The sequence below is a fragment of the Varroa jacobsoni genome, unplaced genomic scaffold, assembly GCF_002532875.2.
Source record: "Varroa jacobsoni isolate VJ856 unplaced genomic scaffold, vjacob_1.0 scaffold_320, whole genome shotgun sequence".
In the NCBI taxonomy this organism is placed as follows: domain Eukaryota; kingdom Metazoa; phylum Arthropoda; class Arachnida; order Mesostigmata; family Varroidae; genus Varroa; species Varroa jacobsoni.
The window spans coordinates 17689-89777 of NW_019213222.1; the positions used below are offsets into that span (position 1 = coordinate 17689).

Consider the following 72089-nt stretch of genomic DNA (forward strand, 5'->3'; position numbering starts at 1 on the left):
AATCAAGGTGGAAGATTTTTTCCGAAGGATCACACGAGTCAAAATTGAAGAATGGAGATTTCATTACATAACGAGTTACTTATAAAAATTATAGGTTAAATAAATATGACGGATAACATGGTCCTGCAGAATGAGACAAGCCTTTTCTTTTCAAGGAAAGCAAGTGACCTGAAGGTTCCTACTGACCGCTTAATGGTAGCTAGTTGATCTTTCGTGCAGTGAAAATGATTCTAGCGTATATAGTAGAAATAATGTGATCATTCACAGATGTTGTGTGTAGCTATATGTAGTATTTCATATATCAGAAAGGCTAGTTAAATAGCAACATTGAAGACAAGCCAGAATAGGTTTTCGTGAATCCATAATCTACATAAAGCTGGAATTGTGAGATCAACCATTTATGAAAGCTAACTCACAAGTGTTACTGTATGTGAGGATTACTCTTACATACGTTTCTCTGTAACCTGTTGTCACTGCCTACAGGACGCCATCTACTCTCAGGCATTGTCCAAATCAAACGGACTCACATGCTTCATTATTAATTTTACCACATGCAATCACTTTGCAAGCTTCTTCATTTTGTCAAAGTAAGAGTTCTGCCTATAATTCGCGTTCAGCCGGTCAGATGATAGCATTTCAACGTTTTACTAAATCTGAATAACAATACATGGGACTTTGAATGTACAGATTTTTTTTTAATATTTTTACCAGTTACGCATTCTTGCCACAGGACATATATACTTCTGCTTTGTAGAATATGGTGTATATTGCTGTGTCATACTGGATTCTATTGAATTTACAGTCATTTACCCTCAATAACGGTCGTTCCTTCATCTCAACTGCCTACATCCCTGTGGCCCTGTTGTAGGCGTAAGAGTACACGTACGTCCGCAAGCACCAGGATGCGTACACACACAGGTAGTTTACCCGATTTTCATATAGCGACAGTTTTTAACGCTGTCACCCATCCACTCGTTATTGTCCTGATTCATATTTTTAGCTGCTATGCAAGTTGTCACTTTTCGGAGACTGACAAAGGAGCTCAATAGGACGGACGATATCCCCGTGATAGCTTAGATGATAACGTATTTGCCTGCTAATAGTAGGGTTTGATGGGATGTCTAATGGCGATGCCGGACGTAAAACTCGAGAGATAGGAAGGATGGACAGAGAGATTTTTAGAGAAAGAGAAAGAGAGAAGGAGAGGGTGTGTATGTGTGTGTGTGTGTGTGAGAGAGAGAGAGAGAGAGAGAGAGAGAGAGAGAGAGAGAGGAGACTTTAGTCTAAGCCGTCTGGATTGCTTCGAAAAATTTCTACTAGCGACAATATTTCTGTATCATTACATCAGCTGTGTGTCTCGTGTTGATTCAATATCGCCTGCGTTCGTCGCTCAGGCAAGAATGAGACCGTACAACACCCTCTCGCAAAAGAGAGATATAATTGCTATGCGTGCCAGTTCAGGCGAAAGGCCTATCCTTCTACTTTACTACCCAGTTTACCGGTACTAGACTATCTAGTTACAAGAGACCACGACGGGAAAAGGATCAATGGTCGCTTTATTTTTACTCAGTTCGTATGCGTCCTTCACGGTATTGCCATGGTGTCCGATAGGCTCGTAGCTTTGCCCTAGGATACCAGATGAGAACTACATCAGCCTAAGTGAGTCTACAGTTAAAAGCTTCGCGATGCTGTTAATCGCCTAGAGCAGGGCGTATCTGCTAAACTACGTACCAAACCCAAAGCAGTGTAAAACTTGTCAGAAGATTTTACTCTCCCATTCCCCCTCCATTTCTTTCCTCCTATGTCTGCCCTTAATAAGGATTTTTCTAACACTAAACCGTACAAACTGTCTTGAATGCCTTTCATCCGCAACCAATGTTGTTGCTAAGTCGCCTGTGTCTTCAGTTGCGAGAACTTCTTGTAATGCGATTGCTGAGAAAAGAACCTGACGTATAGAGACAGCCTCTTAGCTATCAGATGACCGAAAAGGCAAAGCTGAGGTGAGCGGAATCGGTCACAAGTGCTGAGTCCGATCTCATTTGACGTGCTATGATCTTATGTAGACGCACTATCTACATCAATGGTTGGTGCAGCCTGTTGAAGTAATTTCCGCAAACGGAGCGACCGACGAAGTGGACGAAATTAGCAGATCATCAATTCGCGTTGGTGGTTCTTCTTCTTCTAATCATGCAGTACAAGATGGGTATTCCGGGTCCTCTAGAAGGCTCGACAGCATCTTCTCTAATCAGTTCAACTGAGGCCAATGATATCGCATCTGCAGACAGCTTGGTGTCTCGCTTCGGACCGTGGGACTATGTCGTTTTCGTAGGGGCGCTCTTGGTGTCCGCCTTAATCGGCTTGTACTACGCTTGCTCAGGGGGCAAACAAAGAACTACCTCAGAGATGCTTCTCGGAAACCGGTACGATATTGTTTATGATTCAGTATTTGAATTCTGTAATTCGGCTACTATCACTATTTGAATTAGTGCATTGAAAGAACTGCTAGGACTATTCGGTATCTCTGGTGGAACTCGTGGATATATATCCAGGAGATACTGTAAGTACACATTATACTGAGATATGCGGTCAAAACAAGAAAAGTTAATGTTTTTTCATATTTTTTAAACATTTCCCCTGAAAATCTAAAATTATAGGGAAAAAAAATGTGTGAGATACCTCCGTGGAAGGTTAATCTTATTATCACTATTATCCTTATCTTATTATTATGTACTACTTCTAATCATAATTAGAGGTAGGTGTTCAGCGAGTCTGCTGGCGTATTAGATCAGTCCATAGCAGTCAAGAAAAATTGTTTGTTATTTCTTCCGTGTGTTTTGTGTTACGTCAACTCTGACAGCCAACCAGCAGCAGCAGAACAACACAGCTGCCAGCTTCTGTCTCACTAACGTGCGCATCATTAATTGTACTGTTTTTTTTTTTTTTTTTTTACTGTATTGTGGTATTTTCCTTCCTCAGAACGTTCTAAGTTCCAATGTGAGAAATGATGATGACACATCATAAGGGCTGCGTCTACAATTGGGACCAATTTTTTTTAACTTTCAAGAATATAAAATACTCGAATATATATATATATATACGATTAATTTTTAATTATTTTACTTCCAGCTAACGTACGCTACAATACATAATACAATACAACAAAGATAAAAAAAATATATTAATCTGAAGTACTACGACAATTTATAGGATTCTGTTACTTTGGTGATTACCTATTCATTTGGGTTTAGATTTGAACGATTGTCAAGACTTCAAATTAATAATAAAAGATAACAAAAATCTCTTGCGGCTGCAAATGTCTAGCGAATACGATGGAATTGTATTTTTGCCATCATTATGTGAAGTCGTAATCTGCCGTGCAACTGAAGTGGTGTAGCTCGTATCTTCAATTTTGAATGTTCTTATAATAGTAATATGATTACATTAGAGCTTAAGTAAGAGCTTAAGGCTTATATTGACCAGTGGCATCCACTCTCCGATTTAACCATAAACGATTATTGTAGAGGATCCGTTACAATTGAAGGCAAGCCAAAGTCATTTTTGCTTTTATTTTTACTAAATTTTTTAGTTAATTTGATTGAAGCGAACAAGCATTATGGTTGCATCTAACCGCCAACAGCTGCTTACTTTTAAATTAATCGACTTTTATTAAACTCGTTTTTATTTACCTTCGCAACAAGTTTTCCAATAGAATTGACATCTTAATTATCTGATTTTCGGAGTTTCATGATGAAGCGAGTCATCTCTACTGCTGTCGTTTCAGGATTGAACTTACATTCGTAAGCTACCTGAATTTTCGAGTCTTTCATGGTTCACTGCACCTTGCTCGTTAAAAGCCCGACCGACAGAGCGCGATCCGAAAGCATCTGTGGGATTGAAATCTCCCTCATTTCGTCTCGTGGTGCAAATCTTATCATAGTCTTTAGGTAAATGCGGCTGAAATCTGTATGTAAGGGTCTGTAAAAAGCCGAATGAATTGTAACCAAAACTGCTTTATCGCCGGTCCCTTCACCCAGCCCGTTTTACCTTCATCCCGGACAAATGTGGGCTTCTAAACCGATTGGGGATACTGTATGTCTTCGTTTTTCTCAAAGAGGCGTAGAACAAGCGTACGAGTTGCAATTTCACCAAGAATTGAATTGCTTTAGCTAACTTTCAAGCGCTCGCCCGGTTCTCCCATGACTACCAGAGCTCAGAAAATTGAACAGAAATAGACTCAAATTTTTCAGTGGTAGCGGACGTGACATGATGAAAATCTCTGATAAACGTCCAGCAACCGGCTGCAGATGCAACTGTGGGTGGTCAGGATTATTTGAAATAGCCTTGCCAGAAGCATCGCCTCCGTTGGAACGCAGGTTGTATAATCAGGACTGATTCATCAGATATTGTAACTTGTGCAATATTATTGAACGATTGCACTTGGGGCTTGTTTATATTTACAGGCAAAATCTTTTTTTTTGGGATAGTAACTTAGACCGCGATTGAAGTAATGCTGGTAAGATGGTGCGATGGTAAGATTAGAATTATCTAAATATTGACTGCTACTTTTTGGGTGATATCTCATGATAACAAATGTCGTGCTGATCCACTACGAGTATAGGCATCAGCTTGCGTCCGTATATTTTCGACGAAGACATTTTTTCTACCTTTCGATGGTATTTTCTCGCCTAATCCAGTAGGTGGCACAGATTTACTTATGCCCTATTTGCTACTGGTGATGGTTAAAATTAGAATAAGCGCCGAAACGGGGTTACCTAAGTGACAGGGAAATCACACAAGTATTCTAGGTAATCTGACGAAAAACTATGCTTAATTTGAAACTTCTATAGGTTGCTTTGTTTTCTAACAATTTTACAGAAGCCCTATAAACAAACGCATTATTTTACAATGTGAATCTTATTAGTAAAATGAATAATAATAACTAGTATAATTTACTAATTAATATAATTAGATCGCTGCCGGTGTTTCCTGTTTCACTTTCGATCCTGGCCTCGTTCTTGTCTGCTATTACAATTCTCGGAACAGCTACGGAAATGTATCGCTTCGGAACTCAGTATATGCTCATTATATTAAGCTATTTCATCGTTATTCCGTCAGCTGCTTATCTGTATATGCCCGTCTTCTACCGTTTGGAGCTGACCAGCGCACACGAAGTAAGCATTACTGCTTGATCGCTGATTGATGACTATGATCGAAAATGTAGATTAAATCTAATAGTTATTAAACCTTCTCACGATTTCTCTTGCTCGTCAAGCAGTAGATATTAAAAACCAAAATCTTATAAAAACTTGTTCGTTCTAATTCGTATATCTTATATTTCGTTTCAGTACCTGGAACGTCGGTTTAGCAAAACCTGTCGAATGCTAGCGACGTTGATCTTTTCAATTCAAATGGTACGCCTAATTTTCTTCCATAATAATAATAATAATAATAATAATGATCCTTATTAAATTAAGATAATATCTATTTAACAGAAGATGTGCGTATATATATATACATATATATATATATATATCCTCCATCCTCCAATGTAACAGCAGAGACGAACTGCACCATTTGTGTGTCCGTCAAGTAAACTTCGAAAATTAATTGACAACAAAAAAAATCATTGGCACACGTCGTCGTATAAAAAAAAACGAAGCATTTAAACATAGACATGACTCAATAATTGTCGTTTAGTTAGGATAATCACTTAGTTAATTGTATAGAAGCAATGCCCTAGGATAAAAACGTAATATGGTATTTATTGTAATACGGCAAAGTAATAATTTAGGCATATATACAGCGCATCGCCTAAAAAAATTTTAGAAAGCCAACAATGTTTACCAACAACATGTTACAGAGAAGATTTGGGTTAATCATCCATCACTACCTAAGATAAGCGCTGTTTCCGCAAAAGCATACACCTTTGGATACATACAAGCGTCTCTGACGCGTTAAGCCTGCGTTGTTTGTTTGTCGTGTTGAAAATCTCATATTTTCATTGTGGGTACCGGCTGGTCAATACTTACTAAATATCATTTGGAGCAATACGCTGTCGCTGAAGATTCTTTTGCGTTATATCGCAATGACGGTTACTTTTTTTGATTCGCTTCCTGTACATAAATTACTTTATAGTTTCTGTGGCCTTTATACTATAAAGACACTATACAGTTAAATATCGACAAACAATATTGATTTGTTTCCTACATAGGCGTATACATTTCCTTTACCAGATACCATCAAAATACAACCATTGTTTCGGGCAACCTAGTATAAGCCGGGCACACGACGATACGGAGAGCTAGCTTAGATTAAAGATCGGCCACATGTTGCAATAACGTAAATCGTCCTACACTCCTTCCTGCTGGTAGAACGTAGGTGATTGACCACGTTACCTCACTGCGTTGTTAGACAAATCAAATGCAGCCGTTACTAAGCAGTTTTGTCTCAGGCAACGATAAACAGATGATCGTTAGTCGTTAAATGGTCAAGCACATTTGTACAGTAAGTGCTCTATTGAAAATGATGCTGTCTTAATGATAGTTGACCCCGATCGCTTTGTTTTCAGATTGTATATATGGCCATCGTCCTGTACGCCCCGTCTTTAGCGTTATCCCAGGTGACAGGTATCAGCGTCTGGACCTCGGTGTTGTCGATAGGCACCGTTTGCACCTTTTACACATCTATTGTAAGCTGTATTTTGCATGATGTCTATGTAACTTCACCGCGTACAACGTTCAGGTTGTGGTAAAAATGATGAATGCTTTTTATTAAATATATATTATTAAATTTATAATTATAAGAATACACCGGTATCAATTAAGGCTCGAGCCTAAATCACTCGAACGAGTAGCCATATATCCCACATTTTGTTTAATCCCGTATTCTAACCTAAAATAAATAAAACGCAACGATCCACCTTAGCTCCACATAAAAAATATTAGAGATAAGTGGTAAACTTTACGCGTTTCTGCTATTAGCTGTTGATGCGTTAACAAACTGTACTCAATCGACTGCTATTGGGTACTGCGCTTCCTGCAGCAGAATCTTTTGTCCGATTGACGTCAATGCTTTGTATATTCATCCGAGCCCTAGTAAAGGAGCACTCTACTTCTAGCATCATTCCAGCTTGTTCGTTTTTCCACCACTTCAAATGAGTCGTCATATACGATTACAACGATAGACAATTCGTATTCTGAATTCTTCAGCTTCACACTGTTGAAGTCTTTGTTTTTTTGTTTTGTTTGAAGATTGTTTGTACAGCTGTAAAATATCATCGCGTTAATCAATTAGCCTGTTAGCGTTCCCACTCGTATGGGCGTTGTACTGTAAATATAGCTATATCTTTTGTTTTGGACAATTTTTATTCAAGATAAGAGCAGAAACTGAGATTTCGCTGCCCAAAATGCACAACGGTTTATGTTAGCTATGATAAGGAGTAAAGCCATTCCCTGAGGTGTTCTGATAATCTATATATATATATACAAGTACGTGAAATCTATAACTCAGCGGAACATCTTCTTCGTGCAATATATTTCAGGGAGGAATTAAAGCTGTAATTTGGACAGACGCATTTCAGATCGGAATAATGTACGCTTCCATTATGGCTGTAGTGATCAAGGGCTCCACGGACCTAGGAGGAATGGATAACGTCATCAAAACGGCCGCCATCCATGATCGGATCACATTTTTCAAGTGAGGAACACGGAAATCAATAGGCTCGTACGAAGAATCCTAGAAGAGCATTGAACCCTCTTTCAAATTGCGACTCAGATGAGTCATTAATGCCTCCTAAATGGCGTCTGTAGTTGAAAAGGCCACATAGAATGGGCGCACAGATTGGAACCACTGTGCTTCACGTATTTGGCGAGGATAACCAGTAAATAATGCTTCCGTCTGGTATCGGAATATTACCTTAACCTGACTGCATACTGGGTGGTTCGGTATTGAACATGAATTTCATATTTCAAGATGGCGCTATCTTATGACGACGACCCTGCGGCGTTTCGCGGAACCTTTTTTACATTCGAGATGTATTTCGACTCTTTGAATTCTGAACGTTGTTCACTCGAACACCGTCACCCGTGTTTTTAGCGCGTCGGTTCCAGTGAATTATGGAAATCTAACTGGCTGATTAATTCTGTCTGAGAACTGTAGCAGCGAAGGTAGCTTGTTGTATAAACCTGTGAAGAAACCTGTGTCTACTGCTAGAAGCGCCGTGAAGGACTGGTTCAAAAAATGGCAGGAAGTTACTTTTGAAATAAAAAATCCTTATTGTGGAAGATTCTCTGCGAAGATGAATAGCGAACAGTTCATATCTGTAGTAAAACTTGTGACGAAAACCGATTCATTTCAGAGTGCATGAGTATTAGCACTTAGGTCTGGTGTATGTAAAAGCTCACGCCGCATGATTTAAGCGAGAGGAAAAGCAGGAACGTGATGACGCTTCTTTATCGTCACCCTTACGTGACAATAGTGGCGCACTCCTGCATCGAATTTCGACGTATGATGAAAAATTAACCCTCTATGATAATCACAGACGGTTATATTGGTGGTGGGTGGATTCAACCGATCCTAAAGGAGATCACCTAAAGGAGGCAAACGTATAGCAATAACACCTTATAATGTCCGATCGGTGGCGGCTTATCGGCCAAATTACTAAATAGTAATTAGTTATTCTTGTTGGTCAACAGCGCTCGACCTCACTATGTAAGAATCACCGTGACGAGAATGCAGACTGTCCGTCATCAGATATCATTTTCACAAAGCACAAAATCTCAACAACGTTTTCATGGGAAAATTGTTCGTTAAAAATTAAGGTCAAGTTGTCTCTTAAGGCTTCGTAAGGTGCCGCAAACTTCCCTATAAATAGGTTACCATCGAAGTAACAATAATAATGCTACATGATACGATTGAAAATGAAAGAACTAAGCTTAGAGTTCTCAATGCTACAATTGATACTAAATTACCGGAAACATGGGTACAAAGTAATTATCATAGTGCATTACGAGAAACTAGAATTCAAATGCTATCTTTGACGTGGTTTTTCTGTTTAGTTCTTTTTCTAGTGTTCTACTCATCTAACGATGACCACTTACCTCATAGGCTAAAAGCGTTATAGGTTTTAGCTCCTAAACGTGAATTTTTTTTTAAGTCTGTATCCTAAACGTGAAGAATCTTCCTTTCGACCTGATGTTGCGCCAGGCATCCACTGTTAATTTTAGGTATGTTTCTACTCGGCGGTATCGAAGACCTTGACAAAACACATCAATTCCACTGAATCCACTGCTGATTTTCCACGTTTGATTGTCAGGCCCATTAATATGTTACTCTTCGACTTCGCTGTAGCAGTTGGGGCAACACGGCACATGCAGCGTCAAAGGGGCACGTGAACGTCATGACGTCGCCAACTTCTATTTTACCGATCGAACTCCTGTACGATAGAACCAATGATTGGCAGAGCGATACAGAACGCGAACAGTTTCGATCGCCCGGATTTGCAGTATTTTCAATTGATGTTTGGAAAAATTCGGCTGCATATCTCTTGTTAGAATCGCTACCATCAAACAACAGCCTCTATAAATCGGCTACATAATGCGAACACTAGCGACAAACGACAATAGCGACTGTAGCGGCGGTAACAGTTGCAATTTACATAGGCGTTATTTACTCCTTAATAACAGCCCATCTATAAACAACCCTGCTACGTTCTCAACTTGTTCCAAAAAGCCCGCCAGGCTGGTACACAAGATGGCCCTGTGTACCTGTACTCAGGTATTGACCATATCAATGACAACAACAACAGCAGCGTCGACTTGAATGAGAAGGCTTCTTCAAGGGTTCTCTCCCCTGCATCGCCTGGATGTGGTTACCAAAAGAACCTTGTTTATGAGGGTGCTCTGTTGCCCTCTGTTACTACCTTAAGCCTGGGATGTTCGGCCTTTTTTTTTTTGACAAAATTGTAGCCAATACGCGCGTACACAGCAATTTGCCTTGCTATTGCCATCTGATTCGAATCTGCAGAACCTCAGACCCGTCGAGCGAAAGCAACACTTGGTTCAATATCCTATCATTTCACATAAAATGGGAATGATGGCCAATACAGTTGAGTTTTGGATTGAGAACATCACGGAGTTTCAGACTAGCCTCAAAGGCAAAAATAAAGGCCACGCGTAGCTATCAATACTACGGAGATACAGATATTCGCTTTTGGCGAGCGTATTCAACTTCACGTCGTAGGCTTTAAATTACCTAACGTGACAATCGCATGATCTCGATAGGTGACTTTAATTTCGACTGAGCACTGTCGGAATACCCAGCTACCTTATTACCTATACTGCTGTATTCGGTAAAAAAAAATGTTTAAAGATGTACACACTCATGGATGCAAGGTACAACTCTGAAACCTTCTGCCTAGCTCTAATCATTTAGCCAAATATAATATAGTCTTAACAAACGCCGTACGTGCCGAAGATCTCTTCTATGATTCACCAATAATCCGCCTTGCAGATTCAAATAATCGTTGATACAAGTTATTTAGTTTCCAGCTGCCTTACTGAGATGTCTAATGGTGTCTTGACGCGGATGCCTCCGTAAGCTCACTGACTGATTCAGAAGATGACATCGTATTTGTTATTTTAGCCTAACTTAGCTCTACCTTTATGGTCGCATTTGAATATCTTAACGTAGATATTACCCCCCCAATCGACAACGTACGATAGATTAATATGAAAAATACTGCTCTAGAAATGATGAATGAGTTTAACAACATTACGATGTAAATACTTTCTTTGGAAAATTTTGAATCAATCCCGAAGCAAGTTTTCCAAGGATTGAAACCGGCAATGAACTTATTTTTCTACACCTAGAAGGCTGCAATCACGGTCATATGTACAGCAACGATAAATTTCATGGGTAACCTGTCTAAATACATTTTCTCGCCGTTCTTCAGCTTCAACCCGGATCCTACCGAGAGGCACACGGTTTGGGGCCTGATCATCGGCTGTAACTTTACCTGGCTTTCAATTTACGGTACTTCTCAAGCAATGGTGCAGCGTTATTTAACTTTATCGTCTGAGGAAAAAGCTCGACGGGCCATATGGCTTAATTTACCCGGTAATAGTTATTCTCATAATACATAGTGTTGCAACAGGTTGATTATAGACAGCCCAAATTATTCTACAGCAGATAATTAGCTTGTGCAATGAAACCCTGTATCGCCGTCTAAGCGATTCGTTAATATATTCTTTTCTAACTCAACGTAAAGTTAAATCACAGAAATTGTTCTCATCGCTTTATATCAGTTAGACAATATGATTTAGAAATAAATATGGTTTAATTTTACTAGGTTTGGTGTTCCTGCTGTTCGTTTGCTCCCTAGCGGGGCTGGTGATGTTCGCCAAGTATCACAGCTGCGACCCCCTTCAGGCAAAACGCATTGTAGCTACCGATCAGCTTTTGCCACTTTTCGTTATGGACACGTTAGGGTTAGTATCTTGCGACAAACGGTTGAACAATATATCAAGCGCTTTCTTCGATTGTGTGCTATAGCCGCCATAGGGCCCTGTCTGCCTGATTTACGAGTGCTCTTCTCAAGGTCGAAATGATCTGTTTCGATATGATAGCAATCTACAGCTTTAATCCTTTATTCTTTCATCCTCATCTTTGATCGAGTAAAAAAAACCAAGGGGGGTTAGTTAGTTAGTTCGGTCCAGTAGACGTTTAATCCTTCGATTACCACGAAGATGTTTATCAGCACGATCAGATACATATTAAACATAGCCGCTTTTGGTACTTAGGACTATTGGGATACCCCGCTACCTCATTACATATACTGTTCCTTTCGGTAAAATGTGCAGAACGAAGACAGCTGAAACCCAGCTATAGCTATGATTCTTTGCAGATAAAATATTTGTCGCAGGCATACGGACTAGTGGAATCATAACCTACCTTTTCCATGCAGCTTCTTTCCGGGGTTGCCTGGATTTTTTGTTTCAGGGATTTTCAGTGGGGCTTTGTCGACAGTCAGCTCAAGCGTCAACTCTTTAGCAACTGTTGCTCTAGAAGATGTCGTCAAAGGCTATTTAGAACGAGAACTGTCTGACCAGATGGCGACATGGGTGACCAAAGCATTCGGTATATTTTGCTATCTATGCACCTTTTTCGTTTTGCGTGCAGCAATATTGATGCTGTTCAATTACTATTCAGTTTTTTGTAGCAGTATTTTTAGATAGGTGCTAAATTTTATAACTAGAATGGATGACTGTTTTTCTTATGCGATAAAGATTTTTGAAGATACCCGTTTTGTCCTCTACAGGCGAATATGTGAATTATCACTTCGAATTAGAATCACTGGCTGTTTCACAAAAAAGTTTTTGCTGATTTTAATAGTCTTTACCTATGCCTGTCCCATGCTCAATTACATACCCTATGTTCACTATGTCGAATCTGATAATCTTAATGTACTACCGTTTCATCTGAATTTGCTGTTGCAACATCTCAGCGATTTTCTTCGGAGTTTTGGCCATTGCTTTGGTTTACGTCGCCCAGCAGCTTGGAAATGTTCTGCAAGCAGCTCTGGCCACCTTCGGTATCCTTGGTGGGCCCATACTTGGCGTCTTCACATTAGGAATATTTATACCTCAAGCTAATAAGCACGTAAGCTTTTGAGAAGTGTGGCGTTTACTGCAGGAGACAAACGCAGATAGCCTTGATTAGCTACGTGTCAATTATTCATAACTGACAACTGCAAATATATTAGTCATTTAAATTGAAATGAATGAATTTAAGACGGACTTTCTCTGGGTCTGTAGGCTAGGTCATAAGAAACTGCTGTAATGCTTATTATAAACAACTTCGCAGAAATGTACCTCATATGGCATATGTAGAGTTTTCTTGTGACTAGACGTATACCTGCGGTGTGTATTTTGAAGTTATATATACATATATTTTATAAAAAATTCGAATAATCTGAGACTGCATCTGTTTTTATAAATTGTGCTCAGATTTAATATCGTAGAGGAAAGGTTGTCTGCATTCAGTAGTGACAAATGTGTCGCCTGTTGACTCCGCTGCAGTTTTGCCCGCAATATTCAAATTAGGGTGTTCAATGGCTAAATTCGAATGTCGTTCGATAAGGGCTATTATTCTTTTTCCTTTAGTTTACTTAAACAAGTCAATATTTGCGCATCAAAACCACAATCTCAAATAATTTTTCGAATCTATTGGACCAGTAACCACTACTAACCCCCGACAATTAGGCTTTACTTATAGTTCATGGAATATATTCCAACCCGTGCACTCTTCAGATCGCAGACATTAAACTTAGCTTACCGTCCCGTCGAACATCCGGAACATACAGCAGAGAAAACAGTAGTAGACCAAATTAAAAAAAAAATAGGCGCGGTAGGTCGATTCAGCACTTAAAGCTGCAATCAAAACAACTAAGTGACTTGTAGATCTTACTGTTAAACAGGTCCTTATAGAACTGCAAATATTCAATTGAAAACGATATTTTCTTAAGCATCTACCCCGTACAGAGCACAGTATGTGATCTAGCGCGATAGAATCGACCATTCGGGATATGCAATTCTTTAAGAGGGCAACACATAACTTCTAACTGCTAATATGTGCGATATTTGAGCGTAGGTATTTTTCCGTTTAGAAAGAGACATTTGACAATTTAAGAGAAAACGTTTTTTTTTTTTTTCACAAAGTTTGTTGCTTTGGCGGAGATACTTATTAACGATATGTTCTCGCTCAAGTACAGCTTTTTTAAAAGTGATCAGAGCCCGTACAGGGAGAGCGCATGTTTTGGCTTCTAGGATAGGTTCCCCTGAAGTCTTCAGGACACACATTATGTTCAACCTGGAACTAAAATCACATATAAACATCGCATAATATATTCGTACAAGATAACGTCTACGTTGAACGTACATAGATGGTCAAACATCAATGGTCAAAGCTTAATTAAATAAATGTGCCGTACACGCTCACAGCTCAAAATGAATTCGTTGTGTCTGAAAACGAAATAAGAATAAAAAACACTGATCTGGGGCTTTTTTTGCCCGCAAACGCATCCTCTCACGTTTATTTGCGAATAATTTGGTATTCCCTTGGCTGAGCTGGCGATGAATTGTATTAAAATCAGTTCTTACCGTATCCTTGTAACATGTAACTTTTTCGGCTATGGTTTATAGGGCGCCGTAGTAGGTCTTTTGATATCACTGGCTCTCACTTTCTGGATTGGCATTGGAAACTTCATCTATAAGCCGCCCGTGTCGCCCGCTCCTATTTCGGTTGCTGGCTGTCCTACCTGGATCAACGCTACCTTACCTACACAGTTCGTATAGATCTATTATTTCGTATTAGTTTTTGATGAAAAAATAAATAGTTACCTTATTTGGCTTCATTGGGAGGCTTAACTGCGTAATGCTTCTAATAGCATTCATTGAAGATGTACCCGAATGTTCCAGTATTAGTATGGCTTCCTACAAGTTTGTAAGATACGTTCAGTTTCCACATTGCATAATTTTTTCCAAACCTATTCTCGTTCCAAGTGCATTAAATCGTATGGTAAACATAATTGTAATTTGTTATTTTGATCATTTTGACTGCCGGTAAAATAACAACGACAGAACGCTGCGCCGTTGAATGTTTCACAGTTGTTAAGCCTTACCTTTTTTGTTATGGGAACTGCGAGGTTTGGCAGTACTCAGATTTGAGTGTATATTTACGATAATATTTCTTCTTAGTAGCTTTAATTAATAATGTCACTGGCATGGTCATCTTCTAGCTTCCAACGCAATAGATAAGGCATAGTTAGGTTAGCAGGTATATTTAATTGTAACTATTGTTCTTATAAGGTTATCGTCGTCCGCGACTGCAAAGGAGATCGTCTGGTTCTACCGAATCTCTTACGTATGGTACTCGATGATAGCGACACTGTTGGTCATTGTCGTTGGGTTACCGGTCTCTGTTTGCACTGGATGCACCATCCCAAAACAGGTTCATTTATATGAAATTCGTAGCTGACATTATCAACTATTATATATTTCGTTAGACAATGTTCTTCTTCGTTAGACATGCCGTATATGACAATTTTTAAGCAAAATTGACATTTGCCTTAAAGCCAATCAATACAATATGAGTCTCCCTTTTGCAGAAAGATTTAGGAATAGTATAAGAAAGTTGAGACCAATTTTAAGGTAACGGCAATATTAGTAATGTCGTTGTGCTTTTTTTCTGAGGGCTGTACACAATTCGCACTCCAGAAATCACAAGATCTCATTACAAAATGATCCGTAATATTTCTATGACGAGTCTGTTTTTCTCGGTTGTAAATTCAGCTCTTTCTTTTGTAATTTCCTCATATTGAGCAATACGATACTATATGCTAGTTCTTTGACAGCCAGAGAAAGACGAGGTCTCGTGGCTGGAAGGAGCTCAAATGTACTATGAACACTGAAGCACTTCAGGGCTTCGTACGCCTAAGGGGCATGCTTACAATATCGCTTTAGTCAACGATCCTTAAAATCAGACTGCAGGTGTGAGATGTCGCTTTAGCTGCAGGCAACCTGCGCCCGGAAATTCACCGAGCGGTCGAATCCGACACCCGTACCCATTATGTTTCGGAAAATTATTTAGAAACTGAATCATTGTATGCGCTTTTATGTCTAATGAAACACATTTAGAGAAAGGTATATTCGACCACTCATTCGTGATGCTATTGACCTTTCACAATGCCAGTTCGTCACTTTCTTTGTGTAGGATTTCAGATCGTCGATACGCATTTTGCCAAATTATATTACGGATAGGCCAAAATTTTATGCAAATATTGCATACTATGATATGAACGCGGCAAAACGCTTCAAGCGGAAAGCATTTTCAATTTCGACGACAATTGTTATGACGGTCAACTAGGCATTGCTACACCGATTGAAAATTTTATAACTAGCCTCAATGCACCTATGTCCTGACGTTGAATAGAATTGTATAGCGCGCGCGGGTGATCGGAAGCGCGCCGGCAGTAGGAATAGACGACATTCAGAGACACTTCTTTTTGTCCAACTTCAGGTAGGTGCGTTAAAACAGATCTCAGTGTGGCAACTACGACGAATGAATGAATGATTGAGTTCCAATCGACTGTTTGGAATCCGTAAAAATAAGTAGCACATCTGTGCATATCAGTAACGACAAGCCTTTGTAAGCTGAGATGCTTGTCGCCTATATAAAATTTTTCGCTTTTTCCAGTCGTTTTTTTAATGTCTGAAGTTATTTAAATTCACATTAATAGTATCGAAAAAAATTGCATACTGCCTTTATCAGTGATCTATTACAGTCTTATATATACTGCACAAAGACTGTTCTGTGTTCTTTGGATCTAGGTCGATGATCGGCTGATAAGTCCGCTATACAACCAGTTCATCAAAACGTTTGTACCGTTCGAACGATATAAGGAGAAGCTTCTGACCTCGCAGGGAAAAGAGGTAAAAAATGTAGAAATGTTCGATTTCTTCTTATTCGTAAGTTGGCTTCGTACCAGATTACAGAAACAACTTATTACTTTCTAGTTACAAGATGTATTTGTCTATATTTGGTTGTTTAGGGCGGTGATGATATGAAAATGGTGCCAGTAAACAAATCCCTAAATGTTTCGATGAGCGGAACATTGAATGCTGTTTTTGATCACCGACCTGAAAATATGGACTTTACTCTGAGACGGAACAACAGCGAAAGCAGTCGTCTTAAATATGCAAACACGAACAATTATGCCGACTGCGGCCATATATCTTCGCATATGTAGTTAAAAAGTTCAACTTTCTCTGACGTTCTGCGTCAGTTCTCTATGGTCAAGTGACTTCAGTGCACGTCGAAGAACTAACCTTCCTGGCGTGATCAAAACATCTAGTCTAAACGCATAATCAAGACAGAGACAGGCTCTGGCTGAACAAACGATTGCCACCGAACATTTCTAATAAGATGAAAAAAGAATTTCCTATAGATATCATGGTCGTTTTAGTACATTACATTCAAAAAGAATCTGCTTTCTAAGTATATTTGTGCTTATATATATATATATAATTTAGTATTAGTTTGCAAAATGTACGGTAATGCAATAGACTTTAGATCTGATACACAATCAGAAAGTAATGTGAGTTCTCTTTTTAAAAATCTGTTTCGATCTTGTCCATTGGAGAAGCTATTCTCGTTTATTTTAACCGCTTTGTTCACTGAAGTTATGCTACTGTAGTCGGCGTCGCTATCTCTAGGTGAGTTGAGCATACGTGGTACAGCTCAAAAGCTGGTAGAATTTGCTACATGAAGATAGGAAAACATCAAATCTACATATATATATATATATATATATATATATGTATATATATATATATACTTGCGAATTACACCATTATCGCAGGATTACACTCTTATTGTGTGTTATAAAAAAAATAAAGTGTTTTTACATTAAATCAAATGTTCGTACAGATTAATTGTAACCGATAACTGTATTCATAGATGCAACATATCGTAATTGACTTCGATCTATTGTTTAAAAATAAAATTCTATCCGTTAAGAACTCCGAGTCATTGTTACAGTTAAAACAAATAATTATATACAAAATAATATAAGATTTTTTAAATAGAAATTGAATAGAAAATTTGTTAGTGCAAAACGGCATTATGCATATTTTCAATAATAGGAAAAAACAGTTGAATTCTATCAGATGATATTAAAAGGTTTGATATTTTTAATAAAGGAATCAGCAAAAATATATGTAGCTGCAGCAATAATATGTTTGGAAACAATAAAAGTGTTCTATTGCTTAGGCCAACAATCCATGAGAATTGATCATTAGCGGCGCACAAGTTTTTGAAACGCCCGCCAAAAATGTCATAACAGTCGCGTTAGTGGACCGCTTGAAAAATAGTAAACTACTTCGAGACCAGCAATGAAATATATACGACCATACAATAATATGCATTGATACCCAAAGCGCACATATGCAATTCAGTCAAATAGTAAGGTTATTTTAGCGACCATCGTGTGATAGCGAGTAAATTATAGCTGCAAGACGCTAGTTTAAGTAGTCAGTGCTATCGTCTGAGTAATAGGACATTAATTTATTTTATAATAATAATAATAATAATAATACATTTTATTGGTTGCATTCATGTCGATAACGGTAATGCTATCGTCAATATTCAAGAAGCAACCGAATTGATCGTTTGCCGTTATTACGTCAGATAGCAATACAGGTGTAGACTTCGCGCGGTATAACTTCCTGAAGATATGTTTATTTGCTTTGTAAAATAGTCGCTCATTCATATATCTGGCAGATAGTAGTGCTTATATTTTTATAAGTTTTTCATAGTAGGTATCCCAAGGATGGTTCTTTGCTATAAAATTTTTTTCTTTGCAAAAGACAAGTACATCACCAAAGTGAACGTTTTCATAACGGATCTACAACATAGTCGGTATATCTAGTTAAGTAGGATTAATATGTGTCAAATAAGTTACGACATTGTGCGCATAGATTTTTAACGTTCATTATCATAAAAGGTTTCAATCACTCCAGACCCAGACGCGGCAATTGCTTCTTAACGATAAATATACTTGACAATTGAGCACTTTTATTTGCCCCTATATTACTGCTTATAGCATCAATTGATAGCTTATTCAAGGTCCAGCGAATACGACGAAACCACGTGTTCGATTTGCTATATTCACACGTGGGCATTTTCCTTAACAACAGAATTTAATTTTTTTTTACTGAGTTTATATTCACCTATGACTACTAGAATCACGGAAATGTTCTGGTGCGTGCGGCACAGAATTCTAAAAAAATGCCCTTCTGTCCAATGGCCATAGCTGGTAGATGGCTTATGACCTATTTATGCACTGCACTACGGAACCACCTCATAATGTGGATTCACAAATATTCGGCCTTAGTAAACTAATTAATTGTAACAACCACTTCAGTAGATAATATCTGTAACTTCAAATCATTTCCGGATTTAATTGGTGGGTGCTTAGCAGCACTGCTGTATAAAAAAAAAAAACAAGACATGACACCTGAAACTGAAAGTCATTATTAAGCTAAAACCTTGTTCCTTAGCTTTTGGTATAATCTTCAGATATATAATTTCAGAAAATAAAACTTCAGAAAGGAATACGGAAAGCAAGTTACTGAGGTTGCAGATATCTTCTGAAACAACCTTAGAACAATCTAGCACATCTACAGCGTATCAGCGACATCCAGGTGTGTCACAATATTGCAAAGAGAACACATAAACAGTTCGTATTTTCGCAAGACAGTAACGCAAAAGTATCCCTAGACTACTAGACTCGGAGTTTATATTAATTCTGTCGATAATTATAGTCGACTGACTTGAATATTACTATCAAGTGAATAATTCTTATAGCTAATTATTAGCATAGGGAAGTCAGCATATGTATTTGATATCGTTTAGTAGACGTTTGAATGAGCATTGGATTAATGGTGATATAGGCTGCGGCCTAGGACCAATGGGAATACATTAGGACATATGTTAATCTGAGTTGGTCGTGTGAGCTTTCGTGCGTTGGCCAATCTGCCCACAATACGATCGGTTAAATATTCAAGTAGTGAAACTTTTCTGCAAGTACCGTTGTCGAAAAGGAGGCACAGAAGTTCTGAAAAGATCGAACGCATAACTGCGATAAGACTGACCTAATTCTAACTAAATATAGATAAAATTGCTATTTTAGAGGTATTGTTATAAGAATAGAAGAAGTACTATTAATTTCTAAATGATTTTTCTGAAATACTGTGCATACGATTCTAATACACTTTTGCACACATGAAGCGTCTAATGGATAAATCGTTAAGTTTCGAAAATACACGAACCGATCTAATCATGCGGATGAATGGAGTTCCATAAAAGGCAGCCCATATTATCAGGTCAAGAGAAGCCTGAAATTATACCCAACAATAGATCTCTAATGGAAAATAAACCCGCAAATGTAGAGTAATGATGTGAATGCAGCATGAAATAAAAGAAAAATTCGTCATCATTATTATCTATATGAGACTATTAGGCGAGTATTATCGCTAGAGCTTTGGTTGTAAGTGCCAGTTTAGCTAAACGATACGATCTCCTGCTTGACAGGGAAGTTTATTGAGGAAACACTGTAATCGATAAGGACTACATTTTGTACGTGTCACGTGTGCTGCTAGTGTAACGTAACTGGCAGCAGACTTGTCACTTACGTGTAACACTTATTGAGCGCTACCACTGTTAATAGCATTTCTATCTACTAGAAGTTTTTTATCACTGTTATCATTGGAAGTTATGGAGAAGTTAGGAAATAAATTTTTCCTATTTATATCTATTGACTTGGGTTACCTGAGATACGCAATTAGCTCGATTCAGGACAACGGAACGTGACATGACGAGCTATCGATTGATTGCCATGTGAGCTTCCGTAGGGCCATGTATATCTGTCCGACTATGTGCCACGAATAGCACGAATGTTCACGGAACTATATGCAATGATGAATATAATACGCAAATATGTTTAGGTCGTGCAATAGAGTATGGCTAGCGAATAGGAGAATGATGTTGACGTTATACGCTAAAAAAAAAGGGTTCTGTAAAAGAATCTTTGCAACTTCCATTCAGGTATCTAGGTTGGCCCATTTAGCCTTGATTCTAGATTAGAACCGTATTCATCTAATGTATAGCACAGATCAATCTATATTATTGACTTGAGCTATTAGCTATTACAAATCAAATAAGAAATAAATCTATTTAACTAGTATAAAAAAAACATTGATCAACGCAACATATAGTTAAAAGCTGTTATGCCTGGTTGCCGTGATCCAACTGTATGAGATTTTACTCGACTCTCTGCTACGCGAGCCGCTGCCAGGATGTTGTTCCTCTTGACAAATTCGTTAACGAAAAAAAATAACTAACGACTGGTACAATTGAACGCGCGGCTGACAAATGAAGCACGCACTATTAGATGCTAGTAAAACAAGTCAGGCTTCGTTGCTTATTCGAAGAAATTAAATTCGTAATCCTTTCAACTCATGAATGGCGACTGATGAAAACTCGCGATGTCCTTATATTCAAAACAATCCTGTTTGATTTAAGGTAGTTTGCAACTGTTACGTGTATTTCTTTTAGTGAATTTATTATAGAATAGTGAAAAGTATTGCCGTACGAATAGCTTATCGAGAAGTCTCTAAGTCATCGATGAAATAAAGGAATGCACGTCGTATTAAAGAGGAACCTTAGGGAGTCCAGTTTATACTCAGAGTGCTTCGGAACGCTTATTCTGAAAATTTTTTTTTGGAAGGTGTTGAAACAAGTTTTCCAACACCTAAGCACCTTGCTTCCTTTGAAAACTGATTTTCTCTAATACTGGACATCGTTTAGCTCAATAGTGCAGCATTGGCGGACCGCTGGTTAGTCGGCAGGATTCTTCGTCGGGTCTGACTATTTTATCGAAATATCGTCCGCTTGAAACACAACGGTACCTGTCTTCATTTATGGTTGTATTGATTTTACTAGCAAATAGCTTCACTAGGAGATATTTTACAGAATGTGTGCAGGCAAGGTATCATTGGAGGTTTCCGGGAAAGGTATTAATAGCTTCGAAAGATAAAGAGCCAGGAGACAGGATTCTGTAAGGGACCCCGATAAATCAATTAAACGTTTTTCTCACTAATCCAGCGTCGGGCTCTTGTGGAAATGTTAGTTTTAGAACTCGCGGTACCTTATCGCTCTTTCGATCTTTTAGAGACAAGTGTTGTCAGTTCAATTCAGCTCTTTGTAATTTTAGCTTTCTCGTAAAACGTTTTCAGATTTGGTAATGTTCTTTTCTCAGGAGTTCTACTGTGCCTGCTGGAACTCCGTGCGTTCTCGATCTTCGACAGTTTCAATGGTAATACCGTCACGCCTTGGTGCGGGTGTTAAGAAGTGTCGTTTGCAGAATGATTATAAGTTGATTCATAAGATATAGGCATAGTCTTCTTTGTCGGGCTTTATTTCGGGTCAACCCAGGTTAACGCCACATATTAGGCCGCTAGATGATCATCCACACTGACACTAACAGTGCTCGGTTAATCACACCCACGGTTGTGGTAATATTTTTGAGCGGTCGCCTGACTTCCGTCGGAACTTTAATTGGAACAATTTAAGACTGCGACAAATGTAGATCATCTATTGTTCTGACTTGCGAGAGCCCTGTGCAAGCTGGCCATAAACGACGATATGGCGGGATTCGAACCTCAGTAAACACCGTCTTACTCTCATCCTTGCTAATCTTCAGATGTAAACATTCCTCTCTTGCCGCAATAGAAGCATCGTTTACTCTGCCGCCGCCGCCGCCGCCGCCGCTGGCGCACAATATGACAGCAATGGCTTTGAAGAAGTAGAAGCTTTCGAGATTCTATATGTACATCTTTTTGTAAATCGCACCTAATTCCATTCTTCCATATTGAGACTGAAATGATTACTGAGTATTTTCGAGGAGAATATGTAATCAAGTGTACTAGCACTCAGTGTCGTCTATTATTTGAATAAATATTTGACTGACACAAACAAAGAAAATCAGTCACCGACAAAGTCTATGGTAATATTTCGATAATACATTGGCCGTCTCTCGTCGGAGATGTTGTAGCCTGTCACAATACCTTTAAGACTGAAATTTTGTCGAGGTCGACTGCGATAGACTTGTTCGAAAAGCTCTAGGTTTCTTCACTGAATTCAGTTCTCCTAAAAAAATGTTTGAAACGTGTTGCTGTAAGAGACTAAATGTGCAGATTTATCGCCTTCTATTTTCATTGGAGCATCAAGCTAGATATAGATACGGCTTATGATAAAAGTATGAAGCGCAAAGAAAACTTCAAATGTGTACAAATTATCTTTAGACCACTACTATTTTTCTAAAACGAATGACTTTCAATATGATCTATTAGTATTTCATTAAAATTTCGAAAGGCCCAAAGCAATCATATCTATATACACATATATATTTCTGAATAAAACTAGTAATTCCACGAAACAGAAACACCAGTTATAAAGTGTATAGTCTATTCAATGTGCAATTCTACGATTGAATGAACATTTGCTAGCTTTTGTAGGTTGGTAGAAAGAATCGTCAATAAACATTATTCATGAGTCATTTTTTCCAAGTCCAGTTTTATAGTACAGGATAATACTACGTTGATTTATACTGATAAATGCTACAGACCTGTTGTAATATACCAAAATGTAATTGTTTACTTGAACTATATAATCTATATTTGTTTGAGGGCACGATAGAACACGACATCACCTTCATTGCTGCAGTTACCGATGATTAGTAGGACACGAAAGATTATCTTATCGTTATATCACAGTCATTTCATATCTTTGCGACCACGAGATTAAATAACAAAAAAAAAAAACAGAAGTGCTTTTATTGTTTTTGTGATAGACGCTTATTGGTGCGTATTTAAATGCACTAACCAAACACTAAATAAATAACCGACGCTCTTCTTAAAAACAGATCTTTACATAAATAGAAAATATATCAGTCTTACTCTAAGAAACACATTGCCGTATATCGGGGGCCTATAAATTTTGAGATGCGAATGCCGCTGCTGTTGTCCCAGATGATTCGATGTTGAAATTTGAGGTAAATGAGTAAGTTCATCTGTTCCAGAACAATTCAACGTAATTTAGTCAAGCTCCGTGGAGAATTGCCGAGTATTCATTTTCTCCATTGAAAGTAATAACGAATCATTTAGTTGATTATTAAACTTGGCAGAAAGGGAAATGTCATCATTGCAGTCTCCATAATATCAGCATAAGCTCTTTTTACTCACAACAGGACTAAATCCACCTCTGAAGTGTGCATTTAGATCATGCTTTTGTGAACCTAGTAATATTAAACTTCTCATGCCCCTTGCGTGTACCTAAAAGTACCAAACTATTGTTACAACTTTACACTTATTTCACGGGATTCAAATAGCGCTTACGGTCGGATAATGAGATTCAGTGTAAAATGTTTGGGTTCTCTGAATTATCTCGATGCTATCGCTAAAGAAAGCTGCCTCGTCTCGAAGTTTAAAACGTAATCATTTCTAAAACGAAAAAAAAAAATTCATGAAGAAGAGGTCTAGCTCCACATTAAAAGTAGTCTTGTGGACACATTCCTTCACTTGGTCTTGCACTTGGGTTATTTCGTATAGTAACCTTTCAGATATAAATGCTGGGCTTTTTTTTTAGTATACTTTGGCAATTTTGAGCAGCCCAACCCTCTGATCCGCGCGACTGTCATTTCTCGTTTTGGCAATAACACTTCCGTATGGAAATTGTCGCATGGAAAAAATCCTGCCAGAGACACCACATACGCTGTCAAATATTAACTGCTCATTTATACGTGTTTTTACTATAACCATCGTTAGAATTAATAATCACGAAGTATCACTTAAATCTTTGAGGCTGTATCTAAAAGCACCGCAGTCCCACATAAACAAACATCTCATTTTCTATACATTTTCACCTCCACACATTTGCAGCAGATGTCTTAGAATAATCAATGTTATCCAATTGGTAAACAAGTATATCATGTGCCTTTTATAGGTGTTCATGTTAAAAACGTAATTAGTGACAAAGTGATTGTTGCGGATAAACACTCTTTGGACAGGCGCACCTTGTTACTCAGATTGATCTCAAATTTCGCGCCTTTTTTTAAATGTTTGTTGCTTTCAACGTATTGCACAAATTCACCTTTATTTAAAGTCAATCATATTAAAATGAAAGTTCTCATGAGTAACCACTGATATTGTTACTATCTGTACACAATAAGCCGATCTCAGCGAAGAAGCAATTTCTACAAAACAAATTGTTGATTTGTTCAGTTTTTAACTTGGTCGTAATGTTTTCTCACCATCCAAATTATTATCGAGAATGATATTAGCGTAAGAAAATAATCTAAATCTTCTGTATTAAAGAATATGTTGCGCGCAAAATGCGTGCTCATACATTTGTTCGTATGAACTATTTTACAATAAGACGTATAGACACCTCTCAGTCTTAGTTTTTACGTGCGCACACGCACGCAAGGTTTTAAAGTTTCAAGGGATGTTAAGGTATTTCCAATTATCCTGTTCAATGCACCTAACATTATCATTTCAAAAGATAAAGAACGTTGTTATTCAATTCATTTAGATACATCAATGTAGGAGAACCTGATGCCTACTCTAAGGTATAGCAGCAGTAGGTCGAGATAAGGTGCGATGAGATGGAGAATCTATTCAGCAGTGTTAACTCCCATTGAAGTCACTCGCTTTGAATCCCATCGAAAATATTTAATGTAGCGTTGAACCCATCTACAATCATAAAGATAACATGGGTTTCCTACCTCAGTAAGTAGGGGCAAATGACTGACATACGCATACCCAATCATTTGACCTCTCCCTAGCTCTCATTGCACTATTTCTATGTAGTTTTGTATCTTTCTAGTTTAAACGAGGCTTTCGCGTATGAGCTTCTTTTAAGTCCGCAACGAAGTTATATAAAATTAAAAAAACTGTTAGTGCTCGAAAGAGCGGATGCTCAGCTGTAAAACTGAAAATTGCTGATTCGTTGGTTTATCCTGGGTAATGTCGAGGTCTCAGCTGATAACACCAGAAAATATCCTTACAAGAATCCCAATAGCCCAAGTCTTCACTAAATAAGGTCGTTTCACGTATCTCATCGCTAAAGTTTCATCCATATGTGCTCATATTTTCTGCCCCTTTTGGCTTATCAAGGTCAACAAATCCGAATAGACCTAATCAATGATCCACATTACGAGCAATACAACCACCAAACGCTACTAACTGTGCACCACAAAATCACATTCGTGTCCGTCGCCAGCTGTGTGCCCTTACCCACCTATGCTTTCAACAAACAAAATTCATCCTTTTTTTTTCTCGTAGCATAGTTATATGTAAATACCAGTAACCTAGCGCTTGGTTAACTTTGAAGTTAGACTGATGCAAAGTAATTTTTACTAGTAAAACCACACAAAGCCTCTTATACGCGAGTAGTTACTTTGGTTCAAAGAAATCTATTCTTGGGACAGCTAATGTAATAATATGAAAGGCTTCAACCTAACTCCGTATATAATAAGCATGGCTAATCTTCGGTGCAGACTGTTCACTCCAGAGATTTAAATGTAAGCAATCTTCACTAAACGCGATATTCCCAAATCTATCAAATTAACCTAAAGGCTGGATGCATTCTGGCTGGACACGACATAATTACACTTTGTGTCAAAATGTCTTTCCATTATAAGTAAGTCTATTCTAAGTAGGCAATGTGAAACACTGGAGCTTTTGAGAGTTAAAAAAAAACAAGCCTTTATAACAGCATGCTTTACATGTCGATATCTTAACCGTTATCAGGATAACTATTTGGAAAAGTTATCTTCCATCGGTTTAGTCGAAATACACTATGGGAAAGGCTTTTCTGTCTATCCCGTTATACTGGGTTCCCGTCAAAGCAAGCTTACCCATAAAAATGGTTAGGACCTTTTTGCTTATTCAGTAATGATTTTAATCTAGTATCTTTTTGTCCGCTTATCAGTCATTGGACAATTGCTTATATACGGTAAATCAATAGAAACAGATCTAGTTAAAACGATCGTATGAATTATGCCATATGCACATTTCGAGGCGAAGTATTTAGGGGTAAAGTCATGCAAATCCGCTATATCCATTATCACAATAAACAGCATTTCAACCTAGTATCTTATTGTGAAAATAAATAAATAGAAAAATCATCAAGCTGTTTTTTTTTTGTTTCGTGCAGGCAGAAAAGTAATAAGCAAAGTTAGAAAGAAGGAAATTATCTTACCGCAGATGGGATCATCTTTAGTGAATTGTTCGGTGAATGTCTGACGGTGCAAATTCAAAAACTGAGTCCTCTATGCACAGTCTCAACGAAAAACAAGCCTCTATATGAACTTTGTACTAGGTAGAAACATCTGCCACACAGCACAAAGCAGTATCAACCTTCTTTATTGACATGGATACTTTTCGCAACGACTTCACCTACAAAACATTGTTTCCGGATGAAGCCAGTTACAATAGTTATGATTCTAATCTTAGTTTCTAGTAGAATTTAATGTTTAATCAAGAATTGGAAGCAATTTTCTAAATTTCTATCGTAATGACAAAATATGAAGAAGATCATGAATGGCATCATGTTGCTTGTAACAAAACCCTATGGTAATGTTGTTCATTAAATCTATTTGGGTCTTTAAAGTGGGCTTTCTCGAATAGAACGCGTGCGCCCATTATTTTTATACCCCAAAATTGTGTCAGCGCATTTTTTTCACTTGCTTCGTAGTCAAACTTCTATACTTCCAAGAATTTTCAATAGAAAAAAAGTCATAAATGTCAGGATTACTCGTTTTTGCCACTTTTCCTAAAAATTGACATTAATTACCGACTGCTCGTTTTATCAGCCTCTTCTGCAAAATCCACTTGTGCAAGTTTTTCTAGTGACGATAGTTCGTAGTAGCCGTAAAATAAAATATTCATAAAATGATGATCGATTTTATATAATTGTGGGCATAATTGTTTAGCGTTCTTAGTTCGCCGTCGCTGAAAGGGTTTCAGAAAAAATGCTTTACTGCGGACTGCGTTGCATTTTATGCAATTTATTTCTACATAGTTGGGTTTTTAAGAGCCAAGATTCACTAGTACGTTATCTTCGTCACTTGGAAAGTCGACCTATACAAGTCGAATAGCTTTTGCCGAAATGCTTTCCCGCGTGACAACTTTGAGTGTACACAACGAAATGGGGCATTTTCCAATAACAAATTAATATACCTAGTGTTCAAATGGAAAGCTGAGTTACAGAACGGCGCTCTTCTGAATGACAAAGTATCTGATGGGACTTGAGATGAAAACAATTCCTCCCTCATTCCGACGACACGTTCATTCTTCCTTCCATTGCGTCACACTACGCAGAGGTTCAATGTGTGATCCTATGAATGACCAAAATGTAATTATTTCACCTTAACCTGGCAGAGTCCTATCAATCGAAAGAGACCTGACGTTGCCGAAGACTAACACTAAGACTTTTTGGACTGAAGTAAGTAGGCTGCATAGAGGTAAACATTTTCCTAGGAAATTTGTTGGGGAGGCCACCCACCTAACTTACATCTCAATGAGAAGAATCGCTGGAGGTTCCATCTTCGTCTAGACAAACAGACAGAAATGACTAGAAGCACAGGCGGTGGAAGGAGGAAAAAAAGCTATGGCTGACACAGCCGCAGCTTTTTCATCCTGGCCTACATAAGGCAAGATGTTAGATACCTTGGATGTAGCTCAAAGCATTATAAAAGTCAGACTAAGCGGACACTGAATGTGTCTGATAAAAAAACAAAAAGCTTACCAATACTGCAAACATCTGCTCTTTGTCGAATATACGAGTTGTTTGTAGTTAGATCTTAGGTATTGCATTAAGGAGAAAGAGAAACGTCTATTTTTAACAAATTATTATATCTCAGTAATTAATATAACAGGTGAGTGAGCGGTAAATCTGAGATAAAGCTACTGTATACAAAGTATAAGAATTTTTTCAGTACCAGAATTTCTGTGCTGTGTAATTCACGATTTGTTACGAAAGTATATCATTTATTACATGATCCATTTTCTGTTTTGGCCCACTTATACCTGCTGCTGGGTTCAAAATTGTCTACAGAGCTGACATTGGATGGAAAGTTGATGAAAACCGTGAATAGACTGACCTACAGTCGTGCTACAGAGCTCTCTGATCAGGCCGATGCTAAATACGATCAAAGCAAACAAGAGCTGCGCGTCATATCAGTCGCTAACGCTAAAATTCATAGAGGAAACGTAGCATCGAGCTTTCGGAAAAGATTCGATCTTTTTTTTACTTTACCTGAAAAGGGGTTCAGGCTATCAATATAGAATCGGAACACCTCCGGCACTACGCTGAAAATCATACGCACAGTAGTTAACCGTAATGCTAAATATCCAGTCAACATTTCTAACATTGCAACAGAAATTATCAGCTATGATCTGATAAACTATTACACGCGTATGGAACCCCATTGAACACATATAACAGCTAGTCAGAGGATCCAAACCACCCCTCACGTCCGCTTATTTCGCCTAATGGAGTGTTCATTCTTCGTTTCTGCTTGCAGCACGCTTGACCTGTACCAAAATTACGGACGAACAATAGGACCAGAGTGTCCTCTTATAAACGTCGGTATCTTTACATACCTCCACGATTTCCTTGGATAGCGCGAGTACTCCATGCACAAACGAATTGTGGAAGATGTCACGAAACACGATAAGAAAAATACAAAACGATAGGTAAAGCCTTGCAGCACTATGCGGGCCTTAACAAAATCCACAAGGTACCCATGTTAATTTACTGTTACAGTCTGTGTCGGGCAACGTTGCGCTTATTTCTGCCAAAGTGTTCAAAATCAGTAATCATTAAACTGTTCGTCTTATTGGTATAGCATCTCAGATAATTTCGAAAAAGTAAGAAGTAGCATTCCGCTGATTTGGTCTTTGGGGGGCAGACAGCTAACAGAAAATGAAGTGATTTCTTGGTAATTGTCAGCACGGACGATGCCCTCACAAAGAAGTTATCTCTTTCACGCAGCCTTTTACTGCCTGTTCCCTCCTGCTGTGTCTTGGCACTGTCCAGTGGCATTCAACGTTTGATCTCCGACTATGTAGTGCAATATAGAATGGTTCTGCTGGATTGAAACGACTTCAGAAATAGCGTGCTTCGCTTTTATTACCACTTAGGGGTGTTCAGTCTGTCAAAGGAGATAGGCAACATAATTCACGTTCAGTTTACAGTAGCATTCACCACGAGATGGAAGCATAAGAGAGCGAGGCAAAGACGTTTGTGAGTCGTGACGTAAACTATGAGTAAAACTGACGTCATAAATTGCTGCTAGTATTTTATGCAGGGCTTTAGAATTGCGAACAAGTTGCATCATAAGTATATATCATACATTGTTAGCTAGTTTACGAATGTACTGGGTGTTACGACAGCATACACGTATTATAGGACCAAGTTGAGAGCAGAAAAGTTCGCAACAGGGTGTTGCGTTTATGTCATAACTTACATAGTACATTTCTGTAATATCCAAGTGTCAGGGAGTTTGTGTTGACGATGGCCATTACATGATTGTGCTGGTGCCTTCTAGCCTGGTACAGCCTAATGAAACGGCCCAATTGATTTAAGGCAAATGATCACGTAATGCATATGACTAGAAACGCAAGCCAGCTAGGCCGTCCATGAAGCCTTGCCAGAGCAAACATGGGCATGAAATTGAGCGGGGTAACATGACCATTGAACGACGTTCTTGAGCATAAGCCTATAGCGAAAGTAGCATTTCGATTGACACATGGATCAGCTGTTCAAAGACAACCTGCATCGAACCGGTAGAAGCAGGCCTAAAAGAAGCTATCTCTGTTTTTGCCTGATATGATGATTTGTGCAGTTCGACAGCCTAACATCCTGTACCAAAGCGCGCTTTCCCCTTTCTACATCAGCGACTTATCGGCTAGCGCATGTTTGATTCCATTGGATGAAGCGCCCTCTCTCGAAGCCCTTTCCTCGTCTCGAGAGGAGCACTAGCCTCTACCTTCCTTTTATGTGAGCTACGCGCTGATTATCAGTTCCACGAATTGTAACGTTATGAAAGCATTGGCTGTATGCGACGACGACGACGACGACAGCATTACTGCTGCTACGACTGCTCGTTTGTCGATCGTTTTGTTTCACCAATACCACCAGCACGACGAGCGGCAGCTGCGGCGGGCGTCTCACCACTGCCTTCAATACGCCGCTGTTGAACGTCTGACTACTTGAGGCGGCGGATTCGTAGAAGTCGACTAGTCACTCGTGCTTGCTTCTTGTCCTCTGTTGCCGCTATTGTTATTATAGTGATAGTTTTTGTGTTGAAGCATCGAGGAGGTACGTACAATTTGGAATTAATACAACGAGCCAAACTTCAGTGAGTGCACAAGCGATTTTCGCCAGTTTAAGCTTCACAGCCGTGTGTGACAGAGGCATGTTGAATCTAATTCACTACGACAGTGACACATAAGGAATGCTAGAGTACGGCATGCCAAAAGAAGGAACGTAAACAAACGGGTCTTGGAACAAACGCTGTTTTTTGCATCAGTGCAACGTGCTTAGGTTGCTCAATCACAGGCAGAAGCCCACTGTGCTGTCGCGTATAGAGTTTTCAATGATTTATTTGTGCGTCAGTTTTAAGCAACGCTTGCTTAATGTGACAGATGTCAATAGATGATGATACGCTCCTAGTGTCAGGTGTAAACATACCTTTGTGTGTACTTTGGCACAATGCTCCTTGATTACATTTTAACTTGAGTAAATATAATGTGTCCCAATCTAGTCTTTTACTGCTATACACGTCCAGCAGGCAAATTTAATGCGCGACGCATGCTATTTGACGGATTGTGTTTTTCACTAAGCAGACAGAAATTATTAGCACAACTCTTGGTTCGCGTTACTGGGTGTTGGGTCAGGTAACGATACCGAAATCAGCGTAAACTCCTATATGCTTGTTTGACAGGGCTGAAGTTGATACACGACTCTTGAAGGTCCACGCACCTTTCTATAGCGGTTAATGGGTTTGATTTGGTTGCCGGTAGCCAGCTAACTAAGTTGCGTATTTCCCAGCCTCTCCTACATCGGTTCCACGGAACCGTAGGAAGTTAGATGCGTAGGGACTTTGCCGGTTGATCACTCGACCTATACGGTGATATAGATTCGCATATCTCAGCGGGAGGCTGTTGGTAGACTTAGTCATAGAAATTTTCGCTTATGGGTATCTTTAGCCTAAATCGCTTCGTCTATGCTCCTTTCATTCTAGTCATTAATCGTTTGCGAGTCTCTTCTCCTAGCCCTTCATCTATAGTTTCGCGCATCCGCACAATGCCAGTTCTGCAAAAGATCCGATAGACCTCAAATTTGAATCATCTGCTTTTTATTTCTTATGGCTTAAGAATCATTCTGGCAGATCGTCTTTAGCTATCCAACACACGGTAGTTTTCGCGAGCAGGTTCTATATGAAATTGGTTAGTATAGTTTAAGATCTGTTGAGTTCTCTGCCGGTGCTGGGCACTAGTGTCCCGTCTTACTTTATGGTCTTACATAGCTGAATCTATCGGGGGAGTGTTCGCGAAAGGTTCAGATGATGGCTGAGCTTATCGAACGAGAGCGTGAGACTCGAGCAACTCGGCTGCCTGGTTCGTCAACCCCTCATTTGGCGGAAGACCAAGCAGCTAGAGCTCCTTGAGCGATAGACCGGTCGAGTTACCGCCCTCTCAACGAACCCCTACGGACCTGTCTACCCCCCCCCCCCCCCCCCCCCGCTCATGATTTTTTCTCAAAAGTGACATCTGACAACAGGGGTCTGTATGCAAGCAACATCGGAGCGCCAGCGAGTAGGCAAAGAATCCTCTCGGTTTCGACCGCATGTGTAGTATAGATTTTATTAGCACATGTAGTTGGCCGCGTGTGTTCAGTATCAATCTCAAATCTCTATTTTCGGAGTAAATTGGTTCGTTAATGTGAATTATACAGTGAACGTTTTCGTCAGTCGTTTGTGACTTCGCTGTTTACCGAATACTCTACCAAAAATATACCGTCACTTCAAGGATGTGGAATTCTGTATGTGAAATAACCACGATGACAACAATAATGGCGTTTGTACCTCACACTCGATTCTTGACCTTTAGCTGCTGCTTTAACTATGTTATTTAACTTATTATTCGCGTATTATTGTGTAAACACGTGGATACAAATGGACGATTTGCCTTCATGGCCTAAAGGCCACCATAATTCTAACCTTAATAGTGTTTAGAGACTTGTTACAAATCCTAGAATTGGCGTCGCAAATGATCCTATTTTACCTAACGTGCTCTCTTTGGAAAACTGTTTCTTTCTAGAGGAGTTCTTGAGACTGTGCTAATTGGCGATGGCTTTTGTACATACATACATATATTTTTGCTAATCTAATAACTCTGGTAAGAAGATTTCTAGTGCTTTTGATCTAGTCTGCATTATAATAGCACTAAGAATTCCTACCTGATTATACGGGAGTTTGTTTTTGTTATGAAGTAATGTAGAACGATAACAGTAAGGCCGCAGCTACTGCTAATTAAAGAAGGTTTAGTTCCATACGTAACAGAATCAGTTCTTTGCTGAGACGGTTTGCGTCGTTGTGGTCACCTCTTAGCGTACTTGCTTCCGCATGGGACCGGAAATCTACTAGGAGATGGCGCTGTCTTTCAACAATTTCGAGATTCTCCAATCCAGAAGTGTACATTGACACCCCTTGAAAACGTTATGACTTCATCGCAATTATCGAATAACCACGTGGCACCGCAAATAGAGATCAGTTTTCAACGAGTGCACTAGAAGCGACCAATCACACAATTGTTGAGCTGTTATATACGTGTTGATTTTGTGTGATATTCGACAATTTTTACTGTGTTTTGAATAAGCTTCTAGGTATATGTTATACATTTCTGCACCAGTGCATAATTTCGTTTATCTCTTGCCTGTAATATGTAATATTTTGTAATGAATTAGACGACAGGAACGTTTGTTTCATTTGTAATTAATTAGGTAGCTGATTATGTTAACCCGTTAGAAGAATTCTGATCAAGAGGGCAGGCACTGAAGATGATAAAAGGCTAGATTCTTAAATAGATGGAATATATCTATTCTATACAAAGAGATAAGGAGAACAGCCTTACCGGTAAAATGTACGAACCTTCCTAATCTGATCGGGGGCTAATAATCCGACGGGGTGCGATTACCGATTAGGCGATGGCGAAGCTAGATTCTTAAGTACGATGAACGTTTTACCATGTATCCAATAGACTTGGGAAAAAAATCAAAATATTTCATACGCTCCATTTATTAGCCTAGAGTTTTCGTTAGCGAATCCGCATTACATGTATATGCGTGTTTTACATAGAATTTATCTAACATTATAACATCGCATCGCGAGTGAGTTAGTTATTCACGTGTTTCGTCAGCAGTAAAAAATAACAGTATAAAATATTATATATTGCTTATGTTTAAAATACGCTTTTGTCATAACAGAATCATATGTCTAGCTATATTGTTAGCGAGCTGTCGATACGTACTATTACCATTTTTCCCAACAAAAAGACATAGTTTAGGTGTTTCCGTTGTGGACTTCTGTGAACCTTGTCAAGTCTGATGTAAGTTGTTAAAGCAACCTCCTCGGGTCTGCTTGAACGCTGGGCGGTGAATATCACGTCTCTTCGTTTACGCGACGAGCTAAAGTTTGACAAGCGTTGCTAGTAACTGATTACAAGTGTTGGATGTGGTAATAATAATTGTTAGAAGAAACAACTAACCCCTGTACCTGTGTTTTGACTTGCATTGAAATTGGTGTCGCTTTCGAATCAAACAGGACGGAGCAATGTCTACTTCGGATAGTATGCAGCGCCTTCCGGAGGCCCAACAGCAAGATATGCAGAATTTATACGGACATCACATGCCCATAGAGGTGCGACAGGCACTTAGTGAATGGATTGGTAAACATGACTGGTTGCGTCTTAATCCCGATAGCAGCCCGGATCTGGCTAACTACATGTTGGCACTTACAGAGCAATTCTTCAGCGAGCTCGAGGTATGTTTCTCATGAGGAAATATTACATATCGCCTCTCTTCTTTTAACAGGGCGTAAGTTCTCGTAAGTGTTCTAAGTAATTATATTTTCTCCAAATCTTCTTCTTATTTAAATCATTCGATTGGCTCGCTACTAAACCAGCTGACTCTTTCAGAATATATTCAGCCAATTGAAGAAAAAATTTGCGGGCCAGTTTTCCATCACCTTACTACACATTAGCAAATAGTTTATTCATTTGTCTAGTACGATACTACGATGAATAAAATCGATGCATATTATCCTGCTGTGACATGGTAAATATCCCTATGCTCATGACTATCTTTTATCTTAAAATGCACAGAGTAAGGCAGGCGTCCTTGGACAATTTGTAAAAGGTCTCTTCGAATGTATCTGCTTAACTACGAGAAGACTTCGCCCTGCATATAGTATATTGGACAGGCTTCACAGTACAAGGCCGATTCCTTATAATACTTTTCTTCTTCCTTGTAACAATATTCCTTATAGACCCAATTATGATAAATACATGTAATTGCATTCGACGCCTACAATTAAAGCCTTAATCAAAAACACAGTCGTATTGGTATATACAAAAGCTCCATAGTCGCTGTTAGTAGCTGTGTACATCTATTTGTTAACAAGGAAGACATTTATTCATTTTGGGTTGATTTATTTTTCTTGTTCCTACTGACTTTGCGTTGCTCACAAGGAGTTCCAGGGCCGGACAGGGAGCCACCTGTTTCGTGAAGCCCGCCGATCGTTGAGACTTAGTGATTTAAAGTGGGCATCATGTAGCAGAATCAAAACACGCATGGCTGTATGCATGGTATCGAGTTTGTCTCCACTTTCTTGGACGAACGATCTTACACCGTCGTACAAATCTTATCCATGTAGTTTTAATAATTCAAAATAGGATAATGTATCTTAAGTGCTTGTTTGAGACGCTGGTAATACTAAAGTTGGCCGCGTTCATGTTCGAGCGGGCTTCTATGACAAAATATTGCGCTTTTTCAACGAGCTCAAAACTGATTTTTGAAACAGGTATTAGCTAACAGGTGTAGCTCGTGTAGTGATCATGCTTCCCAGTCGCCAGCAGTATCAGCATAGAGAAACAGCTAACTTATGCAGGCAAGACCATATTATTTTGCATTTACATCGCCTACGTCGAGTTGGTTCAGTTAGGGGCGCATGAAATTGTCATACTTAATGCTACCACCGAGTTACCGCTTTTCTCAGGAAAAAGCTCGCGACTGCAATTATTTTAAGCACTTGTTTAATTCAAATTATTAATTTCAAGTTAGTAAATTTCAAATAAAAAGAATTTGCATTGTGTCGTAAAAGGGCTGCATCTATTTGGAGTCTATTTGTAGTACGTGAAACAAGTGCAGCTTATGCCAGCAGACGTCTTCAATTAACTAAAATTTATAAATAAACAGTGATAGGAATATTACTAACATTCTAGATCATTTAATTGGACCTTACTATAACAAAGCGTACTTATATATAAGAACACATTAATTTTTTTTTTTTTTAATATATATAATAACACAAAATTTTTTAATTGAGACACTACAAAAAATGATTATTAGATGGCGTGCCGCCATGCGAAACCAGTGTGTCGTCGAAATCTGTATGGTTTAAACCGGTAAGATGAATGGGCGTCAGAGATCCATGACAGGAAAGAGTTTTCTACACCGTTAAGACCTCTACTTGAATTTTCCTTTACTGGCACTATTAATCCTTAACAACAGAGTGAACTGGTTAGGTTGAGTTAGAATGGGAGATCTCATTATGTATGAGAGGAGTTGCTGGAATCGGATTTTGCGTTCTGATAGTCATCAATTTCGATTGTGACTGGCGATATTGTAGAAGAGTGATGAGGAATGCAGTACACTTATATATTAGATTTCCTAACTATAATTGCACTAATTCTTTGCTCTGTCTTTGACAATGCAAAATTACGAATTTAGTTTAGAATATTATTATTATTATCGATTATCATTATCATCATGATAGTTTTACTTTCTAATAACGGTTGGAAACGTGTTTGAGGTTTCGTACCATTAGTAAGCGTTCGAAAGATTGCAAAAGGTCATTGGAATCGTAATTGAGGTCGAACTATCGAAAGTATAATTTGAGCATAAAAAATAGAAAATACAATTTTGCGTTTTCTAACGTCGCGTTTAACGATTTCCGTTAATGTATGTAAGTAAGTGAATTGCCATATCATTATTATCAATAGTAGGAGCTTCTATTAAAACAGAATAAAAATGGTGTAGTTCACAAAACAGTGCGACATTATTGTACTGTCTTCACTGTTCACTGCTCATTTATTCATTCACTAACGCATTTTTGTCCGTTTTGCTTATAGGATAGAGCAAACAAGACTGCAGACTTTGGGACCCGCGTCAAATTAGTGGATACTCACCGCTTTCTCAAACAACATTACAACATCGACCCATTGTACCCTATACGCGCACTGCGTACATGTATTCTTGGTGAGCAGAAAATAATCGCTCAGTATGAGCCTCCTCCTTCAGGCGGACAGCAGCAGGGTTTGTCACATATGGCAGGCAACGCAGACCCTTCGCTTACTATTCGTCGCGATCTCGACGAGTGTCAACGAAACGTACAAGCCATGGACGACAAAATCAGGGTGAAACATCAAGAAGTAGAGACTTTTGTCATCCGGTATCAGGAACTACAGAAGCGCAGCGCTCTCGTACAGCAAATGCAAGCGACAGGCCAGACAACAGATTTACATTGTGCCCAACAAGAAGTGGCACAATTTGAGGCAATGATAAAGAGCAATGCGAGAGAGTTACAGCAGGCGTGGTTGGACTCTATTGATAGATTAAAAGGTAGGTACCGTTAATTGATTTTGTATATGCAACAAAGGTAGCACAAAATGATTGTTCAGGGTGACAAAAAAACAATATAATGCTCTTGTGAGAAACGATGAAAGGTAAAATAGCAGGTGGAAAAAAAAGGAGCTACCACGTGGCAAGAGCAAATATTAATGAAAAGAGGAGTCAACGATACAAATAAGACTGTTTATCTGTTGTTTTCAGGGAGTGTCCAATGCTTGACAACCCTTGAGCACCAGATTGTTGACATTGAGCTTGGCAATTGGCAGCGAGCTCAACAACGGGCAGGAAATGGAGAGCCATTCCAAAATAGATTAGATCAGATCCAAGAGTGGTGCGAAATTCTCGCTGAGCTCATTTGGAAGCACTTGCAGCAGGTGCAAAGGTTTGAAGTTTTGATAAATACAATGGAGAAGATTACGGTGAGCCCGTCGGGGCCAGCCCTGTGTGACAGTCTCACGCAGCTTTTTGGCCGGATAAAGCTTCTTCTCTCTGCGCTCGTGTGTGGAACGTTCGTGATTGAGAAACAGCCGCCACAGGTAATGAAGACCAACACGCGTTTTTCGGCCACCGTCCGGCTGCTCGTAGGCGGTAAACTTAATGTGCACATGTCGCCGCCACAAGTCAAGGTTTCGATCATCAGCGAAGCGCAGGCCGTTGTGTTTGCTCGCAATGAAGCTTATCCCTCAAATGAAGTCTCTGGGGAAATCCTAAATAATATCGGAGCGATGGAATATCATCAGGCTACCAACCAGCTTTCGGTATCGTTTCGAAACATGTCACTCAAGAAGATCAAACGAGCAGAAAAGAAAGGAACTGAGAGTGTTATGGATGAAAAATTTTGTTTGCTATTTCAGTCAATCGTCAAAGTGCCTGAAATGACGTTTGCTGTACAGGCACAATCGTTGCCAGTTGTTGTGATCGTTCACGGAAACCAGGAACCCCATGCGTGGGCGACCGTTACATGGGACAATGCGTTCTCTAAACCGCAACGTCTACCATTTGTTGTTCCTGAATGCGTTTCCTGGAGGGATATGGCGCACGTCTTATCGACAAAGTTTCACTCGGCTACTGGTAGAGGTCTTTCTGAAAGTAACTTACACTTTCTGGCGACAAAGGCTTTCCGCAATCCAACTTTAAACCGCGATACTCAGGACATGATGCTTAGCTGGGGGCAGTTCTGCAAAGATCAGCTCCCTGAACGCACGTTCACGTTCTGGGAATGGTTCTATGCTATCATGAAGGTGACAAGAGAGCATTTGCGCCTCCTTTGGAATGATGGAGTTGTAATGGGCTTCGTTAGCCGACGTGAAGCTGAAGAAATGCTTCTAACTAAACATAATGGTACATTCCTTCTACGCTTCTCCGACTCAGAATTAGGCGGCATCTCGATAGCGTGGGTAGCCGAAACTGAAGCAGGCGGAAAAAACATTTTGATGGTGCAACCTTTTACGGCTAGAGATCTAAATATCAGCAGTCTGGCAGATCGAGTCTCTGATCTACATGTAAGTCGGTGATTCGATTAGATAAATAGTCTATTCATAAAAATTATTCTACATTAATCGTAAAATATCATTCTATTGTGATTGCAATGCAATACTAATGATAATGCTTGCTATAGGTATATTTATAAAATACCGCACGAAAATCTCAGCACATAATTTATCTGCATAAAAATGAGCGAAACACTTTATCAAAAATGCTTATAAACACCCAGCTGTCAAACGGATATCCATGCGTTGTTAGCTTTTTCAAAAAATAGAATCGTGCCGATCATAACATCATTTTAGCCCCAGGTTCTTAATAAGTACGGGTGAATAGTTCGGTACTAGGCAAAGCGTGCTGCCACTCAATGCAGGCAGTGTAGTGCTGTTGCTGTGCCTTGTGGCAATTGGTCTTTTGACGACTGAAAGTTGTCGTATCTGGTTGGCTGTTCAACGGGGCGGTTTCGTTGTTAAGTGGCCCCTTTTACAACGAAAAAATAAGCTGTATTTTCAAGAAATGGGAAAATCAATTATTTGAAATGACTAGCCAAGTTGAAAGTACCGCAGCTTCTCAATCAGTGTAGATATCGCATGGAATAAAAATAATATATCGCTTAAATCTTTTAATTTAGATTCAGAGAAGGAAGTCATTCAGACAGAATGGAGCTGAATAAACCAGGTCTGAATTTATATCGTCTAACTATGGGAAACATAACGAACATGATAACTGAGATTAGTACGAATTGCTATTTACGATTTAGAAGGTTTTAGATACTTGCGCGGTGTAAAAAGCATTCCTTTCTTAATAGGGAGAAGCTCTTTTGGTGTAAAATTTTGCGATTCGTTTTGAGCTTGTAAAGACATTTTTAAGTCTTTAAGCTCCGCCTCGTCCAAGATTTTTCACACGCATCGCTTCACAGTAATCAGTGACTAATTTGTTTCTGAAAACCTCTAAAGAATTAAAGTTTATTGTTAATCCTTAACACAAATATATAGTAACTAACATTTAATGTCAATATTAAATAAATTTTCCCATAGAAAATGTTCACTGTTACAACCTAAGGGTGAGTAAGGTTCTGCAATATCGTTATATTCTCTATTAACAATGAATGAAATATGTTTACATCGCAATGCAGATCAATCTGTTTATTCTAGTAAATTGGTGCTGAATTCGAACGTCAATCACGTTGGTAAATGAACCGTAAAAATCAAATTTTTTTTAAAAAAATATTACGATCCTAACGCGTTTTGTACTTTTGCGACTGTGTTGCATAGAATATACTGTATCTGTACCCGGAAATTCCGAAAGAAACGGCCTTTGGTAGATATTACTCGCCGGCTGTAGCGACGCCACATACGAAAAATGACAATGGTTATATCCCGCCAAGGCTAGTCACGCAGATCCCGCTGCCATTCCAGCAGCATTCGTCGTTAGATTCAAATCCACCTACTCCTCAATCTTTTTACGGTCACTCCGAGCCTCAGAACGTATACGCTGGAGGATCACACGATAATGGATACGGAGATCCTAATTCAATGTAAGTACAAGATACCAGTCCTTAAGTCGACTCAGTGATTTTATCTAACCTTTCATTTGTTATAGTCATGAAGATATTTCAAAATAGAAGCCGCATAGAAAAAAAATTATTATGTGACAGAGCTAGCAAAACTATTCCAACGCTCAAAAGTACAAAGAGCTACAATATAAAGAACCAAAGAAGCAACGCAGGTACGATTGACAAGTCCATGACGTTTTACAAATTTTATGAAATACTGATCTGATTATTTAAATAAACGTCACAATGGCAAATTGTTATTTTTGCATGTTAGAATTCATAAGCAAAATAATTTATATTCTATTTAAGTGGGTCGAATGTGAACTGCAAATGAGGTACATAGGAATGAATATACAATAAACTTTTTATGGCTCACAGTATATTTCATTATTGTAAAAATGTCACGACTTTATATTACTTACAATAGTTTTTCTTTTTTTTTTTTGAACGTTAATATCTTTTTGTTTCAAATTTTTTAGTTGTATTGTAGCAGACAATATAACCTGATAAAATAAATACACACTTCTTCCAGTAGATTGATTATGCTATTCAAAGGGCGAATAATTAATAATTCACTTATGGATACATATATAAATAGACCATTTTAACCTGAAGAAGTTATTTAATAATAATTCACAAGTTTTGTGTTTCATTTTTTTTCTTCCTTTCGCTCATACAGGCTTTACGCTCTTTCCAATGTTCAAAATTCCGGCCAGTCATTGAAACGACTTCGAGACGATGATTATCGCGATATCTAAGATGAAACATCTGGAAGAAATAAAGTCCAGGCCGCCATTGAAGTTCAGGCCGCCTTTTACAGCCCGATAAGCTCAATAGCGAAGTCCACATTGCCTTCAAGCTTTGAGCTCAACGAAAAGCAAGCAATGCTAATATTGATAACATAATTACAGAAACATAGACGCAGCCATGAGAAAAGCAACAACAGCCAAGAGTACAACCGAAACATTAGCGTCAGAACAGTTATATAATTAGAGTACAAAGACATAAAGGTGTAGTGTGGAAAAAGCACTGCCGTTTATAGACAAATGCAAGCAAAACAGGATCAAGTTCTGATCCAATTGTTTTCCGGGTAGGCCCCGATTCAAACGATCATTAGAGGTCAGCCTCAACCAAGGTCACAGTACTACAAAAAAGATTTCCTTAGCTGCTAGAACAATTATAATCGTGCGTTCTGTTGACATTTTGTAATTAATCGATAAAAGCAGCTTTAGCAATGCTAAGCAACGTTAACGTTTTTGCAGTATTGCTACACATGATGGCAGAAATGTACTGAAACAGGGTGAAGCTGTAGTTATGAAAATCGGTTTCGTGTCATGCTAAAAACAATACTCCCTTATACGGGTAGCGCAAATCGACAAGCAACAGCTTTACTTAACAGGTTCTAAATAATGGCTCACCCTTTCAACAGAGTGATTTATTCTTGAATAGTTCGAATCATCTATTTTTGTATATATATACTTTGTGTACATAAAGACTGTGCTATTATAGGTCAATAATAAAAACTTGTGTATTAGCACATCTATATTGAATAACATTTTCACACACTCACTTTACTTAGGGCCGTAACTTTTAAATGGCGTGCAATTCACCCCAATAATGTCAAAATAATTATTTTATCATACGTGTGCCAAGCGAGCATAATGTTATTATTACTATTCTGCGACACATCACTTGTGCGAAACAATCTTGTACATAACCATCGACTGAGTAAGCAGTTTATAAACTCTGAAGTTGACAATGGTCACGAGGATGAACGATGATAATATCGGAGCCTACGCTCCCCAGTGTTTGCCTATTTGCGTATCGATTTAACAATGTCATATGTACCTGTGCTATCGCGGAACAGGGCCGATAAAAGCTAACGATTAAATGATTTTTTAAAGTCTTTTTGAAGACAAGCTCCTAAAGGGCCTTCCGTTAGATGTATGTGTGTATGTGTATGTGTAAGTGTGTGTGTGTGTGTCTGTGTCTGTGTGTGTGTGTGTGTTCGTCCATAGTAATTTAATCGCGTATGATTCATTTGTTTGCTATATAACTAGGTAGAAAAGTTTATCAATTGGCTAAAAGACAGCTAAGCTGCGAGTTATAAACAAAATAATACTTCATACTAAATAATATTTTAGAAACAGGGATGCATTTGGCATATAAAGGTTTTCTCTAATGACTTTTAATTACATTTTGGCTGAGAATAAAAAATAATTCTGTTATAATATACGCATTATGTGTAAACGATCATCTAAAGCATATAAAGAAATCATTTCTGCCGCACACCCCTAAAAAAGAGAGAACTATTTTACAGAGGCTCGCGCTAAACTGCCGCCAGCGTCAACAGAAAATGGTGGCAGACATTTGTTATCTACCTTTCGAAAACACACGCTCAGCCACTTGAGAGGACAAATGTATGCATCTCATAGTTTCTTAAGAAGGAATTTTCGACATTCAATAAAAAAGAGTTTAATAAGATTGCGTCTTTTCTGCATGAGTAGCTCGTGTGCATAAGTAAGTCTATGCAGAAGCTCATGTCGGAGTTCATCACAAATTAGTAGACACTGTAGCAATTGTTTAGATTCAATTACATGAAAAATATAAAATCAAGATAAAAAAAACAGGCCACAAAACATGCGTCTGTTAATTCAGACTTCCGTACCGGCAAGAACTTCTTACTAAATCGACTAAGATATAATAAACAAAACAATATCGTTAAGTGAAATCAGATTTAAAAAACTTCCTAGAAAAACTTAGTAGAACCTAGAGTCAATTTGGCGATCCTCGAAAACTGAAGCAGTGTTTGCTTTTATTTCTTAAATCTTCGAAACCGTTTGGGTTGCAAACATTTCTTCTTGATCTTTTTCATATTACTAAGGTGTCAAAATTGAAGTAAATACTAACGCGCGTTACAGATAGCTTCTTCTCTGCATATGGAATAGTATTAGTCAATCTTAGCAAGTCTTAACCACTCGAAAAATGTTTGCTTTTGAAGTTTTATTTTTCTTTTTATTGGTTCGCCTCTGTCTTGCAAACGACGGTAAAGCCAATCTCTGGTTGATAACTCCATCTTTGCTCACCTCAATGTCCTTTGTTCTGTTTTCACTGGATCTAGAAATGACTGGGGACCTCAAATTTTCTGAAATCCTTAGAGTTGAAATTCTACACACTCCTCCAATTTGTGTATAATATTATAAATTGATTCAATTCACCCTCATTCGGTGGCCTTCAATGTTGAGCACAATTAAGACTATGCATTCGGCATCTCCTTGGTAACAAGAACTGCGTGATTGTTTGTGACAATATTCGGGCTGTGTCTCACACTAATCACAAATAGGGCAGTTCAACATATAACAATCAACTTGTCGCAAAACCTCAAAAAATTGAAATAATGCTTTCATCAATGATGTTCACGATTCACTCACAAGGTCTACTAATGCAGACGATTCGTTTTTGGTTTAAGAATGTGATTGTTTCAAGAAGGAATTTCCCCAGTGCATATTGGCAGAGTCGTTGATGACAGACCCACTTTGCTATGTCGACTGAATATTTTCAAAAAACTTCAAGGTTAAACTGAAAGAATGATATAGTCTAATTAAAAAAAAAAAAACAAAAACATTTCGATTGTCATAATTATTTCATTTCGGGCATAAGGTAATTAATATATGAAAGTTTTCGCGATGGTACAGTGGTAACGCGCTCGCCATTTGATCTTAGGAAGGAGTGGTGGTCACTATCGGGCGTAGATACATTTTGTCCTGTGCTGAAAGTGAGCCGTCTGAAGCAGTACTTAATCGCAGAATCGGACGTAAAGCTAGAAATATCTATAGGTAATCTCCAAGAAGTTCATGTCGATTTACGAATAATGATACACATAAAATAGATTGTATTTCACCTCACTTCTAATCGATATATCTTGAAAATGATCTCCTGTCTGGCTGCTTCAGCCCCGATTCCGCTTTTCCCCTAACTGGCTGCTTTCATCAAATGTGGCATTATTTATATTCTAAAACGTTTGGTAATTTTTGTTCTGGCTTTGTATTTCGCGTTTCGGTTAGGGCTTCGGTGGGTTCCGAGAAACCCACGTCATTTTATTTTACTTTATCGTATTCATTTGAATCCGCTTGTTTTCGGCACAGTTCTTCATACTTTGAACTAGGGAAGTGCGTATTCTAAAAGTACTGAGAACGATTAGTGAAGCATATTGTTCTCGAAGGACCTTTCTTGCTGATTGTTTCAAGCGTTACCAACATATAGTGGCATACATGGCAACATACGACATGAACGAGCCAATGTCCATCCTGTCTTGTGGAATCAGTGGCTCAAGTTTTAAAAGTTGACGTGTTCTTCTTTGGCTACTTAGTCGAAAACCAGGGTTTGGTAAATGTTAGAGGACGAACCACACGTATTGCAGCAACCAGACGGAATAAGCCGGTTTCGCAGAACAATTGTAAATTGTATTTTCACGAAACAGGCTATAACTTTTTTCTTTTTATCTTAAAAATTCAAGAGGACAAACGATATCAATAATGATACTTTTCCTGATTACAGTTTATTACAAAAGCATTTCGGAGCTTGACGCGAGCAATATGGCTGGAGAATCTCATGAATTGGATAATAGCGAACTACACTTATCACGGTCACATATGAACTAAATATGAAGAAGGTAGTAATCCGCCGTCTAATATCAAACTCTAAAGAATGTACCGGTAGCAGACGATTGAAAACAATGAGTTCCGCTTGAAGAGCATTAAAAGATTTACAAATGGACAAAGCACTGTCATCTATAATTTGTCGTGAGGGGTTTGTGCTGTTTTTGTACTTACTTTTGCCTTAATGTCCACAACGGCTAAACTGCGTACTGTATATGTACGTAAGTAAAATAGTGTCATAGATCTGTTTACTAGATTTAGACGCAGCGTACCTTGCTCAAGCGACAACAAGTTAAAAAATTGTGTCAGGTATCCGATATATCATATATGATTCGTAAATCTACGACAATGAACCTTCTATAAGAAGTTGCTAACGTAACGACGACGTCACTCAAAAGCTGCTGTGTTTCGTTCTTTTCAAATTCAGTATCGTAAGTATTTAATGGTATTATCAAATGAATGATTTCATGGATATTTTACTTTACGAGATTTAATTTTCGTTCAACCCTGATTTATTATGTTTAGCGGCATCTGAATGGCATGTTATCGAGAATATAACTATTAAATTTGTGCAGACCTTCTCAATGGCATGTCTAAACAAAGGCATATCTCTGGCTAGTTACATGAAAAAATGAACGAGTTTTTAACGAGAGATCGCTCTGAACAAAGTCAGGTGGGCCAAAATTAGCTCAAAACAGATCCTTAATATAACCATATTTCTACGGCAGCAATTTCAAAGTCGTTTCGGTACCGCTCAATAAAGAGAAATATCTATAACCGGAAGGAGAAACCTATATGTACGTAGTAGATATTTCCACGCATAAAGCCTATTCTCTCCAAAAAAAAAACATCTAAAGGTCATAATTATGGGTATAGTTTGAGATGTGTTATCAAGTGTTCATAATCTTAGGGCTGTTGTATTTTCAGCATCCAAAGTAGTTAGCATTTGTGCGCGAGATAACATATCTTACTTTATGTACTCAGTAATAAAACATATACGTGAATTATTCTTAGTAAAGTAAGTGAAATTTCAATTTTTGGCTGCCTCTGAGTTTATAGCACTAGTTGACTAATTGTCAGTTATCAACTCTCAGCGGCTAGTTATGGCTGCAATTTTTCTAAGCTATTATGCAATGTGTTACGCTACTGAAAACCTATTGGAACAGTTGAAATTGTTAAAAGCGTTCAATGCCATAAACATTCTCATGCGTTCACGCGAAAGTTCAAAAGTGGCATATAAAATAAAATATTATTTGATTTATTTAATTGAATAAATTTAAATTTTAGGGCAAGTTCTGCATCCCTTTGTTTCGTTTGCTGTCTCTCCTGGCCTAACTCGTTGGCCTAAATTACTGAACCATGCACGATTTACGTTTCGCGAGATTTCGCATCACCGAAAACCTGTAAGAGATTAGCAAGTAATTCAGCAAAAAATACATTTTTACCGAATTGGTTAATCCCTTAGCCAAAGAAAATGTTGTCAATATTTTTTATAATTATCGTGTTAGTAAATAAATGGAGATTTGGTGGTGAGCGAAGCCAGCGTAGGATGTTATAAATTAAAGAATGTAAATGAAAAAGTTACCTCCTTTGACCGACATAAGCACCTCTGAAGACAGGTGGCATCGACTGTCGTCGTAACCCCCGACGCGGGCTGACTACATTTGCGCTTCCTACGCCCCACACTTCTGTCGATGCACCGAATGGTTATTTGTGTTGGAAAACATATTGTAAACACTTATATTTGCCCATGTTTAAATATTCGTATTTCGTTATTGAAGTTCATCACTAATAACGATGATGAACAATGGCATGTGAAGAAGACTTAAAAGACACGAGGGATTTTAGCTTCATAATTTTACCGTGGTATTTGATAATTTTTATGTATTAGATAATCGATTAGTTGACTGCCATAAGAGTGGATTCATCATAATTTGTGATAAAATACTTATTAATATCGTTAAATGAACGATCCTACTGACCAGATATTTGTTCGAGTATGCAAGCAACATGGTCTCCGGTTCGAGCGGAACAGTTTACAAACGGTAGCTCCCAATCGCAGCTCACGAGGCTTTCAGCCAGCTCAAGCTGGATCTGTGAACAGCGCTTAAAATGAGTCCTTTCATTTTCTGCTGTCAATGCTATTATGCACAAAGCAGCTAACAAAACACTTGAATACAGCCTTGAAGCTGGTCCAGCCCTTATAACAATAACAGAGGGCTATTTTTGAGGGCATCTAAAGCTAAAAAAGCTAAGGTATCTGTACTACTTACAGTACATTTATTCGAGGGCAGATCCGACTTGTTACCAACGACTAAAATAAAAGCGTTCGGATGAACGGCGCGCACTGAGTCTCGCAGAAGTGCAATCTCGTCGAGTGATGAAGGTTGATCGAATGAGAATACCAGTACAAAGCCTTCACCTAATAACCAATAATAATAAATAATAACTTGCCATAAATAATGCCAAATGATCATCCGTCAGCTGACGCGATATATATCTCAGTAAGAGGAAGAAAACTATGATAATTACAATGTTAACGCATAGACTGGTTAAAAGGTCATATTACTGTGAAAATTTCTAAAACGTAATTTAAACGGAATATACATATCAACCTCTCAAAGAAGCACACATACATGTTGAAAAAGATTACCTAAAGATTACCGCATACCAATTTTGTTTGTTAGCGCGTAACGCAAACGAACTGTAAATGTATGTTTGGGGTTTTATATCCGGTGCTAGCATTGGTTACTGCTTTAGACGGCTCGCGCTTAAGAATCGCAGCTAAGAGTCCGACCCACCACGTGTCCTTAGGCGAAATGGACAAGCTCATTATTACTGCGCCACCAACAAAGAGACAAACTAAGGCGTTGGATTCTGGGCGTCATATGGTTAGATGCGTCATTCATATTTCTCCATTTACACTTCAACTAATTACAACATGAATGGCTTGCTTCGCTCTTATGGAAAATCTCCATTCGATCAAAGAGGCAATTTCCCGCCAAACGATTTTTTCAAATAGTCATTTGTATGCGAAATCTTAGCTCGCCACGTAGTTACACTTGACTACCGTCAATATCATTACGTTCCCTAGTCATGATACATCTGTAACGAAAAGTTACCTTTCTGAAGCGCCAGCTCCCTCATTGCGGGGAACTCCGGTGAACCAGATGTGTCGATAATGTCCAGATTTAGCACTAGTTCTGGAATACAATGATACAGGAAGAAGTAATGTAAAATACACAATTTAGCTCGGAAAACGCATTTTTGATTTTCAGAACACAAGATGCTTACTATGACCATCGACCATAAAGAATCGATATACATATTTATTTTGAACTTGTGCTACCACACGGCTCTTTGTGTGTTTAGCTACGCAGGTGAGAGCCATTCACAGACATGGTTGCTCCACACACAACATAAATACGGCATGTCTAGATCTATAAATATAGGAGAATACGCTTGAGTTAAATCGATAGCATAGTGTAATGTAATATGATGAAAATCGATATCCAATGAAGATACAACACGTTTTATAGTTCGTGCACCTCACTGTAGCTTTATTTTTCCTTTCGAGTCATGAAAATCGAATTGAAATAGAGGTACTTGCTCATGTCATTGATCAAATCATTAACAATACCCAGTGGTCATTTTGTAAGTTTGAGCCCTGTGGCAGAAATTCTTTCTGAACGTGTTTTCTACTACAGACAACTTTTTTCGTGTTTGTATGGGAAGCGCTGCGTTTTAGATACCAGTTCGTGTATCACCGTCATCTGAAAATAGGCGAAAGAGTGCAGAAAATTAATACTGGCATACACTTACCTATTTGTTTTAGTAAGCACAGAATTAACATGCGAAACCTCCGAAAATTTTGAGATTTTGGTGGCGCCCGTAACTTATGAACTTTGCTTCTAAAATTGTAAGGCAAGCTTTTCAAACAAATTTCCTGTTTAGACTGGGAATATTCAGCAACTTGAATGCTTATTGAATAATAGTAACTACCTTGGGATGCTTGCTTTAGTACGCAATTGAGCTGCACCTCAAACTCCACGTCAGAACGATACGACGTTTCGCGGCCGATAGAAGAACTACCAATTTTTTTTTATTAACGTAAATTTTACAGAAGTTCACAACTGTAAACGCACCCTCGGGGCAAATTTTATGATGAATTAAGACCTTCTGTGACCAGATCAGGGTGGGCTAAATGAATGAATTCCGCATGATGAATTCGTCATCCAAAAGACCGTCTATACCATCCCAACGGCAGTGCGCTTATATATCAGTATTGTATTTAAGGGCGACTTTAATACTTGTATACGAAAAAAGATATCAAACGTACCTTGGACTCGAAGTACCTTCCTATGAGACTCTTCAAGTGTGGGTCTATAGATGGGATCAAATACATTATATAGAATGCGGCGTATCAGCGAGGTTTTTCCCACACCTGAAGGTCCAAGTAGTACTAAGCGATGAAATCGTTCTTCGTTCGATATGGGGACGGTTAAGCTGCACTTTGGTATATAGTTCATTTTCTGCGGCTCATCCATTTGTCCTTCACTTTTTTAGAAGCTCTCACAGTTCCTCACAGTTCTATCCGAATGTCTACAGTGATCCAATTTAGGCTGAAGATGGAGCTTCCATTACAAGTACAGTCTTTCTTGAAAGATTTCCAGCTCAGATCTTAAAACGAAGAAGGAGCCTCGAGATTTTATTTTTTTTCTCGATAAATAAAGCATCCTTTAATATTGCATTAATAGCTTATGTATAAAGAGGGAACTAGACATAAAGTAAGCTATAAAATATTATAGCCGAATTTATGACGATTTGTTCGTTACTTTTTTCAAGGTGTGTCAGCCATGGCAATACAGCTCAACTTTCTACAACGCTACAATAAAATAATCAGTCCCTCGTTAAGTCGATTAAAAGAAAGGACATGTAGCGCTAGTTTGACTTGTCACGCAAAACGTCTAGCCATAGTCCATTATGCAAGCATTGAGTGTTGTTCGTTCTAGAGCCTAGAGATTTTTGTGGTAAGGCGTCCCGGCGAATGCAACTCACAGCTGTCGATTCTCACGATCCGTTGGCCTGTTTAGTTGACGTTCCCAGTAGCAGCTTGGAGCTGTTTTAGCGCGTTACGCTGCCATCCATCGTCTAGCCGATCTTTCAATGGCTCAATATGTCCGTTTGCGACACCACGTCTGCTACCATCTACCTGTATCTGTAGGTACCCTAAGCGGTGACGGAAGAGGCGGTGGTAGTCGAGTGAGGATTGATCAACTTCACATGTAGGCGGATCGTTAAATTCAAACCTGTAGTAAGCTCCCGTTAGTAGGGAGCAACGTAGTCATGGTCGCCAGTGCGACTCTGGGTTGACCTGCATCATTGCATTGCCGCCAAGATGTTTCGCAAGCTTGTCCCACTCTTCGTCATACGCAACTCGATAGAAACAGCTAATTTATCCTAGAAGCAACTATAGCATAAATATGCGGAGTTGAAATAATTCGATCAGACGATTATGCATCAGCCAGATTTGGGTGTATTTACATTCGGAGATACAGTCCCGCATGGCGGGAACGGGCTGACTTTGTTAACACAAGTAATTCACGCTTTCTAATTTTGTTGTCGGGGTTATTTGGACGACGAAGGACTACGAATCAGAAATCCGGTCTGTAAAATTGACGGGACCGACACGATCTGATTTAACACCCGCTCGTTATACGGGCGCCCTTTTAATCTCTTGCGGAACTGTTATTATTAGCTACATTCGATGTGATAGTAAATCCTAGCCGCAATTAAAGTATCCAGCTTTAGGGCCATATCAAAGGCAAGTTTCGAGTAATGGAATTTCCTCGAACATGCCGCGTTCACAGTTTTCCCCATCGATGGCTTAAATATGACAATCGGATATGAAGAAAGGGACATCTTTCGCTAACATTCACCATCCGTACACCTTCTGCTGAATGCGTCCCATAACACTTAATCTATATAATGCAAACTTAAAATCACAGTCAAACACGTTTAATTCAGAGATATATTTACGTTTTTTTGAAGTTATTTTTACTAAATTAAATGAACCGTGAATCGTTTGATTTGAACAACAAGGCTGAAAAATCTGAAATTTCTAATTGTGGCGTAAAACAGGATCTGTTGAGCAGATGCGGCTTTACCGACAACAAAAAACAAAGGCGTCTATTTAACTGCTGTTCGTAGCGTAAGGGCTACTAATTGTATATATTCTCTCGTTGCGATCGAGTCAACGAAAGTTCCTGGATACGAGCACGTTTACGTAACTAATACGACAAAAAAAAGGTATGACAAAATACAGCTTCTAGGCGTAAAAAAATGCGATACAAACTACATTTTTGAAGTCAACATGTCTTGAAGATATAGAATAACTAATAACGATTGTATCTCATACATAAATACGTCTGCTTGATAGAAGAAAAAAGTTATTAATTCTTAAAAAAGCATTTAATTTCAATGTGGATTTGCGAATTTGCTTTATGTCTAAAGGGTATCTCTATTGAACTGTTCCAGTTCAACGATTTCAGCGTTACTGTACCTATTGTACGGCTGTTCTCCTATCAGTTCCCAAAAACACAATTGATTTACTTAGGAGTACAACGTTATTCATCTATCAGGTAGCAGAATTTTTTCTCATTTATATCTTTGTAGACTTTGAATGAATTCTTAAACAAATTTATTTATATAAAATTATATTTATTCAATGTCCAAGTAAATTCTTAACAACAGGTGGTACACGTTGATATACTTCGGTTCGATTTATATGACAAAATAAACAGCTGTGATTCTGATCGATGTACACCGTTGAAAATCCTTTTCAGTGATCTTATAGACAAATTTGTGTGGAGTAATTGTGACAGGAGGACTGTGCAAAAGGCCCTCCAGTGGGTTTGGAGATACGCCTGAGGCCAATGCATACATAAGAGCATGTGAAAATATTAAACGCGTTAGTTTTCTATTGAGAAGGTAGGTCGAACTTGCCCTGTCTATTTAGGGTCATTTCATTCAGGTATATAACCATGTATATATGAGCATTTTACGCCTTTATCGTGGCTCTCGCAGGGGTTCTTTGCATTGTAATGATGATGGCAACTTCTGCGGTGTCTTTATTTACATGATGTAGAACTGCTGCTTCTTACATGTTAACGTATCAGAAAGCCGACTGGCAAAGACGCACCTACAGCCTAATCAACGCAGCGCCTTCAACACATTGCTCGCACAATTAGCTATCACACCTAAAATAAGAGATACACACTTTTACTAAACAGTAACAATACTAAGCAAAAAACGTAAATTTTGCCTACCATGTTTTATGACCCTACGTCATTACAGTGTCAATGCATCCTCTAAAAATTAAGTAACGTTTTGCCTAATTAAGGTACTTCCATACCGGTTAAACGCTTACCCGGTATAAACGTTACAAATCTTGCCAATGATCCCTAAAATTGCCTCGCTTTGTTCACTGGAGAATCAGAATAGGGACATTTTCTAATCACTCTATTCTAATTCTTCAGTCGTTCGGCTAGTTTTAGAAGCTATTCGAGCAGACCGCTCACGCGCTAATAACGCCCTCTACATAACAAATAAATAAAGATCAAAATGATGCGTTCGAGCAATATGGCGTTGAATTTTTGTCGTTTTTATCATAATTGCACAATCATGCTACATCATAATCATCATCGAACAACATTTTTGCAATGAGAAGTAGCCAGTATCTGCTGTGGTCATACATGGCCATTATCTAGATACAGGTAAAATTGGTCGTCCCCACATGAAACAGAAAATACTAATGGGCTTGATTGTACTATCGTCGAAACCAATTTTAATTAATGATAAGCGTTTATGCCGCAATTCAAATTTTGATAATTGGAGAGTGCTGGAAACGTTAGGTACATACTCAGAGGACATTTGTGTTAGTTTTCTTAAAATATTTTATATAACGTCCGATAGTTTGTTTCGTTATAGCAGGGCATGGTACGCTTGTACTGATCACAGCCTCGATTACGTGCTCCCCTTGAGGCCAACTGCCGATTGAGATAACGAAGGCCATCACAGTGACGAGAAGAAATGTGCTCACAAGTACCACCTGTCATCAAACACAAGGAGGAACATAGACAGCGACATATTTAAGGCGCTTTTTTGTAAGATAGTAATAAGTTGTCAGTTAAGGCCAGCATATACAACAAGCCTATCATATGTTATATTACCGGTAATTGTTACTGCTCATACAGCATACGAATAGGTTTTTATGTAAAGGTATTCCTAAACTGTTGCTTAGGATGTATACCTTGAGTAACTTTACATTACTTTCTGCTGATTTTTCGTAATAGGCAAGAGCAGTTTTTACGCTGTTACTAGGGGCAACAAATATTGGCTGTGAAGGTTTTTCATTGCGAAGTTTTGAACAACGTTTCGGTCTGTACTTTTCCAAATACGTTTACTATAGAAATACTAAAACTATGTCTAAGCTGCCCGCATTCACATTCGGACAACTGGTAGTCTTAATTTTTCTAAGCTTTTCCCAAAAAAACGCGTATATCTATTCACATTTCAATTGTGGTAGTCATAAAGTAACTGAGAATACACTTTAACCTTAAACTATGATAGAACCTATCATTCGAGCATGCATATTTTCGAATTAATGCACGATTTTAAATTAATCTCATCGAAGCTTGTTTGTATATTACTAGTGTTTTTATTATTAGGCAATCTCACGGTAGGTTACATAGTTGTCAAACTCAGTTTTATGTACCTGGTTGTGATACCACGTTTTAATCGTTTAAGTGTTAGTCGTCTTCCCCTTAGGCAGATCTTGTAATGCTTAGAAAATTATCACTAGTCCACGAACCTTGGGGAAGATCTCGGGTGCAGTCTCAATCATTGGTCCCACGGCAAACGGTGGTACAAGTCCTCCGCAGTTCGACATGAATTTCAAAATCGACATGTGACTATGCGTGAGGCCATTAACGCGACTTACAAGAAATGACGTGCCAGCAGCGTAGACCGGTGCGCAAGCCGCTCCGAGAAGCACGGCTGTCATGTGTAGGGTTCGCTCCGAACCGCTGCCTGTTACGAAAAGCATCGAGGCAGTAGTAAGGAGCGCCAAGTCCGTGAGGATCCAAAATACCTTTAAAAGTAAAAGTTCACAAATGCAAAGCAAGTAACGTGAAACACTGCGTGCAGTTTTAACATTTCAGTCAATTGTATTTGGAAACTAAGGCACTGATGTTAAAATTCGGAATGATAATTCAGATTGGGAACGACGTGCACAAAGTCATCGGTTATTGTTTCTAACAAAATGCTGTCTATTATAAATTATCGTGTACGTCCATCTCGATGTAGCAATTTTACGCCGCTTATGCACTGGCAGAGGAGGGACCGTTGTTATTAACATAATTCTATAGCGTTATATTTAACGAAAGGTAAGTGCAAAACAATGCACAGCGCTTACTCTCTAATAGTCATATGAATCAGAATTGGCATAACACGGCATAGGACATGAGCAGGACATTTGTTATTGTTTGTCGCACATATATCATAGAATGACTGGAACATCTTTTACCTTCGGCTGCAACTTAGATGCTGGGTAAATGCAGATAAGTCGCGTAAATGTGAAACTAATGTAGAAAGTCGATATCAGCACTATACTGCGATCTTTCGAAATGCCCTGTAGGACTGCGTATATGGAAAAATAGCGGGAGAAGCACATTAGAATAACGAGGAAAATGAGACAGTGCACACCGACTAGAAACGACAGGAACATAGACAGCTTTCTGTTGCTTAAAGTCTCCTGATTGGCGCTTGAAAGCCCAGTAACGTCGCGCGAATCGTACTGAAAATTTCGTTTATTGACATAAAGAAAAATGGTTACTAAATTACTTTGCTAACGTCGATAGGTTTGTCACTAATGGCTTAATACCATTCACTATGATCGAGAAAATGGCTGAAACTCGTAACCTGTAAGAAATTCTTAAAATTTTATCGTTTGTTTACTTTAATTCAACCAAAAAGTCGAAACGACCGCGCTCGCCCTTCGAAATCACTTCACATTTACCAAATTATAGGAGTACCTACAAGGTAATTTTGTGTGTTTTGGAGAACACATAAGAAAAATTTTGCTACTCATTTTTTTGGCTCAGGCTTTTGGGCGACTTTCGAATTGCGATTGCAAGCTCGAGTGGCGGTTTTTTAAATTAACCAAATTTCGGCACTGTCTATACCGCAACTCCGGTACGTCTTGAGACAAATTTCCGTCCTGGCATATAGAGCGCTTACTTTTTCTTTCAGTGTCGGGTTTTACTATCAAAAATCTATCCGTATATTTTCTTTATTTGTTATCTATGCTAGCTTAATAAATAAAATCACGTATAGCTATAATTAGATAATGGTAATCGTCATGCGGTAGGTTTTCGTAAAAATTTTTAATCCGAGTACTGAATTATATTTTCCAAATACTTCTCAGCACTCTGGACAATTTGCCAAAATTCCTGAATCAATTTTAGGATCTAGCAGCTTTAGGACTTTGAAGATTAACTAAAAAGTGTACTTTTTATGTTATGACTGTATGTACTTTGGCGCTCTAACCAAGTTTTAGAATGGCTTAGATTCAAACTTTGTTTTTAGATTTTTTTGCACATACGACATATATATATATATATAATATATATATATATATCTGTTTCAAATTTAGGTTCACGTATTAAGTAGCTAAGAACCCTACGCGCATATATGCCTTCTTCTAACTTCTGAGGTCAACCTCAAACATTGTGATTTTTCAAGAACATGTGTATAATGTATAAATTTAACCTTAGCAAGAGGATCAATAGAGGTCTCATCATCGGAGTTTGATCGGCGATGTCGAACATCACGAGGATCAATGCGATAGCTAATGGAGAGTGATACAGCCAAGGCAACTGCAAATAGCCCGACGAGAACGTAAGCCACATGAATCCGAGATTCACTAGTTGTCATAGTCATAGCTTGAGTCGTTCCTGTCAAATGACTAAATTGGAAATATGAACAAGTGTAAACTAAAAGGTAAATAAAACGAGGTTTGTCAAGTCGTAATCATGCCATTTCCGGTACTCGTTAAAATTAGGGAAATCAATATCTGTTTGTCTTTGTCACCTTATTTACCAATATATATATATATATATATATATATATATACGCGACAAGCAGAATGGAACGAAGACGGGGTGCAACAATTAGGTCACCATCCAATAATCAATTAGCTAAGCAGCAAAGAAAAATCTGAGCATTCGTCGTTATTGGTCCTACTTGAAATGATGATGAAACAAATGGCAAAAAACAGTACTTTTTTTTTGATTAAATCGTTCACTACACAGTTCTATATGTTACCTATTAGAATTGACATGAACAAAATTGATGGGTTGCATCTCTTGTGTAGTTGAATGAATCTGCTAGGATATAACTAGACAGACTTCACTTCTATGTAGTCGATTTCCTTATTAAATAGTAAGCCGAAATTGTTAGTAAAATGTTATTACTAACAACTGATTAGTTAGTATGTCGCGAAACGGAACTTCATCCCACACCGGTGCATGCATTTTATAATATATGTTTCAAATAGTTTAGGCCTTAGCAAGCATCTCGCGGTGTTTTGCTGCATACCTATGTGGATTCACGAAAGGTCGAACCAATACTGAGCCAAGCAGGCTACCTAGCCCAAACATGAGATGGTACGTTTGTAGCACCGCGGCACTACTTCTGCTCGTCGGGTAAAGGCCGACCAGCCAGACGTAAGTACCTGAGAACAAAGGCACATAGAGTTTACAAAATTACAAAAAAAAAAAAACAAAAAAAAAACAGTTTAGACGAAATTTCCAATTATGTGAATAGCAAATCGAGCCTAACGAAGAGCTCAATATTGTCACCTGTTTTTACGACTATTCTATAACACCGAGAAATTTGAAATATGTATTGTCCAACCAAATGCAGATACTGCTTCTTAAAATGAAAAACGATAACAACCAATGCATGATATCCCTAATGTTTATACCTGGCATAAATTATATCTGATTTGTATGCTTCATTATTTAAATATAAAACATGCTATTCTGTGTTGCTGTCGCGGAATTTCGTGATTCTATTGATGGCTCCCTAACAGGAAGAGTAATATGGGAAGCGTCAATGTTCTGCTTCAAAATAACTTTATTTCACAAAGGTGCGACATTTTGTGATCTTTTCAAGATGCAGTTGTACTCTTTGGAATGTTGAGACCGTTTGCAGCCGGGTCCCAATACGCTACTGTTTCAATTGATCTACAAATATCAGCTCCATTTTAAGATTACAGAGATAGCTCGTGTGTATTCGGCAAAGGATTTACTGCAAGGTTGCTAATCTGTGATTTAATAAAAATGGATTTCTTCTTCGATAATCTCATACGGTCGCATCAGGCGGATCATCGATCTTAGTCAGCTATAATTTGTGGTGTCTGTTAGTGCAGGTGCTATTCACAACAATCTTGTTGAGTCTTGGTTCGTCGATTATGGGTATACCGTTGACGGACGAACTCTGCAATAAGCAGCCAAGAAGGGGAAAATCATTTGGACTGCATGACAATGCTCGACACTGCACAGCAAGTATCACTGCGCTAGAAATGCAGGCGTTGCAATTAAAGGCTCCTTGTAATCCAGTATACTCATGAGGCATTGTTTCCATAGATTTATATTCTTTCGTAACTTTATATTGTAAACAAAGTATTCAAATTTCAGCATAATGTCGACATTGCCATTTAAAACTTCATAGACTCTACAGCAGCGGAAGAAAACACTCACCGTACAAATCATACGTAATAATGCCGTAGACAGAAAATAAAAGAAAAGAGCTCCAATGCTCATGAAGTGTTTGAAAAGTTGAGAGTCAATTACTTCACCTAATCATACAAAACGACCTAATCGAATAGGAATGTTCTTTGTCATAACTGGAGGATTTTTTAATATGTTATTGCCATCTAAGTGAACCGAACTCGGTGAGCAACGTATGTATTAGTGCTCTGTTTGTTTTTTGGATATTAAGCTTTTTTTCCTTTGACGGATCGCTTAGTTATACGTCAACATATTTACGGATACATGTCGGACTGCTTACGATTTATGCCACGAACGTTTGGGATGGTGTCGTCCGGATGCGCCCATGCTTGTAGGTGGCTATATACTTACGTATTCGCTATACGAATCTATATCCCTTACGTCTACTTTGGTTCTTCCCTTCATAGGAGCATACGTGGTTCACAGACTTAAGTTACTTCATGTAGATGTTTCCATCTAAAATACTTGATTTTTTTTTTTATTATTTTGTTGTTTCGGTGATTAGTTGTCATTTCAACATCGCATAAGCCTACCGAAGTAATACTAGATACCTGAACTTGAGCTATAGTATATTTAAACATGCAGGCCAAGAGGAGTTACTGTATACGAAAGAAAGTAGGTGCTACTCTGAAAAAAAGAAGTAAGTATGGTACGAACCGATTTCGAGAAATCCGCTAGCCAATCCAAAAATAAGTGACGTAAGATGGGCACAAGGCAATGAGCCTGTTAGCGGGAGAATAGCGTTTGAAAGGCCTTTAAGAAGAACGCCAGCGATAATCACTTTTTGAGCGTGCAGAAGTTCGTACAACCAACGCGCTGTTGCCGTGAAATATAAAATAAGAAATATGAACATGAATGTACGACTGCATACACGCACACAAACGAGTCGTTAAAATCGTATCATACTGTAGAATCGTACAATGTGTAGGGGACAAGTAGCTACTACACTCTCATTGGTTTGTAGACGAACGAAGGTCTCTCTGTTCCAACGCCTTTTTAATATTTCCTCATAAGTGTTAAAATGAAAACAAGCTCGAATCGATAATTACACAGAACAGCTATAGGATCTAGATTAACCAGTAGAAACTGAAGGACAGTTTTGCAGTCAAAGGTTTGATTGAAGTGCAAAGTCTTCTTATAGCATTGGAATTAATCTGTCTGCAAGAAGAAACGGCTATACGGCTGAAATCAGACAAGGAAACTGTTGCAAATAGTAACTAACGATGAGTACAACAGGCTTCGAACAGGGAAGATTCAGGCGTACATGTAAATTAGTTTGATATTCTTTTTTCTAATGTACTTATGACTAAAGTAGACTCGAACAGAGGCACACGAGAAACCTTAGGAACGTAAAGTTCTTCGTGTTGTTTATTGCTATTTCCATAATTTCACAAGTATACACAACGCTCATTTATGTCGCCTCGATCATGGACGATTTGTTTTCTGCGGATTCTGAAATTTACGATTATACGTTTATGCTGTGAAATATTCACAAAGTAGTGCCTCCCTGAGATCCTGAATAATAGGCACTTTTGAAAAAAAAGAGTCTCTTTAAGGTCCCAAATACCATTTAGAGAAAATCGACATTCAATCTACACGGCGTAATTTCCGCTATGAAAGAGTTAATAATGGGAGGCTCATAGGCCAAATAGCACACATGTATTATATTGTTTAGGAAACAGAATTTATTTCACAAAAGCAACACATACAAGAGGGAAACGATACGAGATTGTAGCTTCAACAAAGTTATTAGAAGTTAAAAGAAAATATTAAAGAAAAAAATATTAGGAGTTACAGTGGAAGCAGAACACAGTGTCAGCACTTTGCCAAGCACCCTCTTTAGAAATGTGGGTCTGGCTCATTTTTAGTTTAAGTTAGCTTGCACACAACAGATTAACAGACATTTGGTAAAGAAACGGTAACACTAAATGCTGGCTCACTTTATAAACACGCCACTTGAGCATTGAGTGGTAAATGTTAGAAAAACTTAGTAATAATAACAATTTAGTTGTGTAGAAAAAATTAATTTGTTCACACATTTAATAGTCAGACAGGTCAAGATTTTGGGATGCTGACTAAGCTACCTTTAGTAAGGTATATGATTTTGTCGTATGTCATCATGGATGTTTGCTACAAAAATTCTCAGGGCTCATAAGCAGAATAGAAAATTACCAGCAGCGCAGCCAATCAGAGCGCCGATGGTTGTGGTCGATGCAAGATAGGATACGTGCTCAATATCAGAGTGAAACAACTCAGCCAGATCAAGCATTGACGGACCAAACACCGATAGTACCAAGCCCTGCAATCGAATTAAACCACAAATACTATTATTACAGTTATTGAACTTTTGCAATAGAGAATCACCACATAAACATGGTTCCATATGATTATGCTCACACAAAGTTTATTACTTAACTTCAAAAGATGAAAGTTACCGCAACAGTTCTTAGGAACCAAAGATGCGGTCGTAGCGGATTGTTAGCTATTTTGTCGCAAAGCTGGACACTGCAAATTCGAGTCCGCCATAAGACCGATGCACCACATATCCTAGAAAGGCTATCTCTTTGTGTTAGTTATAAGTTTAGTCAGAAAAGAAGTATTATATATCACGGTAAGGTTTATTTACATGCTCGGTTTTCAAGCCAATTTATCATTCTAACGTGCGGGAACTTCTTGAAGCTGATTTTTTTCATCCCTCAAAAATAGCAGTAGGTTATTCAAACTTCTTTCCATTAATTTTTAGCAGGGAGTAGGCACAAATTTTATATAATTTTCCATAAGAAACTAACCAGAACCGTGCTTCACCGATATCTAGATAATTGTACATCGCTAGTCTAGGCAGGATGACCTCGAAATATTTACCCGGATACATGTTTATATTCACTTGCGATACTAACATATAAAATAGATTTCCTAGAAGTGATTTTGGCTAACGCGTTATAGGTCGCCAACGGACTCATCAATTAGACAACACAACTTTGATATAATCATGGAGATTAATCTCTACTGCCATTCTGTGCTGTCTTGAAATGGACAGGATATTTGTGACTCGTACCTGCAAGATAGCCATGCAAAAGATGTTGAACGTATGAAATATCCGAACCGGTCCACGAACGTTTGTTCCTTGTGCCATTTCGCTAACCTTAAAACTAATACAGATGCTGAAACTGAGCCAACAATTCGTCAAGCCACGTTATTACGTCTGAACGTCACCAATATTTTCACTCGTAGCCATTCTAAGTTCAATAAGCACTTACGATATTCATTTTTACCCTAAATTATTTCGCTCTTAGCAGCATCATTCAAATCCCATCTTTCAGGACTCGAGTCGAAAGGCACCGCCACTTCACTCTCGAGCAACTTCTTTGGCTGCGTGTAACAGAGGACAGACCTCTGTCGGTCGTATGTGTGTGTCTGGGGCGTGTATATCTGTGTGTGTATGTGTATATAGGTGCGTGCATATCTGTGTGTGTATGTGTTTGTGCATGCATGATTTGTGCTTCTGAGGACCCTATCACAAGAACAATAGAAACAGTTTTTGCCGCTGGCCTAAAACGTCAGCTGACAATTTAGCAAAAACTAACTAGGAGTTATGAGGGTTAAGGTAATCAAGCGTGATCGGCAATGGATCCAAATAATCCTAATAATTTGTGTGAGTGTCTTTCGCAGCTCGAACGTAATATGATGAAGGTTTTGGACCTTTGACTTTGATTAGAGCGGGCGTCAAGCTTGTCTCTTTGCCGGGTGCCCTCTCGACGATCCTGGGTTACGTCACACCCTTTTTTTTATTAGCAGTAGAACTGGAAGCGTCGAGTCGTAGATTTGAAAAACATGATTTAAGTATGTGCTTCATGACTGCTGCAACTGATTTGTTCACTTCACTGCGAAATAATATTAATATACAATAACACATTGGGACATGACGTGGCATCGTCAAAGCTATATTTGCGCAAGAGTCCTCAAGCAAGAAAATGAACATAAGGTAAGGTTAGGCACCTTTACCGCTAGTATCGTTTACACTAGCCCCAGCATAAATCCACTTAGCAACAGTCTGCACACGCATTTCTAGGGTCGCCATGATTTACCAACGGCGAACACATTATTTGAACGATACATCGTGAACAGTAGTTTACATGGGAACGATGGTACAGGCGACGTCCCAGCGCAAAATGGGTAGAATGCTTAGCCCGGATATACTGGAACGTCCGGCCCATTTCTGTCTTTCTCTCTTGCTGTGAGTGACAGTTATTGATAAGTGCTGGTAGATTCATCTCGCTCTGGAACGGTAAAACATCTATTGTAGCGCTGCTCTGGTGATCCCTTCGCTGTGTTCGCCGCCCTCAATCAGCCGCCCATAGGCTGCTGCTGCGTTGCTTGTTCCTGAAGTGGTAACCTGTTTGCCTATTGAGCCTAGATTCACGTGAGACGATATAGGTTTGTGAGCCTAGAAAGCGTTGAGAGATTTTTTTCCCATCAGTCGGGCTAGCTCCATGGAGCGACACTGGGAGGCTGAAAGCCTCCCCTTCTACAGTTACAGTCAGTACATTCCGCTATTACTACGACCTATTCTATCACAAGTCACATGATTTTAGCCTGCACATTATACCTGGCCAACTCTTTGCAACGTTGTCCTAAAGGATACTCCTGTGTCAAAAGTATAAGCAGCCATTTTTTTCTACCGAAAACTACATAGAGTTAGAGCTTGATAACCGGCCATAGTTTTGCAGGGTGTTCGTAGACGTAGAAAGCATTATTTCGAGCGCGTGGATCAAAACCTTGCAGATATTAATGCCTTAAATTTAGCGAACTTATTTTGACAACCCTCTGTAAAACATCGCAACAAAACTGTTTATTCTTGAAAACCTGTCGCAGAGTTCACATCACAAGTTCAAGTTAAACTTACTCGACAACCTATACATGTGGGCTTACTTAAAGTATATGTCTCGTTCTAAGTGGAACCGACGATTGATCTAAGAGTCCATTTATTCTAACTCGATATTACGTTGCAGCGACCCTAATAGCTACTAATCGAGTGACTCATCCGATACACCATTGAAGTGGCCGTTATTTCATCCTACTTCGAAACGGATAATCAGGCTTTTGTCACATGCTTTGATTGGTTTCCACGAGTCCTTTTTTCACATAACAGCTTTTTTTCCCAGACACGATTGTCCTAAGATTCGATAACAATAAGCATACTATTAGAATCATTATTTATAGCCCAGTGGGCATTGTACCTTTCATTTATACCCTGTTAACAATGGCTTCTTTCCCCATTCACCAGTGCCATTGACCCGGACATCTTGAAAATAATAACAGCCTTAATAACATAACGATGTCAAAGGATCGTTGTGGTTGTACGTTGCAACGAAGAAAGTTCACTATTAGCGTTGAGTAATTGGTCAAAATCGATAACGATCATATAACAATTGCAGAAAAAATTCAACCTATGTCTATAACGCAACGAGTATTTTGATGTCTAAAATATACGTAACCGACGAAAACCTATTACGAATAGAACGGTGCAGGTTTGTTTGTTGTAAGACTGCTTCAGTCGCTAACGAAAGGTGACAGTCGTGTAGGCCTAAGGCAACCCTGTTCGGCTCCCCTGCCAATACGGGGTTATATTTGAAACGATCTGGAAGCTGGGTCACTCGATGACGCCCTATAGCTAGCTAGTTAGCTTCTCTGTTTAACCAGGATTGCCATACTGCATAACGAAGGAAAAATCACGCTCATTCACTCTTCAAGAACGAAAATAGCTCTTGCCATATTTGATTTAGTCTTTGAACGCTCTGCTATGTAGCATTTTTTCATTCAGCAGCTTCTGCTCAGCGTGGCAGGCCACAGCATTCTCAGGTCACCGACAAATGTAGGTCAGTAGTAGCGCCTATATATACACATGTATGTGTATGTGTATTTCTTATCAATGCTGTCACTGAGCGAGAGCTATAGGGACAAACAGGTTTCTTGATTTTTTTTTTATCTCGGTTTCTTTTCTCATGATGGACGGACGGGTCGGCGGCTATTACGAGAGGGGAGTCGAGAGGTTACGAAATCAAGTATGGCCAGAAAAAGATAAAGACGAAACTTCTATTTTTTGTGTCCCAGAATATTTCTTCTCGGCGTTTGTTCTGAATAGTTCCGAGCATTTGGCAGCCCATGGTCTCTGCAGCTTCAGCCTTCTGCTCTCTCTTTTCTCCGCCCTCGCCCTTTATTGGTTGTGGTGGGATAGCATAGCCTATAGCCGGCGACCGTCACAAACCCTCCCTATCTGGCGGTGGAAAGATGAAGACGACGACAATAAGTACCTCGCCAAACTTAGCAGGTTCAACTCGCGTTTTGCTGGTTGCGAAGAAACAGTTGTGTTATGTAGCCTCTCGCCCGAAACGCGATAGTCACTTCATGGCACAGCTTCACATTCTCGCAATTGATCTATATACTCGATGTAATCCTTGGTTGCCCGACCAGTCTCGTTAACCATCATCGTTAACCTCAAGGAGCAGTGCTCGGTAACTCCGCTCTGCAGACCGCTGACCCGGTTCGAACCGGGCTGAGACACGGCCTACAATTTGACCTACAATGAACACCACTATTGACATTGCTGCCTGCACCGTCTACTATTCTTGTGGGACCAGATTCCCTAATATTACGAAAGTACCTAGTGGCCATGAATAGGATGATGCAGGAGAATAACACGTAGCAAGTATGGAATTCTTCTGGTTTGTAGGTCTTGGCTGAAGTAGAATAGGCCAATACTGTGATATTTGCGCAATGCTGTAAAACCAGTATTCGGCAGGGGTCAGGCCGAAGAAATATGCCAGATACACAGCGAACAGTCAGATTCAACCAGAGGCGCTTAGAATTGTAGGATCATGGATTGTTGGTCCTGTGCTAAGCGAGCAAGTGGCCGGCTAAAAGGATGAAAAGGCTGCGCAAGAGATTCTTCATAAAAGTAAATTGTTGGATTGAACTAATGTACTACAAAAGCAGATGACAGAGCAATTAGCAGCTGCATATCTCTAATGGATGCGGACCCATTTCGAAAAAGCTGGATATTTCAATGACTTACATCCCCTACCTCTGTTATCCTACATGTAAACTCATATTAACACATGAACTAATATTCTTAATCTATTACCTTCAGGCTGGAATCACCCAAACTTCAAGTTGAGATTCTTCAAGTAACTTGCGGTCTTTGTTTGCAATTAACCAGACTCTTGTTTTTATAGGCACTTTCAACTTACGTTTTGCTAATATAATTGTTGCTTGAGGTTAACGATGATGGTTAACGAGACTGGTCGGGCAACCAAGGATTACATCGAGTATATAGATCAATTGCGGAAATTGACATTTTTAAAATAACTTTAAATCAATAGCGCTTATTTCCAATATGATCTATAAATACGATGTTAAATATTACTTCGTTGAGCCATTTGCAAGTATTTTCGATACTAAAAAGTTGAGTAATCTTTTACAGGCAGCCGCGCAGCAGGTAGTACTGGCCCAAATGGGCCTCCAACTGCCACGTTAACAGGAAGGACGAAAGGGTTCATTCGAGAACGAACCACAATGCGGAAGCGATTTCAAAAGCTTGAACTCTTTTTGAGCCTAACTTAGGCTTTGCCCGCCTCAAGGTTGAAATATGCATTTTCTTTCCTCTGTATTTTTGAGCGAAATTGTTGCTGAGAAAAATCGACCCTGAATTCAGAGGCCTCGCAATCGGAAGCCCGTTCAGAAACAAGGTCAAGCCCTAACAAACTTTAATAAGGAGTATGTGAGAGATTGAAAGAGTTAAAAGGGGTTCTAGAATGGTACGCGCTTTTGTTTACAGGAGATATCCGTAAATCAGATAGCACCGTAGACTTATCTATCCGCTGCTCATGAAGATCAGACAACGGATGGCGAATGATCTGTACGCACACATTAAAACCTTGTCGGCGCAAAAACAAAAAGAAATTAAAAGAAAAAAGATCTTATGTGCAGTTAATATTGCCAGATGCTAATAGTGCCTTGAAATTGGTCTCATTTTTTTAGATATCTTTTATTTAGGATATTTTTTAGAAAATCTTACTATACAAAGGACTACATAGATTTAAAAAATCGCGTTAATTTGGGTAAATGATAATTCTACGAAAGACTAGAAATATATTCGTTAAGCCGAAGTTTTTGGGAACGGCTAGGATTTTCAGTTATTTCGACTTCCTCTATTACAACAAAGTCGCGTCATGGATTCAAGTTCGCTTAATAATAATATTGTGGCCTAGTGTCGTAGTAAATTATACTTTATGCTATAATTGCTTTTAAGCGCTTTTTTACATTGAAAAAACAACAACGTTAAGATATCGGTACTTTTTCGGACGACGTTTTTATGAGGACTAGAACGTGCGTTTCGAGTGCATGTTGGTAGATATGCTGTTGGTGGCATAGCGTATACTTTGGCTTAATCTCCAATTTACGTTATACCATAGACATCACTGTACAAACAGATCGAATATGAATGTTAGCTATAAATTAAATAGCCTATTAACAGAACCTTCTCTAATAATAAGACCATCATTTGTATCCTTCCTATCATCGTATCAAAAGCTGTTTTTCTGATTCGAAAATTATATCTGATTGCAGACAAAGGAACGGCATCTGTTTACAATATAGAACAAATATGAAAGCTTCAGTGCGCAGCAAATAAAGTTAAGATTGCCAGCTAGCGTCCTCTCTGCTTATCCTATCCGTCGGACCCGCTGCTTTTGTGCTTTTGTGTTGTACTGTTGATTCACAGAACAGTCTAATTCCAACGAATCCTTTGCGTGTATATATATTGTTGTTCTGTGTGTTTTTGTCTCTATACTTATATACTAAGCGGTATCAAATACAGGAACTGCGATAATGTGTCATAGTTAAATTATCATTGTTACCATCGATCCTGTTCGGCATCGTTCTTGACCTACTGATAAGGTCGTTGATTTTATCTTTATTTGCTAGGATGAGGCTACGTACTGCATGTCACTTTGGCGGCTGAACATTACATCGTGTCCGTGGTACGTACGTACGCATGCTACCATAGTGCCTATGAAGATTTCTTTGAGCGAGTGGTCACAACGATGTTTATCACAAATTTCGTGCATATTTATGCATTTACAGGCAAGCGAACTAAGCGATTAAGCCGAACGAAGAAGGTCACTTACAACTAACTTGCCAATGGCCGCCATCCCCAATCAAGCAACAGCTAATTGAACGGATTTCAATTTCGTCTGATCGGCCCGGTCTGATCCGCTACCGACGTTGTTGCCCAATTACGGCATATCGCCAGAGTCGCCCTCTTTACGCTATCAGCCTATGGCCGCATTGCGCATTTGCGTGCATCAGTGTAAATGTCTGCGTGCATGCGTGCGACCGCAGTGACAAGACGACGAAATGGATGCTTTTCCCTTGTCGTCTTAGTCGTTGTCCATGTGACTGCGACGGGTGATCGTATACATCTTTTTTTCTTCGTTTGTTAGATATCGTGGGAATTCTCGACGACAGCACCAGTTACCCACACATTCGGACCCATACACAAACGACAGAAGGCAACGCTTAAGTCTATCAAAATGGCGCGGTTGCTGAGCGTCTTCTAGAGCCAATTAGAAACAGTGCTGGCCATTGACACGTTTCCATATACGAATAGGTGACAAATCTACCGTGTGCAGATAAGTATAACTGAGTGTACTTGTTTCGAATCGTTAGGGTAGCAGCAGAACATGCGTCGGAATAATTATCCTCAATAAATATTTGTCACAGAGAAGATCGTCATTGGAAACCCCCTCTCTTCGTATCATCTGTTGTTGGGTACAGTCAAGGAAAGTCTCTGACTCTGCTGCCACTGGCCAAACACGAAGGAGCCACCCAATGGAAGCCGATCGTCGAATTCAGCCGCGCTTTTTCGGGCTGATCTTTGTTGTTATACCAGAAATTTACTCTGTATATACATTTATACCTGCATACAATCTGGCTTAAAGACGATGATAAGAGGTGACGGGCATTTAACTAAAACAAATAGCACGTTCGTGACGGTGTACCGAGGAATCATAAAGCACACAGTATTTTACCTATAGTAATAGTATTAACGATTGATGTTGGAGAGGTTCGTCGTAAAACGGCTAATTATAACTCATAAGGTCGTGGCCAATTAGCTAATAACGCTTTTACTACGTACATGCTTCAGAGCGACGGCAATTTCGTTAGAGGAGACGCTACGTTATTGTCAGACTAACACTAATAATAATAGATGAAATCTTCAAAAGCAGTTAACAGAAATGACAATCTTGCTTTAACTTGTAGAGTACCTGTTGTACGTTCAGCTATAAAACGTATCACAAACGCGAAGGTTTCAAGGGTATCTATTCAGCATATATCCATAACATCAACATCGTTTGAGTAATTTATGTACGATTTATCTTACCTAATTATCTTGCACGTAGCATGCAGCAAAACAACGTGCTTGTACGCAGTTTGACTTCTGCTGATGGTTAAATAGCATAGACAGGCAGTCTTCAAACGATGCTTTATTTAACGAGCTTCGTGTCGTGAATGGTGACACAGAGAAACGACTTTGTATCTAAAAGCCACAGAGGATAGTTATCAGACTTGTGCTTTTTTGAGCCTATTCGATGCTTAAACTTACCTGCCTTAAATAAAAAAAAGAATGACATAATTTCAGTGTCAGAAATATGAGCACAGAAATGTTTACCATATTTAGAAAAATGGATCCGACGTCCGATAGCAATTGACAATACACAAGATGGCTACTTATTGCCAATACTACATCGAATTGCAGAAATCATAGTCTGAATCAATGGTCACTACGTTAGCACCGATTAAATCGAATGAAGTATTTCACCAACCTCTCTATGTTTCGGGTTCTACATCCGGTGTCATCGCAAAGCATTCCATCAAACGGCTAATTTTTAGCACGAAAAGAAGTCCGTCTATGCCCGGGTTCGTACCTGCACCGTGTCCCTAACGTTAGGAACCAAATACGTTCCCACTACGTTTTGTAACGACGCAACTACCAGCTTACATTTACGTAACTATCTTTGTAGTCAGCATTTTTTTGGAATCATGGGCATTATGTGTTACTTACTGCTCAATGAACTTTAAGGATCTAGTTGTTTTGTAAACTGTTTTGTGCTCGAAGTGGCACATTATTAAAGATGCCTATCGTTCCAGATGATACTGAAAGGAGCTGGACTATGGCTATGCGTTCTTATCGTTTCTTTGAAGGTTTGCCTGGCACAAAGTGCAACAAAGTGCTGGTGCTGCGCTATTATTTTCAATCAGACCAGAATATAGACTTTCACCATTCAGTCATCGACAGATTAAGGCGTCGCTTCCAGTTATCCGTATAGAATGACGTGACCTTACCGCGTGACGGCGAGATTATGTAAACAGCTGTTTGTACCTGAAACGATTGCAATAGCACTGGTGAACCTCGGCGAAGGTGGCAGAAATCATCTTATGAGGTTAAGGTTTACCACTATGGTTAGTAGAGGCCTATTATTAATCGGCCCAATTAATTGGCATGATGCTACTACAGACAAGTAAACCTGCGAAACGCACGTAACGTCATTACGTTCCAATCATGAACGTCTTCCACCTCGTAAGACTATTTATTTTTTTCGATACTTTTTAACGCCTAAGTATAATAAAATATGAAATGGAATAATTGGTAGCCCCACAAAAGCTACTTCTGCCCTCATTATTCCGCCTCATTCGAATCGGTAAATCGAATGGAAAAAAGGCTTCTTTGAATATGTGGTTGTAGTGATGACTATCTGTTGATAGGAATGATAATTTCATACAATAATAAGAATAATAACAATGATGCACACTTGACAATCGTTCTTTGCAAGATATAGCAAATAGCTTACATATTAAGTGAAAGACAATAAACGACATCCGTGCGGCACGCATCGTGCAAACTTTCGCTTATTTGCGCCGCCTCTTCTCAAGCAGTCCTAAGAAGTTGGACGAATCAAAGCCCACCCTCTTAGCATCGCGCCGGCCGCTGTCGTCGGTCACAGGAGTTCGTATCACCGGGATTCTTCACTTTCCAAATACAGGCTATAGTGTAATATCATTATTATTCAATATGCATGTATAGCCGATGGAGGCGCCATCTAACGTGACGACGGAAAATCACGGGGGCCAATCTGAGCTGCTCTTGGTCTATGCAAATGTTATTTACTCTACGGAATGGATGCTAAACGTGATTATAACAAAGATAATAAAATACGATAGTAGTTGGAAAAGACAGTTACTAAGTACAGGCGTGTATACATCAAGTTCGGGATTACTTACGTAGATGTTTATTATGGCGTGTGTGTCAAGCAGGCCGGCATTAAAAACTGTTTGTTATAGACGAGCACAGTTGTGTAGCTGTGTAGCTGGTAACTAACAGCGTCTTGAATGTCATCAAATGATTAGAAATTTTCCCGTTGATATTTTTTTCCCTATGCTAGCCTGTGACATATAGGCGAAACCAAATACGTCCATGTGCATTGAATTTATCTTTGTCAGAATTATATAAAATTAGAGAATCACAAAGCAGTATACGTTGTCGCGCAATATTGTCCGACCTTGTCCCGCTATAAATGCAGCTACGTACAAGTCTATTGAAAAGAAGGTATCTTCTGCGGTCCAATGATTTTAAACAGCACATCTCAATGATACAGCAGACAAATTGGTTCTAACAGTCGACGTTTGTCCCCCCCCCCCAACCCCCTTTAACGAATCATAGATATTGCGTATAAGGTCGGCTATCTAGAAGCGTGTCGAGGAGTCACCGGATGACCGTTGAACTCACAGGTAATTTTGTAGCGTCAACTATCAATCGACGGCTTGGGGTCTGTGCAGATTCTAGAACTGTAACGTACGGAACTTTATGAAGAAGTTTTACATTGGCCGACAGAGCCTTTCACACATATCAGTACCATATTTATCACCTATCGAGCTACAATATCAACAACGCATTGTATCGGTCGTTCCGCTAAGAGTCGTTCTAAGATGTACGAAAAATCATAAAGATTACAGTTAGTAGTGGCGAATAGGAATAAAGTACTACGTCAGCCAACGGACGTAAAGGACATCGCACGGTAACTTAAACCCGATTGTTGAAAGTTATGGCTAGAGCTAACGTCGCTTCAAATCTCGTGCGTACTACGCATAACTTCATGCGTTGTGTAAATGAAATAAGTTATTTAATAATTAATAGGGCCAATATAGCCTAACCGTACGATACTTGAATATTGAGACGATATGTATCAAATACACACTTCATGCAGGCTGGTGCATGAATTTATAGCGATATTATAATATAATAAAAGAAATAATAAGGTAATATTAGGTGAAGATATTACAATAAAAATAATATTTTCACCTAATATCCAAGCTGATATAATAATATTCCCAATCTCAGTAGGCCAGCATCCTATCAGCCTGGAATTTCAACATTCGTCCAGGGTTAGCAAGCAATGTAGACAAGCAAGATGTAAATCGTATCAGATTCAAATTATACTCAATGAGGTGCTACTTAGGGTTATTAATCGGCTTGAACTTTTTCGCTCTAGGTAAAGCGGCAGGTTTTACAGAGCCCCAGATCTTCTACACTTGAGGACGCAGCGCTATCGTTATGACTCGTTTGGTCGGACAGCTGAAGCCTGGCATAAATGGTGTTTTCCGTTTCACTCCTGTGCCAATCAGTATCCCGTGTTCATCTCAGCCAAGAGTGCATTCGCTGGGAGACGAATGTTTTACCGGCTATCCATGAACTTATCGCTTCGTAGCGAACAAACACTTTGCCCACTCTTCCTTTTCTCAGGTTTCCCTTAAGAATAGGCGACGATGACCTGATCTCTCGAATATGCATCGATAGGCTACTGAGACTTACGGCCCTATTTTAGCAGGCCC

The 72089-nt window shown here is 38.8% G+C and overlaps 4 protein-coding genes across 10 annotated transcripts; 2 read left to right on the plus strand and 2 right to left on the minus strand.

The window, feature by feature from the left end:
* The first annotated feature begins 1355 nt into the window (after positions 1-1355).
* LOC111259314 (sodium-coupled monocarboxylate transporter 1) lies at positions 1356-17570 on the plus strand. The gene is made up of 13 exons (XM_086967852.1): positions 1356-2420; positions 4970-5171; positions 5346-5411; positions 6569-6688; positions 7541-7695; positions 10952-11115; positions 11348-11486; positions 11963-12135; positions 12503-12657; positions 14199-14341; positions 14865-15006; positions 16386-16487; positions 16607-17570. Exons 1-13 carry the CDS (start codon positions 2188-2190, stop codon positions 16802-16804), a joined length of 1992 nt encoding a protein of 663 aa, XP_086823978.1. The 5' UTR covers positions 1356-2187; the 3' UTR covers positions 16805-17570.
* Positions 17571-30722: 13152 nt separating this feature from the next.
* Positions 30723-43112, plus strand: LOC111259316 (signal transducer and activator of transcription 5A). 2 transcript variants are annotated; one of them, XM_022831248.2, is made up of 6 exons: positions 30723-31042; positions 34508-34726; positions 37095-37584; positions 37795-39095; positions 40350-40612; positions 41310-43112. In XM_022831248.2, exons 2-6 carry the CDS (start codon positions 34517-34519, stop codon positions 41386-41388), a joined length of 2343 nt encoding a protein of 780 aa, XP_022686983.1. In that variant the 5' UTR covers positions 30723-31042; positions 34508-34516; the 3' UTR covers positions 41389-43112. The 2 variants fall into 2 exon arrangements, with proteins under 2 accessions (XP_022686983.1, XP_022686982.1); XM_022831247.2 differs by having other exon boundaries at positions 30723-31002.
* Positions 43113-46525: 3413 nt separating this feature from the next.
* Positions 46526-50684, minus strand: LOC111259319 (ras-like protein). Of its 3 annotated transcripts, XM_022831260.2 has the most exons (8): positions 50347-50684; positions 49628-49968; positions 49041-49061; positions 48411-48491; positions 47562-47710; positions 47271-47382; positions 46874-46976; positions 46526-46689 (listed from the first exon to the last, which is right to left on the minus strand). In XM_022831260.2, the coding sequence occupies exons 2-8, from the start codon at positions 49833-49835 to the stop codon at positions 46638-46640; spliced, it is 726 nt and encodes a 241-aa protein (XP_022686995.1). In that variant the 5' UTR covers positions 49836-49968; positions 50347-50684; the 3' UTR covers positions 46526-46637. The 3 variants fall into 3 exon arrangements, with proteins under 3 accessions (XP_022686995.1, XP_022686996.1, XP_022686997.2); XM_022831261.2 differs by lacking the exon at positions 49041-49061; XM_022831262.2 differs by lacking the exons at positions 49041-49061; positions 49628-49968; positions 50347-50684 and adding an exon at positions 48583-48660.
* A 1279-nt stretch (positions 50685-51963) lies between these two features.
* On the minus strand, positions 51964-62384 carry LOC111259317 (uncharacterized). Of its 4 annotated transcripts, none has more exons than XM_022831252.2 (10): positions 62139-62384; positions 61198-61309; positions 60315-60441; positions 58800-58958; positions 56947-57082; positions 56119-56314; positions 54875-55144; positions 54161-54439; positions 53210-53398; positions 51964-52547 (listed from the first exon to the last, which is right to left on the minus strand). In XM_022831252.2, the coding sequence occupies exons 2-9, from the start codon at positions 61273-61275 to the stop codon at positions 53210-53212; spliced, it is 1434 nt and encodes a 477-aa protein (XP_022686987.1). In that variant the 5' UTR covers positions 61276-61309; positions 62139-62384; the 3' UTR covers positions 51964-52547. The 4 variants fall into 4 exon arrangements, 3 of the variants coding, with proteins under 3 accessions (XP_022686987.1, XP_022686989.1, XP_022686992.1); XM_022831254.2 differs by lacking the exon at positions 62139-62384 and adding an exon at positions 61842-61918; XM_022831257.2 differs by lacking the exon at positions 62139-62384 and adding an exon at positions 61400-61589 and having other exon boundaries at positions 61198-61291.
* Positions 62385-72089: the final 9705 nt, after the last annotated feature.

Bases quoted from the DNA above. Each gene is read 5' to 3' on its own strand.
- LOC111259319 (XM_022831260.2), bottom strand. From the start codon at position 49,835: ATGGATGAGCCGCAGAAAATGAACTATATACCAAAGTGCAGCTTAACC. The intron at 49,062-49,627 runs GTACGTTTGATA...GCCTATTTTCAG, and splicing joins GAAGGTACTTCGAGTCCAAG to ATGACGGTGATACACGAACT. The intron at 48,492-49,040 runs GTATCTAAAACG...ATTGTATTCCAG, and splicing joins TGACGGTGATACACGAACTG to AACTAGTGCTAAATCTGGAC.
- LOC111259314 (XM_086967852.1), top strand. From the start codon at position 2,188: ATGCAGTACAAGATGGGTATTCCGGGTCCTCTAGAAGGCTCGACAGCA. The intron at 11,487-11,962 runs GTTAGTATCTTG...TTTTCCATGCAG, and splicing joins TTCGTTATGGACACGTTAGG to CTTCTTTCCGGGGTTGCCTG. The intron at 12,658-14,198 runs GTAAGCTTTTGA...TATGGTTTATAG, and splicing joins TACCTCAAGCTAATAAGCAC to GGCGCCGTAGTAGGTCTTTT.
- LOC111259316 (XM_022831248.2), top strand. From the start codon at position 34,517: ATGTCTACTTCGGATAGTATGCAGCGCCTTCCGGAGGCCCAACAGCAA. The intron at 34,727-37,094 runs GTATGTTTCTCA...TTTTGCTTATAG, and splicing joins AATTCTTCAGCGAGCTCGAG to GATAGAGCAAACAAGACTGC. The intron at 37,585-37,794 runs GTAGGTACCGTT...TGTTGTTTTCAG, and splicing joins CTCTATTGATAGATTAAAAG to GGAGTGTCCAATGCTTGACA.
- LOC111259317 (XM_022831252.2), bottom strand. From the start codon at position 61,275: ATGGCACAAGGAACAAACGTTCGTGGACCGGTTCGGATATTTCATACG. The intron at 57,083-58,799 runs GTTCGTACCATA...CTTTGTTCTCAG, and splicing joins TAGCGGATTTCTCGAAATCG to GTACTTACGTCTGGCTGGTC. The intron at 56,315-56,946 runs GTATGCAGCAAA...TTTCCAATTTAG, and splicing joins CCTTTCGTGAATCCACATAG to TCATTTGACAGGAACGACTC.